Source organism: Phragmites australis, chromosome 6 (genome assembly GCF_958298935.1).
Source record: "Phragmites australis chromosome 6, lpPhrAust1.1, whole genome shotgun sequence".
Lineage (NCBI taxonomy): Eukaryota > Viridiplantae > Streptophyta > Magnoliopsida > Poales > Poaceae > Phragmites > Phragmites australis.
The window spans coordinates 14,941,829-15,011,901 of NC_084926.1; the positions used below are offsets into that span (position 1 = coordinate 14,941,829).

General features: G+C 43.0%; 5 protein-coding genes, 1 long non-coding RNA gene and 1 other non-coding gene across 11 annotated transcripts; 4 read left to right on the top strand and 3 right to left on the bottom strand.

Annotated features, from left to right (window-relative positions):
• Positions 1–757: 757 nt before the first annotated feature.
• LOC133921858 (uncharacterized) lies at positions 758–8,393 on the bottom strand. The gene is made up of 8 exons (XM_062366914.1): positions 8,223–8,393; positions 6,512–7,096; positions 5,993–6,158; positions 5,860–5,910; positions 5,384–5,566; positions 5,158–5,254; positions 1,539–2,203; positions 758–1,448 (listed from the first exon to the last, which is right to left on the bottom strand). Exons 2-8 carry the CDS (start codon positions 6,973–6,975, stop codon positions 1,095–1,097), a joined length of 1,980 nt encoding a protein of 659 aa, XP_062222898.1. The 5' UTR covers positions 6,976–7,096; positions 8,223–8,393; the 3' UTR covers positions 758–1,094.
• A 9,099-nt stretch (positions 8,394–17,492) lies between these two features.
• On the top strand, positions 17,493–20,126 carry LOC133920496 (uncharacterized). 2 transcript variants are annotated; one of them, XR_009910110.1, is made up of 4 exons: positions 17,493–17,783; positions 18,315–18,358; positions 18,871–18,976; positions 19,437–20,126. It is a non-coding gene; the product is annotated as an uncharacterized LOC133920496 (long non-coding RNA). The 2 variants fall into 2 exon arrangements; XR_009910109.1 differs by having other exon boundaries at positions 17,493–18,358.
• A 543-nt stretch (positions 20,127–20,669) lies between these two features.
• LOC133923300 (U12 minor spliceosomal RNA) lies at positions 20,670–20,826 on the bottom strand. The gene has a single exon (XR_009910562.1). It is a non-coding gene; the product is annotated as a U12 minor spliceosomal RNA (small nuclear RNA).
• A 96-nt stretch (positions 20,827–20,922) lies between these two features.
• On the top strand, positions 20,923–25,305 carry LOC133921860 (ribosome biogenesis protein BRX1 homolog 1-like). The gene is made up of 8 exons (XM_062366915.1): positions 20,923–21,358; positions 21,439–21,580; positions 21,952–22,030; positions 22,142–22,266; positions 23,864–23,965; positions 24,076–24,144; positions 24,225–24,323; positions 24,998–25,305. Exons 1-8 carry the CDS (start codon positions 21,120–21,122, stop codon positions 25,133–25,135), a joined length of 993 nt encoding a protein of 330 aa, XP_062222899.1. The 5' UTR covers positions 20,923–21,119; the 3' UTR covers positions 25,136–25,305.
• A 373-nt stretch (positions 25,306–25,678) lies between these two features.
• LOC133921862 (large ribosomal subunit protein eL6-like) lies at positions 25,679–27,617 on the top strand. The gene is made up of 4 exons (XM_062366919.1): positions 25,679–25,969; positions 26,041–26,147; positions 27,030–27,211; positions 27,307–27,617. Exons 1-4 carry the CDS (start codon positions 25,755–25,757, stop codon positions 27,460–27,462), a joined length of 660 nt encoding a protein of 219 aa, XP_062222903.1. The 5' UTR covers positions 25,679–25,754; the 3' UTR covers positions 27,463–27,617.
• Positions 27,618–28,341: 724 nt separating this feature from the next.
• On the top strand, positions 28,342–37,850 carry LOC133921861 (uncharacterized). Of its 2 annotated transcripts, none has more exons than XM_062366917.1 (18): positions 28,342–28,553; positions 28,625–28,724; positions 29,225–29,281; positions 29,374–29,420; positions 29,576–29,609; positions 29,745–29,838; positions 30,201–30,292; positions 30,831–30,905; positions 31,358–31,452; positions 31,911–32,040; positions 32,372–32,461; positions 33,224–33,283; positions 35,779–35,870; positions 36,076–36,141; positions 36,259–36,322; positions 36,688–36,776; positions 36,997–37,117; positions 37,430–37,850. In XM_062366917.1, exons 1-18 carry the CDS (start codon positions 28,486–28,488, stop codon positions 37,460–37,462), a joined length of 1,407 nt encoding a protein of 468 aa, XP_062222901.1. In that variant the 5' UTR covers positions 28,342–28,485; the 3' UTR covers positions 37,463–37,850. The 2 variants fall into 2 exon arrangements, with proteins under 2 accessions (XP_062222901.1, XP_062222900.1); XM_062366916.1 differs by having other exon boundaries at positions 28,344–28,553; positions 37,303–37,850.
• Positions 37,851–43,998: 6,148 nt separating this feature from the next.
• Positions 43,999–47,413, bottom strand: LOC133921863 (protein GIGAS CELL1-like). Of its 3 annotated transcripts, none has more exons than XM_062366921.1 (6): positions 47,246–47,413; positions 47,102–47,159; positions 46,773–46,851; positions 46,633–46,691; positions 46,270–46,539; positions 43,999–44,785 (listed from the first exon to the last, which is right to left on the bottom strand). In XM_062366921.1, the coding sequence occupies exons 5-6, from the start codon at positions 46,528–46,530 to the stop codon at positions 44,375–44,377; spliced, it is 672 nt and encodes a 223-aa protein (XP_062222905.1). In that variant the 5' UTR covers positions 46,531–46,539; positions 46,633–46,691; positions 46,773–46,851; positions 47,102–47,159; positions 47,246–47,413; the 3' UTR covers positions 43,999–44,374. The 3 variants fall into 3 exon arrangements, with proteins under 3 accessions (XP_062222905.1, XP_062222906.1, XP_062222904.1); XM_062366922.1 differs by having other exon boundaries at positions 46,773–46,847; positions 47,073–47,159; XM_062366920.1 differs by having other exon boundaries at positions 47,073–47,159.
• Between the last annotated feature and the right edge of the window lie 22,660 nt (positions 47,414–70,073).

The following is a 70,073-nucleotide window of genomic DNA, read 5'->3' on the forward strand; positions in this document are numbered from 1 at the left end:
ACAACGACAAGGCCCGCGGCTTCCTCTCCACCCACCTCAACGCCCCCGGCGGCCCACGAGTGCCTCAACAACGGCCGGCCTGAGTCTCTCGCAGAGACAACGGCCCAACAAAGAGCGCCCCCGAACTTTCGGCGGGCCTCTTCGACACACAGCTTGGCACAGGCAACTCATGGCTCGGCCGGGCCCTTCTGGCGTGGCATGAGGGGGAGGGAATATCACACGCGACGTCTCTCCTCTTTTCGAGGGTCACAAGGTTCAGGGCACCACATGCCGTTCGGACTGTCGGTTTTGACAGTGGGCTCGAACAAACTACCCCAGCTCCTAACAACTCTTTAGCCCTCCTAAAGCTGGAGTGACAGGCTCGCGCGACCGAACCTGGCTGGTGCGGGCGGTGAGAGGTGCACATTTAAGATGGTTGACGCGACGTTTAGTAAGCAGTATGGTACTAATCTGTGGGAAGTACTTGGCAGCAGGAGAGGTCTTTGGTGCTTTTGTTTGCTGCTCTCCGTGGCACTAAAAACTCCACGCTATATGGGCGCATCCATGGTTGCGTGAGGCTCCCCGGGCCCCTGGCTTCGGCCGCTTGGTCCGTTTTGCAGGATTGCGAAGCAACGGCAACGCAAGTTTTCATGGAAAAAGAATGACAGGTAAATTAAGACGAGTTTAGTGTAATTTGACATTTTGGACCAGCAAAGCACAAAACCAAGCCGTCCATGTTAGTGCGCAAGTGTTTCAAGTTGCACTCGGGCGACCGGTATGTATGAACGTATGATTGCAGCAAGAAATCAAGCTACACATGAAACGGTATAGCTTGCCATTGATGCTGCTAGAGCAGTCAGTCATTACATGGCCATACTCTTTTTTTTTAGATGGCATGGTAATACTTCATACACGGAAATACGTACAAGGCTGTAAATATTTACTTATTAACAGGGTAGTATCAAACGATCGCAAGAATCAATGTCTAAGTTGGCTCAACCAATATGAAAAGATAACCGATTTCTGCACCCTGTGGTAGGCAAGAGTCAGTGAATCACATCGGGCAGTTTGCGGATCCAAAACGTGAATGATGGTTACCACTTGTTGATGTGAAGTTAAAAACCGGCCCATCCAGATGGCTGCTCTACTTTCTTTGGCGTGCTGGTGCTGAATCTCTGGGAGGAACTCCCATGACCAGTGGTCCTGTTGATCTGTGCAGCAGTGCTTGCTGCTGCTGATGTTCTGAAATTATCAGCACCAAAACCCCACGCATCAGATGAAAGACCTGAGTTTGTGTTCTTGGTTAGGTTTTGCCTCCCATTGGTTACATGGTCGACCTTTGGTCGGGCCTGAGCTTTTGGCTCAGGGAATGCCTGCCATGTTTTGGCCTCAGAGCTGGGTACAGAAGAGTTGCTTGCAAGCATTCCTTGTTCAAGCTCCCAAACGGTTCCTTCGATCTTATCCTTTCGCTACATGAAATGTAAATTTCATTTAAGATGCTAACAAAATTCAGAACTAAGAAAAACATACTTTATTAGAAAAAGGTACAAAGCAATCACCTGCAATCCAGACTCCTGTGTCCTCAATCTGTCTTTGTTCGATGGAGGTGGTGTCGTCTCGGCAAGAGTGCGTTTCAGCTCTTGAATCTCAAGGCGCTGTGATCGGCAGATTGCAGACAGCTTTTCATACTTGGCTGTCATCTCGGCCTTCTCCAATGTGGTTTTCTTCAACTGCTCCTTCAGACTGGACACTTCCAGTTCAAGTTCAGATGCCTTACCAACAGTAGTCCCAATATGGAGATTGTTTGTGTCGAAGTCTGTGACAAAGCCGTTGAATGGATCTTTCTCAGATTTGGGCTTGGGTTGAGATTGTGGTGCTTTCATTTTTCCTGAACCTTGTGGCTCCATGAACAAATTTGTGCCAGAGCCACCTGTAAATCCATTATTGGATACAGAGTTATTTGGTGCTTTACTGGTACCGGTGTCTACCCTGCTTTGGTTATGTTTTGATGATGGTGATGGTTTAATTGGCTCCTCATCAAACAAAGGATTTCTATTATCTGCAGCTTGAGAACCCAGTGCATGTTGCGTCACCCAAAATACACCTAGAGGTGCATCTCCTGCTTTCGAGCTTCCATGAGATAAAGAACTATTAGATTGCTCTCTTGGAGGCGGAGGCGGAGGCGGGTTCCTTGTAGGCATCACATGTGTTCTTTTGTAAGCACCTACACAAGCAAAATAAGATAACGATGTGCAAATTAACATCATTTGGCCACTCATGCCCAAATCTACAACAGTAAAGTGACCATTCCCGTGGATCACACTCTCTTACAGAAAACATTTAGAACATATAATCAGGCTAGAATTGTAAATGAATTTATAGAACACTGCATGTGCATGGTGACATAACATAAAAGGTTCTGTATCCTCGGGAAAGAAAGGAAGATGGGACGACAGAAATTGCTATGAAGTACGTCCAGAATCATGAAACTGTAAGCATAAAAGTCAAAAGTTTCCTGCTGATAAAAGGGGAAATCCAGTACTCCAGTACATCGGACAACCCAAAATAAGCTTATTTGAGGAGGGGGTTAGAGTCTACATAGTAAATACCAAAAAGTTGGAGGCCAGGGCACAGAAATAACAAATATTTAAATAGGCTAATAAGCTAACCAAATGACCCATGTACAAATAAAATACTTGTCATTGTCAAAGCCCACTAAAATGGACTTACTGTAAAATCTGGCATTGAACTCTACTGCATTGTTCTATCAAAGCTGTAACAATTTATATGGACAGGTATCAAGTTGACCGGACAACTTCTGGTGAGAGATGATGTGATCAAGACTAGATGGTGAGAGTACTTCAACGAACTGTTCAACGGGGAGAGCGAGAGCTTTACCATTGAGCTGGACAAATCTTTTGATGATACGAATAGGAGATTTGTACGAAGGGTTCATGAAGCTGAGGTCAAGGAAGCTTTAAATGGGACGAATAGAGGCAAGACGATAGGCCTTGATAGTATCCCCATTGAGGTGTGGAGATGTCTTGTAGACATAGCGATAGCATGGCTAACTAACCTCTTCAACCTAATTTTTTGGTCAAATAAGATGCCTAAAGAATGGAGGAGAAGTATATTAGTATCAATCTTCAAGAATAAAGGAGAAATTCAAAGTTGTACTAATTACCGTGGAATTAAGTCGATGAGCCATACAATGAAGCTATGGGAGACAGTTATTGAGCATCGTCTAAGAAGAATGACAAGCATTAAAAAAACCAATTTGGTTTCATGCCTAGGAGGTCGACTATGGAAGCGATTTTCCTGATAAGACACCTTATGGAGAGATATAGGGAACAAAAGAAAGACCTGCATATGGTATTCATTGACTTGGAGAAAGCATGCGATAAAATACCAAGAAATGTCATGTAGTGGGTCTTGGAGAAACACAAAGTCCTAGCAAAGTACATTACCCTCATCAAGGATATGTAGAATAACGTTGTGATAAGTGTTTGGACAAGTGAATGTGTCACCGATGACTTCTTGCTAGAAATAGGACTACATCAAGGGTCAGTTTTGAGCCCTTATTTATTTTCTTTGGTGATGGATGAGGTCACAAGAGACATTCAGGGAGATATCCCTTGGTGTATGCTCTTTGCTGATGATGTGGTGCTAGTTGACGAGAGTAGGATAGGGGTTAATAGGAAATTGGAGTTGTGAAGATATAATTTAAAATAAAAAGGTTTTTGACTTAGTAGGACCAAAACCGAGTATATGAAATGCAATTTTGGTGATATTAGGCATGAGGGACAAGGTGTTAGTCTCAGTGGAGAGGTAGTTCCCAAAAATGATACCTTTCGATATTTGACATCGATGCTACAGAGAGATAGTGATATCGATGAAGATGTTAGTCATAGAATCAAAGATGGATGGATGAAATGACGCCAAGCTTCTAACAAGAGGATACCACAAAAGCTGAAAGGTAAGCTCTACAGGACGACGAGTCAACCTGTGATGTTGTATAGCGCCGAATGTTGGCCAACTAAAAGGTGACATGTCCAATAGTTAAATGTAGCAGAGATGCATATGTTGCGATAAATTTATAGCCATACAAGAAAGGATCGGATCCAAAATAATAATATAAATGATAGGGTAGGGGTAGCGTCAATTAAAAAAAGTTTGTCCAACATCGGTTAAGATGGATTGGACATATCTGACAGAAGTCTCTAGAGTCACCTGTGCATAAGGGATACTGAGGCGCGCTGATAATATGAATTGATCAAACCTAATATGGGAGAAATCTATAAAGAGAGACTTGAAGGAATGAAATATCCCGAAAGAACTATCCATGGATAGAAGTACATGGAAGTTAGTAATCCACGTGTCAGAACCATAACTTATATTTCAGTCTCCTTGTACTTTTATTACTTTATTTTTTATTATTACTAGTACATTTATTATCATTATTATTTTCTCATCATCTTTTTAGTTGGATCTTGTGGGTTCCATCTCTAATATACCCCAACTTGCTTAGCACAAAGGCTTTGTTGTCGTTATTGTAAGTTCTGCTCCCCCCCCCCGCGCCCCAAACAAAATAGAAAAGAGGGCTATTCGTTAGAAGGAATGGAAAGCATGCTTTGTTTAAAACAAATTTTCTAGCACAAAAGTTACTCATGTTCATTCCGCCTAGTTTTAGCTTTCACAAAATGAAATGTATCCTGCCATCAGAATATGCAAACACTCGAGGGATCCTTTCAAATACAATAAGGCTATTGGAGGTGTCCAACAAGCAAAGCAAAGTTTCATCAATTAAAATTTGGCCCCAAACTGGCATACTATCTACAAATTGCTTTAGGAAGTCCCAAAACTTATTTTGACTAGTTATAACTGAGGTAAACAATTTTCTTGAATATTAGAACAAGAATGGCTCCAAATCTCCTAACAATATGGGCATCAATCAGGTTCAGACAACACCGGTGCTGAGGGATTATTCTAAAAAGATCTCATGGAACTTATCAGTTCTAATTGTATGGAGCACTGCTGCCCCCCGCCCGCAAAAAAAAAAAAAAAAAAAAAAAACAGAAACACATGGTGGACTCGTAGTTCAGCAATTCAAAGTATTGCGAATCAAAGGCAACCCCACGTGATCAATAAAGTTGTTTACAAATAGCACTTATAACTCACCTTCATCATGCAAACTCATGGAAATTGATGATGAAGGTCCATCAGGCAACCTTTTCTGTAACTCAAGCGGCAGTAGCTCATTGACACGAAACCAGACCTGCCAAATACACAAATTATAGCATGAGCCAAAGAAAACTACACTTATCTGGTTCCTAAGGCTACATGCAGCAGTCTATGACTAACCTAGTATCATGGAGATGAATGGCCAATCAGTCAAAGCTCTTGCCTGCGTGATATCTGGTCTGGCAATTGGAGAGGCTTCCAGCATGTCTTTGATCAACCCTGTGACAGCAGTGCTATACTTGGGTTGCTCAGGGATACGATAATTGCCATTGAGTATCTGCAACTTGGATTCTCCATCAAATGCAGACTTCAAGTAGCAGATTCTATATAGAAGGCACCCCAAGGCCTGGAAATGATAAATCAAAAAAGGTTACAGATGACTTCACCATACTTTGCATGGGGAGCAACCGTGCAAGACAAATAGACAAACAATTAAGCTTAAGGATGGTGTGATACAGTATCATTCTGTTAGCAATCACTCATTAGAATGAAAAACAGGCGCATTTAAAATCTTAAGAGGTTAATTTGCCTGACTCTGATAATTAAAGCAAAGAACATAGCAAATGCTATACCATTGCTTTGCTTAAGCTTCAAACGCATGAATCTTAAAGACTATGTGTTCATATGCTTTGCACCTACCCAAATGTCGACTTTCTCGCTAATAACGTCTCTTCTGTAGAGATCCCACATCTGAAAACACATCCATGGGATTACTGGAGGTTGTAGAAGGTTTGTTTATTGTAGTCCATGATACGGACAGCTGTTCACTTACTTCAGGGGCCCTGTAGGCAGGGGTTGTATGTTTCCTGATGACATCTTCCTCAATGCCCATCTCTTCTGGCTTGTCAAAGTATTTATGATTTGTTGACGTGCTTCCAAAATCACATATTTTCCATGCACCGTCAAATCCAAGAAGAACATTTTCAGCTTTCAGATCCCTAAACAATACGGCAAAGAGGTCAGATGTAAGATATATTTGCAAATAGTTGAGTTATATACTTGTTTCGACAACCGCAAATGAGTCCCTCGCTCGCACCTACTATGACACACTGACACTGGTACAGGGAACAACTTTTTACATATATATTTGACCTCCCACAGTTGCAACCAAGCTACAAGGTACAGAAATTTTAATCCAGCACAAAATATTAGCAGAATACAAATGTGGTACAGGAAAGCAAATAACAATACTCAATTTGCTAGTGTACCAGTAGTTGCCAACTAAATTCAAATATTCTGATCATATAATGGATTCTTCCTTTGATATTTGTAAATGTATCTTTCAACATACCTATGTGCAATTGGTGGTGACTGTCCATGCATGGCAAAAACAGCATTGCAGACATCTCTGAAAATCAAAAGTGCCTTCTTCTCCTCATAGTAACCACTACCTCTACTCTCCATTGCGCTCACCAAGGACTTCTCACAGAACTCCATCACAAGCAGTGCCTCCTTCGTACGGCCCATGTCAAAAACATCGTGGGAAACCAGTGTGACCACATTTGGATGCCCTTTGAGGAGGTCCATCACCTGGATCTCCTTCATGACAAGATCAAGCGATTCTGAGTCATTGCAGATAATGTGCTTCAGTGCGTACTGCTTTGATGGATATACCGTGTCGCATGCCAGATATACACAAGAGAAACCTCCTTGTGCAATGGCATTTCGTACTGTAATCTTCACATTTCCAACATCAATGGTGCGGCCTTCCAACCCACTCTGTACTTTTCCCCCAAAGGGATTGAGCCTCCACATTATTGAAATACCAGAGATAGAACGAATGAAATCCCAGTGCTTAATTTGTTGTCTGAATGTTTCTATGTAAATCAATGGACGAAAGAATGAAACTCTAATATGCAGCAAGTAAAAGCCAGATCTGCACCATAAGAGAGTGGAACATAGGATGGGATTATTCTAAATGTCAAGTAGTGATCCATCGTTCAGCATTTGCAAAGTATTTTACTAACATATAATTTGTTAAGGAGTATGCCTCCTAAAATTAGACCAGGAATCATTGAAAACCAAATCTGACCCTCATGAGATAAATTATCCAAAGAAAGCTACAAATGCTTAGGTCTAAACTCGTGAAATGCAAAAGTTTCTTTGAATGGAGGTTTCTCAGAAAATATGCAAGACATGTGACTCTGCACGTTCAACAATGAACCACTAACTTGATACTCGAAAGCCAATTTTTTTCTCTCTCAAAACTACCATATGGCGTGCAACTAAACTTTCATCTCCAAATGTAGGACTGATGTCCCTTTTTAGTTTTCTGCATGAAGCACTCAAGCACACTATGAAGATTATCACACCACAACTAACTGTTAAGGATAACCGCTTTTGGCATGGCTTGATTCTATAGAGTGATAAGTCATGCCTATGAATTTGCGGACCAAAATTTTACTTCTCCCGTTGATCTGCTGACTACAATACGAACCACAAGCAATCGTGCGATCCAACCGCAACTAATTACACCTAAACCACCTTGCTGCCACAGTCCAGCACCACAACAACCACAATATGTCCATAAGCTACAGCAGCTTGTGGAGCACTAATGCCTGCGCATTCGCAAAAAAATCGCATGGTCGTGTCACCTAAACGAAGCAAAATAGCGAATCAAATGCAGGTAAAGCTAGGGCCGCATCTCAGTATTCTCGGGCTGAGATCAGACGATCTCGAGGGAATTGCTACATGTTTCCTCCAAAAACCACCAAAACCATGGAGTCTAGCTGGATTGTGTCACCGAGCTGGATTGCAGCAATACTGAAAACCCATCAAAATTTCCCGCATTACTCGAGCGCGAGGCTGCAGATCGCTGCGATCCCGCGTACACCTCCACAGCCAATGGAAACGATCCCTCCGTTTCACAATCCCACGCAAAATGCAGCTCCGACCCCGCCGGCGAATCTAACCACCCCAAAATGCCCCCCCTCCCCCCCCTCATTCCTTCAGGGACACGCGAATCCCGCGAAAGTCCCTCTAGTTTAGGCAAGGAGGCGCACCTCTAGATCGGAGCCGGAGAGCGGCGCTGGCCGCCAGTGGCGTAAGATTCGGAGCGCAATCTCGTTCGGAGATCTGGTGCCCGGGTGCAGGCCTAGAGCCTCTACCAGACTACCAGAGGGAGGAAGCGAGGAAGGAAGACCGACACGTGGAGTGGTGGAGGTGGGGTGGGGTGGGGTGGGGTGTGGCTACAAATAGTTTTGTTCCGACCTTCTAGAATATTTTTGCCTCCCTCTTTTGTTTTCTTTGTAGTACTTCCTTCCGTAAAAAATGAATGACGTTAATATTATAAAACTATTTTTATAACAAATCTATATTTTTATGTTTTTAAACCAAATATTTTAAAAACTATGAATAGTTAAAGTTTTAAATATTTTATCAGATCTTAATCAAAACGTCAAGTACTTATGATTAAAAAAATAGTGTTTGTATGGTCGTGTTGTCTTTAATTAGAAGTGTCTAGTTGGATATACTATTTAAAGTTTACAATCAAGCATATTACTACAGTAAAATTGTGATACACAAGTACATAATCACCCATGTTTTCGTATAGATACATAACCCAACGGCAACAACAGGTGAGGACCCAGGAGAGCTCTAGAGGGGCACACGCACCCACTTAAATTCTTGATTTTTAAGGATTTTAGTGAACTTAGTCTTATTTTTAAAATTGCAAAGATCTAATTATTAGTATGTTTCCACTCAATTTTTAGATTGGGTCCACCCCTAGGCAAGAGACAGCTAAGTATTTGTTATCTACTTATCGTTACAGTTTTGTCTAAGACAGAACGTACAGAAATCAAGGACGTGGACAAGGCCACTAAAAGCATAACCTAATGCTAATCAAGCATTTATAGAGATAGCATAGAAAATTTCCCTTCCGATGTCGATTATTAGAAACCAAGTTCATAGAGTTTGACTGAAGTAAACAACGAAAAAAAGAAATGAACCTAAGTGTTACGAACACGAGCGATCTAGACTCAGTTTGGCTGTTCAGGTTTCAGCTGAAGAAAGCATAATTCATCTTCAAGATGCTTGGATTCTTCACACCACTGGACGCCAACCCATGCCAGCTTCAAACACTTGAGTTGCGACTTGTCCTCGCAGGCGCAGCCTGAGTCACCAGCATAACACATATCGATCTTGTACTTTTGTCTGTAACCTACAAGGCTACAACATTACAGACAAAAAAAAACTGCACTATGATGCTTGTTATGCTACAAGAAAAGACAGAAATGGCAAAAAATATTGCACTACAAAGCACATACAGAGTACATAGGACCTTGGATGGTAGATTGAAGTTGCAAAGGATGTTGGATGGTATCTTAAACATTGGTAGGAACGCTTCGAGTTCCTGGTTTGTACACAATACTATTGAAATGCATGACAAATAATGAACACAATAATGAGTAGAACTTAAGAGAAACTTGATAGATGTAGCATGAGGTACACCAACCAACAAAACCTAATTTTCAGAGTTCAGATATTTAGTTCTGCTCATGTTTTAGGCATTCCTTGGCACCCGGATGCTCAGGACAGCAGCGGAAATAATTAGTATCTTTCCCTCAAGCTTATTTAGCAGATAGTGAGTCATATACTCAGCCTGCATGGATAGTAGTTGAAATTTCACAAAGATTGCTTTAATAAGTGAACCACAGAAAAATGGTCCCAGGTAGGCCAACCAGATATCTAGGCTCTAAAATAAATAAATAAAAGTAGTCTACATTGATCTTTTTTTGCCATCCCTAAGAGATGATTTCGACTATTTGCTACTCCTATTGTTGGCTTGTCTATTTGCCACTCAAAAGACCTGCCATTATCCTATTTTAATTTGTTTCTTTTCAGCTCTCAGGCCAAGTAAAAAGGACAGATTTGCCCTTGGACTCCGGTGCAATTGTCGAGCACCACAAGCTCGCCGTTGCCCATGTCAACAGAGTCGTAGTCAACAGCGGAGGTGTGGGCGTGACGTGACCCGGGGCGGTCGTTGGCGGGGTGGACGCACCCAGCGATGGTGCAACACATCAGCACCGCCCTATGGCCGTTGGTGCCGCCAGCGCTGGCGTGGGTGGCGCCGCTGCAGACAAACGCGCGCACGATAGTGACGGACGGGCCGAGGCAGCAGGTGGCGATGCCCATGCCGAACACCCTGTCAGCCCCAGCGGACGCGTGGCACTGGAAGCACATCATCTCGTTGCCGTCGAACTGCCTCCTCGAACCGCGCCACCGTGCGCGACAAGCGATGGACGCGGAACAGCGCCTCCATGTCGGCTCCGGGGCCCCCACCCCACCCAGACGAGAAGATGAGCTCGACCACCCGACGCGACGAGTGCCCCTCCGACAGCTCCACCATTACCAGGAACGCAGAGCTCACGGGCGCCGCACGCAGGTGACCGCATGAACAGCTCCGCGCCCATCGGCTCCGGCTTCTTCTTGGGCCGCGACCGCGGCTCCTGCCTCCCGCGCCTCTCCCTCTCTCTCTCTCCCTCCCTCACGCACGAGACTAGCGACAGCTTCTTGACCTGCAGCTGAGCGAGCGCACCCACACCATCGCCATTATCTCAGTCGGATGAGCTCAGGGGCAAATCCGTCCTTTTACTTGGCCTAAAAGCTGAAAAAGAAAAGGAAAACGAATTAAAATAGGATAATGGCAAGAAAATCAAATAGGTATTCTTCTATCCTCTAAGTGGCAAACAGGAGAAGCCAACTACGGGATTGACAACTAGTCGAAGCCATCTCTTGGCGATGGCAAAAAAAATTCAATTTTTTCATAGCTCACGGTTGGGCGTGCGGGACGGAACTGCGGGGTCTTCGCAAAATGGGGCATGGGGTGTGTCCTGCAAAATAGCCACAAAATCGGATTTTTCGCTTCTTCGCATTGAAATATTTTTCTAGTCTAGGGGGTTTTCCGTACAATATTTGAGCGCGTTTCTTGCAGCTCACGGTTAGTTGGACCACGAATTGATTCGGTGGAAAATTGAGGGCTGTTTCGCAAGAAAACGGGGATGCACGGCTGCCTCAGAGCGGGAGGACGTGGGAGGAACCGACGGCCCCAATCATCGGGGCGATGCGTGCGCGCCTGAGGCGCAGAAATGGGCCATATTAATTCTGTAAAATTTGTGGCACTTTTTTTAAAGGAAACTTGCAACTGATTACATAATAATACTTTTTCTTGCCAAAGATTACATAATTATACCACTCTTAAGATGATGTCGTAGAAATTAGGAAAGAATCTAAGAATGCAAGTGTTTTTCGACCTAGAAAGTCCGTAATAAGACGGTTTAAGTGATACAAGTGAGATTTAAAGTGTGACATGTAACTATATCATAGCACATCAAAATTGGTAGTGTACAAGTGCAAGAACACAACAGAGAGAGGGGGGGAGGGCATCGGCTACATAATATGGTGTAGTCTTGATCTAAAAGAGAGAAGTTTGGTTTTACGTGATAATGGTGAACCTTAGTCTCAAAATTAAACTGAATATCCAATCAATTTACGGAGGGGCGTGTTACTCTAATTTTTAGATTCGATTTTTGTTCACATAATGTTTTATCAAATGGCACGAAGCATTTTCGACGATGATTTAAAAGAACGAGTGAAAAGGTAAAGATTGAAGGGAGCCACAAAATACACGGTTGGATCCGATTCTACGAGACGCTGCTTAGTTTATCGGAGTGACGGAGTACTTGTTGTTTCTTCATTACTGCTCGTGGTTACGCTGTATCTTCACGCTTGACGGCCCGACCCCTCGACCAAACCGGGGTGGTGGGCTATTATCTGGGTTGTTAGCATGTATTGATCATTGCACGTCACAAAACATCACGAAAGAGAGATTCTCAACTTGCGTACAACTAATGACGCTCCATCAGAGTTCACGGAGACGCTAGTCTTTTTCCTTGAGAAAAGCATTGGTGTCGGTGGGAAGCTCAAGTCCTTGCCTCTATTCGGTCCAGTAAATTCATCCGATTGTTATCAACAAGAACGACAGATTGTTGATGTGTGATTTCTTTCTATCGTTGTGCGTGGGGATTGTACTGAATTGGGTTCATGGACAATAGAGACGACAGATCCACAGCCATGCTAATACCAATGGCCGTGACACCAATTGATAACGATGCCTTTTTGTCGGCAAAAATCCAAAATTAAACAATATACACGACCGTATTTATCGAAATAGACAACATGTTAGCGTATTTATAATTTTAGCATCCGTATTCGGCACAGCGTGTGCCGAATATGACACTGTAGCTCATATTCACTGTAGCTCATATTCGGCACACGGTGACTGTGCTCCATTTTCGTCACACCACACTCCGAAAATGAACAGTAACGCGCGTGAACAGTAACAGCAGTGCATTTGAATTTCGTTTTTCCTCTTTTTCATAACGGTGGTCTTCTGTTACTCCAAAAATATTAAAACTTTTTTTACATATTCCATAATCCATGTGCAACCCATTTTAATTGGATTCACCAAAAAATCATTTGTATATTTAAAACTAAAATTCTTCAAAAAAGACTACTTTTATAACTTGTAATAATTTTTAGTGTCTCAAATAAATTCCAAAAAATATAGAACAATTCACTAATATTCTTCTTATGTGATGGACTAATTTCTAAAATTATTTTCAGCTCTAGTTTATATGATGAAAAAGTGAGTTACTTTGTAATGCTTCATTTACATGAAATGATAAAAATACATATAAATGAAGCATTACAAAGTAACTCACTTTTTCATCATATAAACTAGGGCTGAAAATAATTTTAGAAATTAGTCCATCACATAAGAAAAATATTAGTGAATTGTTCTATATTTTTTGGAATTTATTTGAGACACTAAAAATTATTACAAGTTATAAAAGTAGTCTTTTTTGGAGAATTTTAGTTTTAAATATACAAAGGATTTTTCGGTGAATCCAATTAAAATGGGTTTCACATGGATTATGGAATATGTAAAAAAAGTTTTAACGTTTTTGGAGTAACAGAAGACCACCGTTATGAAAAAGAGGAAAAACGAAATTCAAATTCACTGTTGTTACTGTTCACGCCCGGTACTGTTCATTTTCGGAGTGTGGTGTGCAAAAAATGGTGCTACAGTGTCATTTTCGGCATACTGTGTGCCGAATATGAGCTACAGTGCCATATTCGATACACGGTGTATCGAATACGGATGCTAAAATTATAAATACGCTGACATGTTGTCTATTTCGGCAAATACGATCGCGTATATTGTCTAATTTTGGATTTTTGCCTTTTTTGTCCTTTGGAGACGGTGGGGGAAGTGAAAGACGAACCTCCAATGGATGTATTATGGCATACTGGCTTCCGACTTTCTAATCCATCCATTTGCAAGCATGCTTCTAACTTTTTAAGAGTTTCTTCGGAACGCTTGATTCTTAAATCACACTAGCAACCATATACTTGTTTCACACGTAAAATCAATAACATTATGATAAGAATTAAAAAATTTCACGGAAAACAATAATTGAAAATAAAATGTTGAGGATACACTTAATAGATGGAAGAAAATAATAGCGTATCAATATTTTTTAATTACATGTTTTCAAATTAATTGTAAATTTTCAAGTAATTAATATGGGACGAGATGAGGGATCAATTTTGATTGTAGACCATTTAATCGTGTAAGATGTACTCGATTGTGGACCATTTAATTATGTAATATGATGGAGATCGTTCATATATGCCATAACTCATCTATTTTATACGAGTATAGATGTAAAACATAGGAATAATAAGAGCTCAATATTCAAATGACTTAGCTCATTAAATCCTATTTAATGAAAAAATAAGAAAAATCACAGGGACAATTATTTAGATAAAAACACAAACCATTATGAGGTTAAGACCTCATCTATACACATATAAAATACACAAGTTATGGTAGAATCAGACGATCTCCACCGTCCCCGAGTTGATCAAACGGTCACCGTGTAAAGATTATCCCCGTTCCTCCTTCCAAAAATACAGATCTCCCATGCCGCGCCTCATGTTCCCCGTGCCCCACGCTTGAGATTTGCGCGGCGGGCCTCAACGCTCGACATGAGGGAGGGATTTACATAGGGGAAGATTCTTTGCTCTCACCGTCTGTAACATCTCAAATCCTTAAATATGTCATTAAGCAGTCATGAGCATCATAATTAAAGCTTTGAACCAGTAATTTATTCAATTGAAATTAAATATAAATTATAAATTTAATGGAAAGTGATGTGTTGTAAAGAAAATCACAAAATTTCTATACAATCTAGGGCTTGAAATAATTTTAAAAATTATTCCATGACATTTGAGTAATATTAGTGATTTTTTTCAGATTTTTTGATCTATTTTGAGGCCTTAAAAATTGAAGCAAGTTAGAAAATATTGTAAATTTGAGGAATTTTAATTTAAGTTTGGTTTAGGCTTTTTTTCAAACCAATAGATTGCGTATGAATTATAGTTTCCCATAAAATTTCTCCCACAAATTTCAGAGCTTAGAAAAATCTACTTTGGATCAAAGAATGAGAGAGATCTTTTCTCTCATGCCGGTCACTTTTCACCATGTCCCTCTAGTCATCCCCTCTGCTCTCTGCTATGTGTCGGCTGTCGTTGTTGTTAGTAATTGCAGCAGGCCACAGAGCCACACCACTGAGCCCCCTTCCAGCGAATTCGGCCGCCGTCTTACCCTCTCTCTCGCCCTTATATCCCTCTGCTGCCTCACCCCTGCTATCTTTCTGCTCAGTCTCTTCCCTCCTAGCCGAACGAGTAGAGCACACACACCACCGTAGTCGAGCTCAAAATCCACCACGCCCCTGACGAGACCCTTCAAGCCCAAGCCCTAGGAAGCAAGCAGGAAAGTGGCTGCCATCTCATCGAGCTTTCCCACACCAAATCCCCATCTCCCTCAGCCGGATTCACCTCGTAGACGCTTTCTTCCTCGCGCGTCAGCCAACCTTCTCTGCCCTCGCCGTCGAGCCACCCCATCTGAGCTCCTCCTCACAAATCCGTACCGTGGTGCGCTTCCCTGAGTCCTCATCTTCCTTTTGCTCGCGTTGTTTCTCCTTTAGCCCGATGTCGGCGTGACTCTCCATGGGAGCCGAGCGTAGTCGCCTATCCATGCTCACCGTCGGCCTGGTTTCGACCGAGCCCATTGGCTAAGAGGCACTCCATCGAGTTCACATGTCCACGTAGGAGCTTTAGGTGTCCTTATCCGGCCCGCTTGCATCGTCGTTCGTCGCTAGCGTGCCAGGACCGAGCCGCCATAGTCTAGCCACCGCCATCCGTCATCGCTGGCCGCTTTCCGGTCGTCGCTGTCGTCCACGTGTGCCTTGGACGGTATCGTGTGTGTGTTCTAATGCCACTGCTGCCCTCCGCTGGCCGCAACTCGCTACCGCTCGTCGTTGGCGAGGTCTGCCCGAGCCGCCGGCCGTGGCTGCACTATGCGCCAGGCTAAGGCCATTTTTGACCAGCTCAGCTAGGCCCTGACCCCACTTTCATGGATGTGGCTTGCTCATCCCGAGTAGAAGAAGGTTTTAACCCATTTAGTATCCGGAAATCCAGAGAAAAAGGAAAATTAAATTATTGTTACCCTATTAAATCGGTTGAACATTGTAAGATTTATAGGAAAATAAAAATAGCTCTAAAAATAGTGAAACCAATTTTATTAGCTTTGTATGATCATGATCTACTTATTAAAAATTCTAGGGGACATGAAATATGTACTAAAATTTCTTGAGTTAATAAAATGTGTTTAAGATTTAACAATTAATAATTAATTATTGAAAAGTCCAAAATTGGTGAAACTAATTTTGTTAATCTTATTATATTATTCCATATTTATTAAAAATAGTCACCCTCATGTTAAATATAATTAAATTTCTATTTAGGATTAAGCTTGGCTTAAACTTAATTAATCCCAAAAATATTAAATGGTAAGTAAGACCCCAAATTAAGAAATTATTGTTGTTTAAACTCATGTCATGATGCATTTCATCTCCACTATGTTCATACGTTACGGAGCATCTTTCATCGTATGTCATCCATACTCATTGCGACTCACCAATCTTTTAATTAGAAGCTAACGTTTCATAGAGTTGTGTGCTTAAATTCGAAGGTGAATCAGAGGATTTTGTTAGTGAATAAAGAGAAGCACCAGATAATCACCTATCATATCTCTCCTATATTTTGGTGAATTATTGGTCAACTTGCTAGATATTGCTATGAGTCATATTTGCATATTTTAGCGAGTCGACGTTAGAAATCGGGTAGAATCTATTTGATACATATATCCCTACTTTGATGTATTGATGAAATCCATCCTTGTAACCCGGGTATATTTGTGTCATGGTATAACTTAAAAGTGATGCAGTAATTGCTTAGCTTCTGTATAGGTCATCGATAGAAGTCGAACTGTAGATGTCACCGTCGTTCGTGAGCTATAGGGCTTTCAATCACTGTTCCAAAGGAATGATAAGTTGAGATGATGAGCTGGTGAGTTTTAAAAGAGATGTGTGCGGTGTTAGGGGCAGTTCGGGAGAGGAGACTCGGGTGCCATAGACCGCTTGTGAGTTGGTAAATTTGAGACGAGATGTGAGCGGTGTTAGAGAAGTTCAGGAGAGGAGACCCAGGTGTTATAGACCGTTTGCATCGATTAAGCACCGTCCGTTGGTGCCGTTGGCTTAAACACTTTTTCGTACTAATTATATGTCCAAAAATGATAAAAATGAGCCAAATACTTTATGTAGTTGTGATCCTTTAGCCTAAATGTCTAAGGTGTTGTGGGCTAGCGGGCTTATAGCTAAAGGTATCTAGGTTGCTTTGGGAGTAGATCTAGTTGACCTTTGCATCATTAGACGGATGTTCCAAATGGTCGGGACTTATTTGTAAAAAGTTATCACGTGTATCCCTTTTGTGTAGCTGGCAAGTTATACAAGCCGAATTGTCTCGTGTCGTGTGGGTAAAAAAGTACTCCTATGTAGGGTGTAAAATCAATTTAAATTGTTGCATTTTCGAGCACGCTTAACTTTCATTCGTATCAGTCGTTGAGTTTCTTTTAGTTTAAAAATAAAAAGTATGCGTGCTTTTATGAGAAGTGTGTGCTAATGTTTAATTGAGTTGAGTAAGTTTACAGTCTTTGGGGTTTTGATTGTCGCTGATCAATATTAGCTTTGCAGGTCATTATAATGGTTAAAGTGCTTTTCGCTAAATTAATTCAATTTTATGATTTTTTCTTACTATTATGTAATTCTTGCGAGTACGGGCGCTACGACTGTCGTATCGCAGGGAGGGGTAGAAGGCGGCAATAGGTGCCCCTCCTCACCGGCAGCCATGGAGGATCGGTGGATCTTTTATTTGTTGCTTTTGTGTTCGATTTAACTTTCTCGGCGCAGATTCAAATTCATCGCTATGATGTTGCCTTCAGAGTCAAACGTGAGATTAATTTCGTTCTATGTAGAGATTACACAAGCAACTGCAAGTGACGGCCATCATTTGTGATCTTGCTGCGGAAAAGTTCATTTTTTGTCACCTTTACACGGGGAGAAAAGAGAACGACATCGAAGTCGCTTCAGATCCAGGTATGATTTTCTTGTTTCTAAATTGCAGTTGGAGTTGTAGCGGATTGCCCAATATCCTCTCCGTCTTCCATGGTCGTTCCTGCGGCGTCATCTCCGCCCAATGCGGCGACCCCAACCACTCGACTGTCGTCCTCTCCTCCGATGCCGGCCCTCAGCCGTCCCCGCGCTTGCGCCCTATCCCCGGCGCCGCTACACACTTATTCGCTGATTCGGAGCCCAGGCATCCTGTCCTTTTTCTCTGTAGCGTAGCTTCTTGTGGTGCCTGGCCTCTCTTTGTGAAGCTGCTTCACCCTGGTTGGCTGACAATCCATCTTAGCACCCAAATCTCTCTCTTGCTTTTTGTTTGTACGAATTTGGGGGAAGGAGTCCGAGGAATTCAACAGCCAAGTGCAGTTCATTACATATTTCCATCAATATTCACGCTTTTTTTGTCTAATTTATTTCATATTTTCTTTTTTCCTTAAATATACAAAATGAAAACATTTTGGTGATACCTAATCTAATTATTCATTTCCTTAAATCCATTTGCAGGATTGCATAGCTTTCCCGGGCTTCCAGTCCTTGCACTTCTCATGGTATGCCATTTGGCCCCCTCCCCCCTCAATTAGATTTCATGCCATGCAGAATTTGCAAAGTTCTTGACATCTTTCACCATCTGTTTTTTTAGGAATCTTTCACCATCTGCTTTTTTTAGGAATCTTTCACCATCTGCTGCTTCAATATAGTTCTGTAGTTCCTACCTTGAACTTTAAGAAGCTGTATTGCTTTTTAGTTGTTGATGTCTTAAAAGTGTTAGGCTAGCAAAATAAGCACTGAGGTTATATCCACACTCTGTATTGTTGACATAACTTCATCTGATTATCGTAAAGGATGCATCTTAGTGTCTATATCTGACATCCTTGATACTTGATACAGTTGAGAGGTATCCTATGTCTATTATTTCTTGCTTTTGTAAGGTGCTGACCACACTGAGATAGTACCTACTATGGTTTTGGCAGCAGTGTCCAATGCATCCTTCCATCTTATTTTTAAATTAATCATTAGGTCATATATTTGAGTAACACTCTTTTCTTTTCTTCATTTTTAGAACAAGTGCCACTCATTCTTTTTATGGTTGCAAGCGGCCTTGACAGCACAGCTCTACTGGTGACCAGCGCATTGCGTACCAAGGTTTCATCCTCCTGAACATGAAGGTGAGCATCTTGTTTGTGACTTCGCTTATCTATTCACTTTGCATGGTGGTTTGCTTTCAAGATTTGATTGATTCAGTTCTAGGGGTGGACTTGGAGCACTATATGGAGTGATTAGCATTTTTCTTGTGTTACTTTTCATCTGTGCTTTTGCAATGACCAAATCGACTAGAGCCCAGAAGAACTTTTCTCTGAACTTGAATTATGATGTTTCTGAATTGTTGGTAACAAAGGGTGCATCACACATTTAGACATTTAGCTTTCTATGATTATGTGGAATAGTTTAGAATGATATGTAGCTTCTGATGAAAGTCTCTACAATTCTATGCTCCAAAATTTCTTGCATGTGATCTCACTTATTTGAGTTGTGGTGCATAATTAATTCCATCTTATTGGTTGCTGCGTTTTTCCTGTTCTATATTTAGATTGGTCTCACAAGCTTCTCTCCATGTTTTCCTTTCAGATCTAATCATGGATGTGCATGGTATTGAAAGGGGGCCCAAGTATTTTGTTTCCTTTTTTCTTCGGGCATTGTCCCTTACCTAATCTTCATCTAAGGTCTGCTCCCGTAATTGACATCCAAGGAAGCAGTCTCATGTTTTCCAAATGAACAACAAAATGCAAAGATTTTTTTTCCAAGTTCCATTGATAGGTTTTCAGAGTTCAGGCTTAAAAACTACAAGCTATGCATTAATGTTTTTTTTGAATTCTATCGTTGTTTAATATGGTTAGAGGTGAAATTTGGGACTTACAAGGGAGGTTGAAAACCCAGAAGACAAGGACTCAATTTGTTTAATTGATTTCTTCTTGATGGATATGCATGTGTCTACATTATCGGTGTCCCTAACCAATTTCTTTCTTTATTAACTGAATCTAATCGATATGTGCTTAACTTTAGCTTCATGATATAATTGGCTTTTAGTGGAAAACTTAAAATGAATTTGTTATAATAATAATAGCAATAGTTAGATTTATGGACAATATGTCAAAATAGTTAATCATTTCCAAATATGTAAATTTAATCATATTTGAGTTAACGGCGTCACTCTATGGCTTTGACACAACCTCTAGCTGTTCTTGATGTCTACTCCATGTCTCGAACATGTAGTTATTGCTTTAAAGAAGGAATAAAGTACATGTACAATTGTGTTATAAGATCAGAATATATTATCCACTTATGTATTAATAGCAGGGGTGGAGCAAGACATATTTTGTTAATTGAGTTGATATTGAGAAGTTATTGGTTGTTAGATTTTGGTTTTTGTTGGCTTCAATGATTTAAACTGAACTGCTTAATAGCAATTCTTTATATATGTGTTTTTGATATTTGCTTCTATGTTGCGTGTAAGATTTTTTATTTTAAAAAGGCTTGGTATTACAGGGATGCAGTATGCATCAAACTCTTCTACGTGAAACTATTGTTTATATAAAAAGTAATCTGCCTGCGATTTTGATAAAATATTTTATATGTTTCAAAACACATTTATTTTGTGTAAAACATGAAACCATGTCATATGAAACATAGATTTCGTTGTAACGGGCACCTAACTACGGATTGCTATTCCGAAAGACTGCGGACTGAAATCGACTAAAAATAAACTCAAATTTAAATGAAATCCTACGATCCTCGGAAATCAACAATTAAACCAAAATCCGTTTTATTATAACCAACTGTTGAGTTTAAGTTTTGGTGGGTAGGGAGGCCCGCACAGGCAAGTCCTGCAAAGTAGGGCAGTGTCAGTGCCCGCGCCAGCCTCTTCCCCTTTCAAAAATTGCCGTGCAGGTTTTGACCCCGCACCGCGAACGGCTCTCACCGCACCGCTTTGTTTTCCTTACTCATTAGTTTAAGGCAACGTTCACCAGTCGCACCCCGGCCCCCATATATACCTCCCATTCCTCCGTGCGCATCCTCTCCGCGCCGATGTGGGATAATTCTTCTCGTGAGAAGTCTCGCTTCTCCTCTGGCTCCTCCGGGCCGGTTCGTAGCCGGATTTCCTCCAACTGGGCTGCATAGGCCCATCAGGCCCACATGACGGCCTCAACTACACGATCCAAGAGGCTTAAACCCTAGCTCACCGTCGTGCTCGTCTCCCCTCACGCAAAGCGCCGCCGCCTCCGCACCGTCGAGCCCGCGCAGAACACGCCCATGGCGAAGAAGCGGAAGCGCACCGACGCCCCCGCAGAGGCGGCCGGCGCCGAGAAGCCTGACGACTCCGCGCCGGCGCGCCCGGAGCGCACGCTCTTCGGCTTCAAGGACCCGTCCGCCCCGGCCCCCGACGCCGAGCCCGCCTCCGCGGTCGGCAGGGCTGCGGCACCGCCGGCTGCGGCGCAGTTCCGTAACAAGGAGAAGGTGCTCGTGACCTGCTCCCGCCGCATCACATACAGGTGAGTGCTCCTTTTTCCCCCTCCTATGGTGTCGTACTGTGTGGTGGGTGATTAGATTGGCGCGTGCGTGCTGGCTGCAGGTATCGGCATCTGATGCAGGACGTGGTGTCGCTTCTCCCGCACGCGAAGAAGGACAGCAAGGTCGAGTCGAAGCAGAGCAAGGGCAACGCGCTGAACGAGCTGCTCGAGCTCAGGAGCTGCTCAAGTTGCCTCTTCTTCGAGGTATAGCCTCGTCTACACTGTTTACTGCCCGCGCGGTGGAAAATATTTTCCATTGATGTGATTATTGCATACTCGATGTGAGAACAAGTTGTTTAATTCGTAGCGTCTTACATTGTAGTATAAGTTTGTGGTGCAAAACCATTGTCAAGCTTAGCTGTGCTGCTGTGGTCCATGTTGTTCTCTGAATGCTTGCTTAGCTTTTTGATACTGAGTTAGCAACTACCATTCTGCTGTGGTAAATAACAGTCTATAGGTAATAGACATTATATTTGACTAGACTTGCGCTGTCCTACAATTATAGTTAAGCAATTTAAATATGCACTAGATGTGCGAATTCTGATAATGTGTTTTCTTTTGCATGCATATTCCAGTGCAGAAAACAGAAAGATCTTTACCTTTGGATGGTCAAGTCCCCTGGAGGTCCATCCATAAAATTTCTAGTTAACGCTGGTATGCTCTAAAAACAATAATACTTGCCCTGTTGCTCTATAATGCTCCGCAGGGAAGCAGTCTATAACTTGTGAGGACTGTGGTTAACCATTATGTGATGTTTAAGTGTAGTTCACACTATGGAGGAGTTGAAGCTTACTGGCAACCATTTGAAAGGGTCACGCCCGCTTCTAACATTTTCTACAAATTTTGACGAGCAACCTCACTGGAAGCTTGTGAAGGAAATGCTAACTCAGGTACTTGATTGGTTTTACAATCGACATACAACACCATGCTCCACGTGTGTTGCTATTCATTTTTGAACAAGTTTCCGTTGTACTGAATTAATTTGTCAATTTATTCTTATTTTGCTCTCTGTTTTTTTACCTGGCATTAAAAGAATTCAAACTTTAATTTTTTCGGCAATGATAAAAGTCATGTCATAACCATAGTCACCTAAAACTGGGTCGATGGCGCGTTCCTCGACCCCCCAACTCTTTTCTTGGTCATTGAGATTCGTGGATAATTTAGACTATTATTTAGAGATAGATCGGCTTATTGGTGGTCAGGTTTTCGTCTTGAAAAAATGCGGTCCCGAATCGAGGGTCGGGAACGAATAGGGTCGTCACCCCTTTGCCGCACAGATCGACTGCGATACTTGATGCGTATGGATCGGGACAAGGCGTCGACCCGTTGCCACATAGGTAATATATTGGAGCTTAGGGCTTACCTGACGGCGCGGAGAGCGAACCTCGCCGGCAGAGCGCGGACGGCGCGGAGGGTGGACCATCATGGCCACTGCCGTTAGATTGCGCACCGCTGTTGCTGGATCCGAAGCTACAGAGCGGCGTGGAGCGTGGAGCAGCACTATGGGATGGGGAGGGGAAGGGGGATGAAGAGGAGAAGCAGGGGCGGCGACTGATCGGTGCTCACGGCTAGGATAGCAATGGGGTGGTTGCGGCGGTCGAGCAACACTTCGATGGGGAGACAGAGGAAGAAGAATGGAAGCAGGTGGCGACAGTTGAATGTGGTCACCAGCCACCTAGCCTTCAGTTTTAACATTTTAGGGCACACATTAAGTGCTAAGTGGCATGTTGGTGGGCTTATGGGATGGCTGGTGGGCTGCGCTACTCCCCTCCCTTCTCCTTTTCCTTTTTCTCTTTTCTCTTTTCTCCTTTTCTTTTTCCTTTTCAGGGTCACAACCCTCAACCTAACGCTTTGTCCCAGGGTCATCGACCCGGAATACTTGGGGTCATCAATCCATGTCGCGAATTGTCGTCCTAAAGAGGTATACCCCCTTTGTACCCCATTTTTCTCAAATGTCGACTCACGTCCCTCGACCCTGTTCCTCGACCCGGGATTCTGGTGACTTTGGTCGTAACACCTTTTGGGCAAGGTCCAATTCATAAGCACTGAATTTTTTCTATTGTTATGTACTTATTATATTAGCTTATGGATGTTTGCTGTGTGATGTATAAGAAACAACTGTGCATCCACTGTGGGTTTTGATTTTGATAACATTGACTTCGCTGATGATTTGCCTTTGTTGATTGTAGTTCTTCTCTTAGAAATCTGATAGAAAAAGACATCCTCGTATGCACCCTCATTGAAATTTGTATTTTCATTGCTTGCGAACCACAAATATGTTTTTGTTTTTGGCCCATACTTGTTATACGATAAAACCACCTTTTGACTTAGTTGTTTCTAGTTATACGATAAAACCAACATGCCACTTAGTTGTTTGAACCCACACATTCATTTGCTTTATGGAGAGAAATAATTCGTTATGGAGATCTGTGAGCTTCTTATGAAGAAAAGAAGCTGAGGGTGAACTCATTGCCTGTGGTTGTGCAGTTTTTTGCTACTCCAAAAGATCATCGGAAAGCAAAACCTTTCCATGACCATGTGTTTGTCTTCTCCATCGTGGATGGCCATGTTTGGTTTCGCAATTACCAGGTGATCTATTATTCAGTTTGATTTTGGTCTGCATAATATTACACTTTTTACATGTAATAAATGTTCACTCCATAGCACTTTTAAATTTAGAAATCAATGTACTCTGGCAGATTTCTGTTCCCCACAATGAGATTGACAAAGTTGATAAAGGAGGTCTGGATAAAATGACACTTATTGAGGTAAAGGCACAAAGCTTCAATCTGGATATTTTACATGCTTCCTGCTTGATAATAATTTGCAATGGAATTGTTGTGTGTAGGTTGGCCCCAGGTTCTGTTTGAATCCAATCAAAATATTTGGTGGTAGTTTTGGTGGCCCTACATTGTATGAGAACCCATACTATATTTCTCCCAATCAGGTATGTCTGTTCACCAATCGATTGTCGAGTGTAGTCTCTATCTTTCACTCATATTTCTAGACCTTCCTACTTTTTGTAAAGGCAATCTGGGTTATTACTTGGCATAACCAAGGGATAATCATAGAATGATTTGTTTCGTTTATTTGACTGGAACAAAAGTTAGAGAAAATTAGTGATTGTGTGATGCCACAGGAATTCTTTTGGGAAAAGGAAGCTTAGATGGAACCCATAGCTTTGGTGCACTGTTTGTTCAATTGATAGTTGAAGTATCCTAAGACGGCATTCGATTTAAGTATAGCAACAGCAGCGTTCACATTGTGCACAGTAGGCACTAAGTAGCATGCACACGTGCATGAATCAGTATGGATTAGAATTCAGTGTATGCCACGAACTATTTCAGATGCATTGCGGTGTATAGCAACATGCAATCATGTTTGCCTTGAGTTGGAGCCAATAAAAGCATTATTATGTTTGATCCTCAAACCTCAATTTCATCGTAATGGTGTAACTGCTAAATAATTTGCTACTCCACTGGCGCTGTTCACTTGAGAACGTGATGCCATTGTACATTTGATTTCATTCACCTGTAACAATTCATTCCCTGCTGTGTTTGTATACTCTTGCGACATTATTTTAAGGTTGTGTTTTGACATTGCTTTGTTTATTTCCGCCAGATCCGTGCCCTAGAAAAGCGGAAGAAGGCAGGCAAGTACGCCAAGAAGGTGAAGGCCAAGGTGAGGAGGAAGATGCACGAGATGGAGAACGCCCTGGAGCCAGATGAATTTGCTGATATGTGGAAAGGGGAGGATTAGTGCGGCTGAAGCGATCGAATCATTGAACTTCCTGTACCTACTACATTCAGCTCGCACGTATTTTGTTTAGCTATCACCGTGTTGTCAAAGTTTTTGTATGACGAAGTATAATTATTTACGTCAACCGGATCTTTTCAGTGATAAATCCTGCCCATCTCTCCTCTTGTTTACCTGTAGTCCTGTACCTTACCTTTGTTCGATTGCTTGTTGCTGTGTGTTTCACCATGTTTTTATCACTTTCCGAACTGATAGCAGGCTGTTATGATAAATGCGTAGGCTTGGTCACAAACTCAAACTTGTTAAAACTGTGTGCGATATGTCAATCCACAAGTGACAAATCGAAAAGCAATTTTTCTAGAGAACGAAAAACGTTTTGCCACAAAAAATATGCATGCAAACTTGTTAAAATTCAACCTTTTATATTTTGGGAAAATTCTACTGGGCCTCAATCTGGGGCAAAAGTCAGGCCCCACCACCACCAGCACAGCCCAAGGACCTAGGGTTTCCGCCTCCACGCCGCCGAACACATATAAATCCCGCGACCAAGCCCTCGCCTCCAATCTTCGCCCACCGCCGCCTCCTTCCCCCGAGTCGAGGCGCCTCCCACCGCTCCGATCCAATGGCGCCGACGTCGAAGCTGTCGCTGGGCATCAAGCGCGCGTCGCGGTCGCACGCGTACCACCGCCGCGGGCTGTGGGCCATCAAAGCCAAGCACGGTGGCGCCTTCCCCAAGGCCGAGAAGCCCGCCGCCGCCGCGGAAGCCAAGTTCTACCCCGCCGACGACGTCAAGCCCCGCGCGCCCAGCACCCGCAAGCCCAAGCCCACCAAGCTCAGGTGTCGCGTTGTTTCTGTGCCGCTCGGTTCTTCTACTTGCGTGGGGATTTGATCGGATTTGGCCTTTGCAGGTCGACCATCACGCCCGGGACGGTGCTGATCTTGGTCGCGGGGCGCTTCATGGGGAAGAGGGTGGTGTTCCTCAAGCAGCTTAAGTCCGGTTTGCTCCTCATCTCCGGTAAGCCGCGCGCTTTGCTTCCCCGGTGTGATGATGTGGAATGGTTTGTGGTTGCTTCTCCCCTGATACCGTCTTCTGGCCTAGGGGCATGAATCTGTTGCTCGATCTATCAGTTTACGTGTTCAAGGTCATTGCTAATAAGTAATAAGTGGACCAAGATGTAAATGTTGTGAGTTTGAGGTTGATGTTTGTGTTACACGTACAAGAGCAATCTGGAAGCGCTCTTAGTCTTCGAGTGAGTCTAGTGGTGTAAATGTGGCACGCCAGGTTGTATCTGCCTTGATTCTCTTGTGCTTATGGGGAGATTGTCTTGTGATCACACTCTATTTCTTTGAATAGATGAGTTGGGTACCTAAAAAGTTAGCTTCTGTCTCGATGCCTCATTGGGTAAAGTAAGATGATCGATATAACTGTGTGCATGGTCTCTGTTGGTGCTATTATATAAGAAATTGGAAACACAACCTAGGGATTGGTTAATGCTATGTCTAGGGATGTTGCATACATAAAATGATTGATGTAACTGTGTGCATTGTCTCTGTTGGTGCTATCATATAAGATATTGGTAACACAACCTAGGGATTGGTCAATTCTTTGTCTGGGGAGGTCATACATACATTCTCTTGTCTCAGAATTGTTGAAAACATTTTTGATTAAGAGGTCTAAAGGTGGAAATGGGAAGTTCCCTTTTGACAGTTCGGATATATAAATAATACTTGAATTTTAGATTGCACGAATTGTCAGCCAGAACTTGTTATGGGACAGTGAGGAGCTTAAGGTGGGTAATTTCATGCTACCCATTAGCCCCTCTAACGTCTATCGTCATGATCGTATAATAGTTGAACATTTTCTGTCTTTAGTTTTATGGTTTCTGTTCTCTTTCAGGTCCTTTCAAGATCAATGGAGTGCCGATCCGCCGTGTGAACCAGTGCTACGTCATTGCCACATCTACGAAGGTCGACATCTCTGGTGTTGATGTTGCGAAGTTTGATGACAAGTACTTCGCCAGGGACAAGAAGAAGAGAGCGAAGAAGACTGAGGGTGAACTTTTTGAGACAGAGAAGGAGGTATGCATCCATGGACCATGATCCATTGTTTCATACACCTTTCATTATCAGTTGTACTCCAATACTTAGGTGACTCATCTGTGTTGAATCTTCAGGCATCCAAGTCCCTGCCTGACTTCAAAAAGGATGACCAGAAGGCCCTGGACGTGGCTCTGATCAAGGTTATTGAGGCTGTCCCAGACCTGAAAACCTATCTTGGTGCCCGGTTCTCTCTGAGGGATGGTGATAAGCCCCATGAGATGGTCTTCTAATCTAGTTTTGGAGTCCTGAGGAAGCCGTTTGGCCTAGTGTGTTCTTGTACTTCTGAATTTTGTACCCGGGTAGTGAACCTTTCATTCCGATTGCAGTCAGCCTGTCAAATATTATGAGAAGATTTAAGAGAAGTTTTAACCGTGTTGGTGGTTCATCATTGTGATATTTGCTCGCTGTTTAATATTGAGTTCTACATGAGCCAGTAGTTTGTGGTCCCAGTTAGTTCGAATTGCTCGTTATCTGCGGAGTTTATGGTGTCATCTGAGTGCCTAAACGTTTTCACGGTGTCTTGCTATTGATATTCCCAGTTGATCATGATTCAGAGCTAGTATGAACGTGAATAATGGTATTTGATGTATCACCTACATTCTGGAGTGATGCTGTCACTCAGAGATTCCCAGTTGCTCAGGGATGCTGGTATGCGCAAAAGCTTATGTAATTTGTGCACCTTCGTATTGAACGTGGAGTTCGAGCTTGGCGATGAGCAGTGTATCCTGAACATTGGGATACCGGTCTCTGCTAAAAGCATTCAGCTTGCGCATGGATTTGACGAAGTGCATTGTCCAACTGTTAGCCAAGATATCGCACAAGCACCTGCGCGTTGACAGGAAGTTTTCTTTATGTTGGCCGCCCATCTTGAGTTCTTGACGGCTTGAACAGTTGCATTTAAGTTCATTTTAGATTATTTTTCACCTTTGTTCATCAACTCTATGTAAATCACTCAATTCATGTTTCTGCAGGATAATATTTTCCAAAATTAGAGCAACAGATAACGTCCAAGGGAAGCGGAATTAAACTAAGAAAGATGTAGATTAACAAGTGGTATATTTTGTACGCTGCGTATTCTACATTTCTACCATCCGACCGATACACGGACGTGTTTTCCGTAAGTGTACTAGTCCGTGCGCTTGTAGCCGAGCGGGCGAACTGCCCTCCCAGTCTCTCCTCTGACCCATCTTGATTTTGGCGGGAAGAGAACCGAACCCCATCTTCATTTTGGCGCCATCTCTTCGCCGTCGCCCATGGACAAGTTCCTCGTGGCGGCGCCGCCTCATTCCGGCGAAGACCCCGCGCCGACGCCGCCTCCGAGGTGCTCCCCCTTCCCCTCTACACTCGCCTATCGCGCCTTCTCGCTCTCTTATCCTCTCCCTCGATTCTTAGGAGGCACCGGTGGAGGCGGATCGCCGTGGAGCTGGACGGCCGCATCGACGCGAGGTTCCGGCACCGGGAGTCGCGCCTCCTCCTCGATTCCTTCGCCGAGGTAGCGTTTGCTTGTTGAAACAGAGCGGTGATTTCTTTTTTATTTTATTTGCACTGTTGTTTCGTTCTCAACTGGAATTACCGCGTAGGAATCAAGGAACGGGAATTGGAATCCTTTAGCGGCAAACTCCTATGTTTATTGGCAAAGGTTACTTGTAGGGCAATGAAAATGGAGCGCGATGCTTTCCTCTTTGGAATAAAATGTTATATACTTTAATGGAATGTTGGGGAGGTCTGGCGCTTGAATGTCAAAGTAGACTACTGTAATAAGGGAGACGTACTACAAAACTCTTTTGTAAGTGTTAATGAGCTTGACATTTGGTGCTGATGAGCTCCCATGGTTAGTAAGTGTTAATGGCTATACACTGGGGATTGGGAGTAACCTGATTAGAGATGACCTCTCTAGACGAAGAAATGGCAGAATATTGTTCTGTTTGTTTATAATATTGCAATATATTTATATTTTTATTTGATTTAATATTTTGTTTTTATCTTGAGAAGACTGGGGCCTTCGATCACAAGTATTACACATATGGCGAGGAACGTTGTAAGACATATGTAATGCTTGTTCATTACTTGGAGTTGTACTCGTAATGCCAGGCCGCTGTATTTCAGCCAATTAATGGATTTACTATCATTGTTCCTATCAGGTCGATCGAATGGTTAATGCTGCAGCTATGTATTATCATCCCGCAAGGTCAGCATTTTTCTTGATATTCTTTGGATTATAACATTACGAAATCGCAATTTAGAGTAATGTTACGATCACCTTCACACAGTTGCATTTAAATTATTGTAGTAATCTGCACTTGTTAGATAGACTGATAAACTTGCATTTTTGTATCTGGACAGGGAGGGTGTTTCAGCAATGGAATTTGATGAAAAGGTAGCATGCCGAATTTGTGGCAATGCTAATTTTTTTTCTAGTTTAGTATGACTACCAATTGCATCTGCTTCCTAAGGCACAGAGTTTTGATTCATAAGTATTTAAGCACCTTTGTTTGTGTTTCTAATTGTGCAGGGAATATACCTTGCATCAGTGACATTCTCAGGTTGTCTAACAGTGTATGACTTTGAGACCTTATACTGCCGCTCCATATATGACCCATCATGCAGTAAGTTAAAACTAAAACCCAGATATCCCCCTTTCTAGTTTATATTATTTTCTGGTTAACAGTATCTTTTCTTTGAGAAGATAGACTTGGTTTGCTATGCTCATCTGATTTGGAAATTGGTAATCAGGTTAAGAACATGATTTTCCAAGGACATGGATGTGCTTCTGCACCCTTTTTTGCTGCATTCTTGTTAGTGCAAATCTAGTTAGAGTGAACCAACTCTGCGTTTTAGTGACATATTCCAAGATGAGGGAGAAGTGGCACCCCAAATTTTCTTTTGCAAAGCTGTTATGATTTTTGCATAGTTTACAGTCCGAGGTCTTATATTAATTCTGCTGCAATTGACTTTCTTTTCTTGGTAGGTTTGCCTGATGTCTCATCAAATTATTTGCTCCATATATCAAACCCAATGCCCCTAAATGCCATCCGATGGAATCCAGGAAACCAAGATGAGGTAGGTAGCAGCTTTGTTCTTCATGTAGTTCGGTATTTTCTGTTTTCAGTCATTTCAGTTCTGAAGGTATTTTGGTACTTGGTATTAATGATGGTTGCTAGCATTCAGTTAGGGATTGCAGTCTGGGTTATTTAATTAGTAACAGTATGTTATGGGCCTAGACTGGGCCCATGGACCTGCTGGCCCAGCTGCGAGCCCACCCTCCTAAAGCGTGGTTACTTGCCCGTTAAGTTTGGTAGGGTTAGATTAGGTAGCTTTCGGATTATTTCTGATTGTAATAGATTACTTAGGAGTAAAATTGTCCTCCCTCTTTAGGAGTAAAATTGTCCTCTCTCTATATAAAGAGAAACAATCTATCAATAAAGGGCAAGCAGGTTAAGGGTAAAGCCCACCCCCCCATCTCCTCCCTCGTGTCGCCGCACCTCCTCCCTCGTGCTCTCTCCCTCCTCCAATCCCCCTCTAATGGATCCATGTCCATAACACAGATGTGTTTTCATTTGGTTTCTTGTATTTTTATTGTGGAGCATAATTGCTGCAGGTTGCTTGCACATCCAGTCAAAGCGAAAAAGTTTTTCTGTATGATATTGGCTATGTCTCATCTGCACCGACTGAAGTAAGTGCCCTTTTGCATTGTTCCTTACAAATGCATCACATGTTACTCAAGGATACTTTCGCACTGTGTCCCCTGTTGGCTTACACTAGGAGATCAAATATTCTTTCCTTTCCTTTGTATTTCTAAACTATCACATTGAATGCTGCCTCTTACTTTATTGACTTTATACTTTCCATTATTTCTTTTTTTCGTAAAGAGCTACACAATATACAGGAAATTTGTGACAGATAATGCTGGGTCTAAATCAGGGATAAGGTAGACAGGCTTCCCTCAGTATGCACAAAAGTAAAATCACACAATACTTAGAAAAGGCTTCCAGAGAATATATCAAGTAAAAAAAAACTTCAAATTTCCCAATGTAGTTTATAGTCTGTTACAAGGAACCTTAGCTTTATGAAATACATGAATTTTAACGCGCATATTATTCTGATTCCGAGTTATTACCATTTTAGGTTTTACAGAAAGGAAAATCCAAATTTCCTGCGCTCTACTCTGAGTCCCGCAAGAGTTTGACTGATCTAGCATTTGCTTCAGATGATAAGTCACGGTAGGTAATTTAACTTCGTGCCTGCCATCATAGTTTCATCTTTGAAATAATGTCAATCATAAAATATTGCTATTTAGTACTGTGAAGCTTGCTCTATACAATTGAGTTTCGTCTTTGAATTATGCTCTATACAGAGTATAAAGTTAACCTCCTATATGTCCTAAAGAAGAGATATTGACAGTGATATCTATTTTTACTATGCTGGGTGGATTGGGTTGTGTGGGTCATCAAAGAAGAGATAGCATGTAGATTCTACTAATGGTGGGTGTTAGTTCGTCAACTGAAATGTAGTTTTTTTTTTCTTATGGTGATTGTTGCTTTGTAAAGTGAAGCTAGGTAAGCAGACCAGCAGTTTAACACTGTTACTAAGCGTTCCAGCAATGACGTTACCAATATGCAAAACAAATGTTCTCTTGATGGAAAATATGCATGGGCTTTAACAGTTCTCACTTCCATAGGATATTTGCATCTGGCCTTGATGGGGCAGTCTACATGTGGGACAGGCGGTTAAGTAAGACACACTGTCTTGAGCTTACAGCATCTTCAGAATCTCAATTCAACAGTGTCAAGCTAAATATGGATAATCGGGTATGCTAATTCTTTTTAAAATACAACCTATAATATAGTATTTCTGCTAGTATGCTTCAAGTTGCATAAGGATTTAAAAGGCCCATCCGCTGATATGTTGCTTACCTCTTTTGATTACTTAAACATAATTTCCTGACGAAATTCATCTACTGTTCTTTGCCAAAAGAGGCAATTAGCTTCGTCAGGAAATTAGCTAGCCATTTCATGTTTTTGATTCTTTATTTATTTTTTTGTTCTTTGCCAGTTCATCTGATTTATAAATTTTCTGTTAACTTCAGCAGTTAATTTACTTTGGGCCACTCCATAGATGAACACTGAAATTGTTTTGCAGACAGTGTTTGGTGCTAGTAAAAATGGCACTATTCATGCTTGGGATCTCCGTGGAGGGAGGGCATCAGCTGCTTTTCAAAGCCACAATGAGGTGCATTCAGAAGACAAACATTCTGTTAGCTTTTTCCGATCTTTTATCATCCAACCCGTTATCCAGTGTGATGATTTCAAGGTTCTGAGGTTTATTATAGCAAGCTTCTGCTTATTAACTTCATGTATGCAGTGGCAGACTGGCTGCTCAGCTTGTATATACAAGTTTCTGCAGTTTTTTACACCATGGACTGGTAGAGCTAGCTTATAAGTGGTGCAAATTAATTCCTTATATTTCGAAAAAATAGCCCAGAATCTGCTTTCATCCGTCTATAATATAACAAATATCTATGACCATTAATGCCAAAAGAAATAAATTCCAGGATTTCTCAGGAAAAGAAAACATCCAGTCCACAATCCAATGAAGCTAATTATGATTATTTCACAAACATTGGATGCTATAAGAAACCTATTCAAACTATTAAGAAAGAATCATAAATCATAATTCATAACCATAAGAAACTACTCGTATTAATATAGTGCAGTTTAGGTTAATTAAGCTAAATTTGAGCTGTCAAAAATTAGAGGTCCATGTATTACACTAGACTATGCTGTGCAATTGTGCCAGCTAATCGATCTAGTTTCTATATTATTTTTGAATTGCATCCTATGATAAAACTTTATTACCAATTATACAATAGGAAACAAACAGACCAAGTATAGTCCTTGGACCTTTTCATGCAACAATGTCATAGCTGTCTTCACAATACGAGGGTTTGTGTTTCTTACTTTGGTTCTGGACTGATAGTTATTTCTTTTCCAGGTTCAACAGTTATTATCAGTGAAGATATCAACGTTGTTGGGCAAAATTGCATCACTAAAGGTATGCAAAAGAAGAAGAAAAACTTATTATTATAGACATTTCTGGTAATACTGTCAGTGTGGTGTGTGTGTTGTAATTGGATTGTCAGATCTTTCTTAATGCAAAGACGCGTAGTTCTCTTGCGTGTTCGTGAAAAGAACTTGCTGTTCTTGGAGACACATTGATGCCTTTTGTCTATGCAGTATAATGAGACCTCTACATATTAAATGAATCCTCTTTGTCTACGCATAGTATTATGGGACTTCTACATATTAAAGGAATCCTTATTATTTATCAACTACTTGAATGGAATTTAGAGGTCTATGCTAGCTATTGTGAAGCATCCAAAATGTTAAATTTAAGAGTATTGGCATGTGGTTTCTGGCCAGATGGTTTCCTGAATCTTGGCTTGCAAACTGATATGTTCAGGCTCCTAATGAAATTCACATTAACAAAAATGGAAACTGTAGTGATTTTGTGAAATACATGCAAGTTATACTTATAACACTGTTTTTTATAATAGCCCTCAATTACTGCTAGCACATCTTATTATAGGATGCACCCAGCACTCCTTTTGAAATATTTAAATGGAGGATGTTTATTAGCTTCTTTTTTCTTCTTCGAAAGGATGGCAAGAGTATTGCCGAGTTTTTTTATAGAAGAAGAGATTGACCCAGTTTATAAGGGAAACCGGGTCCGAAAACCTCACAATGGCATGGTTGATTTAAGGGACAACCGACATAAAACCCCTTGCATGACAGACAAACTCTGCCGGAACAATAACCCACAAGGGCACACTACAGCCACTTGGACACTACAACTAACGATTACACTGTAGGTTACCGCTCCCGAGCACGACTGCAACCATGATTTCCTACGGCGATCCACAACAACTGCCACAACCACCAACTTCACCGTGTGGGGGTGGGGGTGTAGCTATGCATTTCGTTGCTGAGCTCCGCCGTGCCCCCCGCAACACAGCAACTCCGACTTCACAGCTACACGGCTAGCCCCAAGCACCATAGTCGAGCAAAGGAGGAGTCCAAGGGCTTTTAAATGGTCGGTGAGGCTGGGGCCGCTGCCGAAGATCCAGGTCCACTCACAAGCCACCACCAGCAGCAACTCAGGGGCGGGTGTCTCCACTGCGATGCCTCAAAGGAGGGCACGACGTCCGCAAACGCCGCTATCGCAGTCCGGACATCTGGTGCTAGGTTTTCACCCAGAGAATCCCCCAACAAGGGGGTGGGGATGGGGGCGTCACGACAACGCCCCCAACGAGGGTATTGACCGTCACCGTTGTCGGCGTCGGTAGGAAGCCAAGCAAGGCCTTTGCCCAAGAGCCCCATAACCTTCTTGACGAAATCTAGGCCGCCCTTACCACGCACGCGCCGGCCCTAAGCCACCACCAAGCGGCCGCCCTTACCACGCATGCGCCGGTCCCAAGCCACCACCAAGCCACCCTTACCACGCACATGCCGGTCCCAAGCCACCACCAAGCTGCCGCGCTCCCCACAGGCCGGATTCGGGGGGAGAGGATAGATTCGGCAACGGGGAGGAGCACAGGCGGCGTGAGGAGGCTAGGAGGCGAGCACAGCTGGGTGGAGAGGGCAGCCCCATGGAGCGCCGACGTAGGGCAGGGAAGCACCAAATGGTGAAGAGGACAAGCAAGACCCTGCATCCATCGGCAAACAGCGCGATGAGAGGTCGCGTTCCGACGGTCCTAGCAGCCCCAGTCGGCCACCATTGAGATCTGAAATGAGCAAAGGTAGAAGACGCCTCCGACACCCAGATCCAAGTAGGCCTGCGAAGGAACCGCATTGAACAACGCCCGACACCGCCCCGGTACGACCGCGTGGGCTCTAGCGGGTGTAGATTTATTAGGGAGGAGGAGGAGGGGGGGGGGGGGGGGAGAGGGGGAGACGAGGCCACACGGACGCCGCTTGGCACCGCCTCCGCCGGCCAGTGGCGGTTGCGGCCCCGTCGAGTCGCGGTGGAGGGGGCTAGGGCGCGGTGGCGACGTCGCCCCCGAGTCGCCTCTCAGAGACAACGCGGGGGTCTCATCATCATTGTTCGCTTTGTTTCTTAGCTTATGAGAATATGACTTTTTGTCTTGATTCTATCCTTTCTTTGGACTTCCTGAATTCGGTTGAAATTGCAATGTCTAGTTTGTTTTTTCTCTTTGTCGAATATTTGTTGGCTCCTGCTTGAACTGATAGATTGAAAGTAAATTTTGTTTTGATAAACTTCTCTCATCCAAACATCATATATCCTCCAATTTGATATATTTTATATGTTAGATTACACTATGTGACATGAAAGATGCTTCGTTTTTATTAATATTCCCAAACATATCATTTGTGAAGCACTAAGTTACAATGTGCAACTCAGATCTATTCTATGCCCCAAAGGGGCTAGATGTACAATGTACAAATGCAGAAAACCCCTCTAACTAGAGGGAAAATGCAACCTATGTATACACAGCTAACATATTATCTAACATGCCTCACTATTTTCAGGAACAATCAAACATTGTTTCAAGCCCAATTCTGTCAATAGACTTCAACCCTAGTTGCTCATATCAACTGGCCTTCCATCTTGATGATGGCTGGTAAGTATATCGGGTTTCCCCTTAAGAATCATTACCTGATCATAAAACAAGGATTAGTTTATTCTTATCAGAATTTTTCATCTATGATCCTTCCATGTCTTCACATTTAGTCCACAATAACTGGCCCACCGATTCCAGTGTGCTGCTGTGCTTTACCACTCACCGGATCTCAGTGAATTTCTCTTCTATCTGCATTCCATATTAGGTCTGGAGTCCTGAATGTTAACAATCTCAGTGTGAGTCACCTGCACTGCCCTCCTCCGGCTTGGTTGTAAGTATTTCCCCAGAGATTTTTTTTCAAACCTGATGTGCCTAGGAAATATTCTTAGTTAAAGTAAAGCTTTTCTAATAGCATCGTTTTGTGGTGCCCTGCCTTTTGTTTTATTAGGGACAACATGGACCTGGCGTTGCAAAAACATTTTAGCAAACCAACCTGGCTGCCAACATCTTCTGTAAGAATATCCACATAGCACCCTAGATCTTAGTACATGCAAGTTTTTTTTCTTAACATTCAAACCCCTTATGATATTTTGTTGCGAGGTGGGAAAAAAATCATTAGTGCTGAGTAATGCAAAAGATCTGAGTTTAGCTAAGTTGGTTGAGGGTGTGAATGTACGTCTAAACCACCCAAGCTCGAGTCCTATTCGACTCGAATTTAAGTGTCTATTTATTCTTATTTGCAATGCCATCTAGTTCCTCCTAGGTTGGTCGAGTTTTTTTTTTAATAATGCAGTCATGTTTACCATGCTAGGAATTCTATTGATAATTTTCCTTGATGTAAGGACCTTGATGCATACCATATAATTACGTTGTCCAGATTTATGCAATTGGATCTTCCTCAAGTGATGGAATTTATCTACTGGATTTTCATCCAGATACAAGCTCTGCATGCCATGTGGACTACAAGTAAGCTGATTTTTTCTTGAGAAAATTTATCTTTGTTTGGATTTGCACAGAATATACTTATGTTATCTGATCAACACCCTGTTTATTTGCTGGGAAATACCTAGTTAAGTTCCAGGCTTCTGGTTATTCATCTATCGATTTTTTTCTTGGATATAAATTTTTGTTTTATCCATTTTATTGAACTTTATTTTCATTTTCTCACTTGATTTCCATGTTTCAGCGAGGAAACAAGAGGCCCTATGGAAAAACCAGCTGCCGAAAACAAGTTTGTTCCTTTATCTCAAAGGGTGCTTTCTTGTGCAGCCCATCCACTCAGTCATACCATAATTGCTGGTACCCAGGTTAGTTTTCTTACATCTTTGGTTCCACAAGTCATACCGACTTTGCTGCATACCATTATGTATCACCTTCTCTATAGAAATGGGAAAAAGTTTTATTTTTGGTTGAGCATCACATATCATTCTGTACGAATCCCATCAGTTTGAGTGAGATGGCCAAAATTGACTTGTTGATTTACTCTCTTCAGTTCTCATCGTTGCTCATACTATCACAAAAGCGCGAGACTATCAGAAATCCGGAATAGTGCACGTATGAAATTTCCTCCAAGCCACATATCCAACTGCGCATTCGCAAGGCTATCTATTAACTCACAGGCATGCTGCAATGGAACATTATGTGCAACATAGTGACCTTACTGGTGCTACACAGACTTCAAATCTAGTTGGCAGGTCATTTGGATGGAAAATATCGCTAGGCCGTTACAACTCGCAAGATTCAACATGCTGCTAATACCCTGCTTCCAAGAAAACCTATGGATAATTTCGGCGCAGACATTCATACAAATGTGTATCCACGCAGATTCTGTTGCGATCGATCTCATACCTTAAAGCATGATTCCAGGTTTTCAAAGGTGTTCTCTCATGTAATTATTTTTTCCTTGTTTCTTGGATATTAATTGTGAAGTTCGGTCATCTGTATATGCAATGTGATGACTGTTGGTATCAGTGTAACTTGTGTTCTATACACGATTTCCTCTTCTCCGAGTTCTCGTCAATTTTCCTTCCGTCGATGTGACCTCAGACCTCTTAAATTCCAAGATTCAATTGGAATCTTAAATCTTTAATAAACTGTTCCAGGCTTGTAAATCTTGTAACTTCTACAGTACTGTTCCTGATGGTTTCTTTTTTCGTTTAGAAGATATACTAGTCACTAAATATGCAACTCTATACCAGGAATGAGTTGTTGGCAAGGCAAGATTCGAACTCGACAGCAGGAAGTTATTATAAACACTTGTGTTAGGAAGAGAAGTAAAGGAAAAACTACATCACACTTCAAATGTTATGAAAGATATCAACATTTGATTTAGATCCGGCTGCTAGATCTAAATATTTTACACAATAAAAAAACGATTTGTTTCAGATCTCCACTTATCACATGGACATCAGCGCCCGCCTCTACCTCGCTTTCTTCGACGGCAGCGTCGTCGGATGACTTGTCATCTTCGTACGTCGCTTGGGCGCAGCGACGGCGATATGAGCGGCGGTTGCAGGCTGCAAAGGTTGTTCAGATGACGGCTGAACGGTCACCGGAGGCAGAGACGGCACAGCGATTTTAACAGGGTGAGTTGAACAGGCATCGGATTCAGAGGTACCGGCTATGGCCCCGATTGGCACGGCTTTCTCATAAGTTGAAACAAACAAGTTATGAAAAACTGATTTTTAAAAAGTTGAAAAACTGATTTTTAATAAAATAAATTAAAAACTGATAAATTGACTGAGAATAGCTTTTCTAATTTTTTATATTGAGAACATAAAAATTTCTCATAAAAATCAAAAATCATAAATAGCTTGTAACAGAAACCGTTTTTTAATAAAAATCCATAAATTTCAGTTATGCTAAATATGACCAACTAGAGCTTCTAGCCTTTAATCAGAAGTAAGCGGCTTTCGGAGCGCATATGCTTCTGCTGTTCCGTTCTGCCTCTCCACCGCCGCCACCACCGCCGCCGCCGTCAGCACCGACAGTGGGAGCTGCGATCGCCGTTCCGGGTCAGTGGCCTGACACGCAGAGCGGAAGCTAACATTAGTGAAGCAAGCGTCGAGTGCAAGTGAAGGTTCTGAACTCTGAACATGCGAACGTTTCCGATACAAGTGGTTCCGAACTCTGAACATGCGAAGGTTCTGAACCCAGCAGCGCGTGTGGGTCTTGGACAACGTTTCCGAATTGAGCTCCTTTACTGCAAAAGATGATATCGATGAAAGAAAGTATTATTATTGTAATCTAACTGTCTATTTAATAGAGTATTTTAGTAATAATCTAATTACCTTACGTGTGTGTTCTTTTCATCAAACAGACCCTATCTAATTGTTCCGACGTGCCCAACCCAGTTCATCGCGAGCAGCCACCACCAGGAGCTCCTCACCTCCACGCTCTTTCCCTCGTCGGCGCCCCCTTCTTCACCGTCTCATCCTAGACCTCTCTCTCTCTCCCCCATCATCCTGGACTCCACCTCCACCATCGCTTCCTGCCATCTCGACCTCTCCGTGTCCCCACTAGCCGACCCAGAGGCCACCGCCTTTGCCTCACCGCGCAGCGGCAGGCGCGTCACGTCAGGGTTCATGATCTTCTTCCCTAACTACTTCACATTCCTTGTGAAGCCAGGGCCGTACGTGGAGGACATCTTCGTGTGTGCGCCCTGGTGCCGCCACGAGCTAGGCCGGATGATGCTGTCTGCCATCACCGGCAGGGTGGGCGAGCTCAAGAAAAGATGGGGCGGGTGGAGTGGTGCGTGCCAAACCGTGAAACCGTCTTCTCAAAGCGTGACTCGCCGCCTTGCTTACATCTTAAGCAAGCACTTAGATGTCAACGCGTGTACTCTATTATGCGATCCTAACTGCTGGTAAGTCTCTTCCACTTCCGATCCATCAGATCGTCTTGTCACTTGCACCAGCATCCCCTTCACTTGACTTTGTCAACACGCCGTCTCCATACATCTTTCATGCTTTGATTGACCTCCACATGTTCAGCTAGAATCACCCTTGACTCCGTCCGGGCTCCTTGATCATTTGGCACCAAGCACTCCGCTCGGCCCCGATTATCCCTCGACCGCCAAGTTGCATCCATCACCTACATACTATGAGACAAGCAAACATATATCTCCAACTCCAATTCCAGTTAGTCCATAATCAATATGCTCAAAATAAAATCCCAAATCAATTCAAATCACATCAAAGCTCATATAAAATCGAAGATCATCAAGCCAAATAAATACTAATGTCAATCATTCATCACAAGTAAACCAAGGTATATTTCTACTTAGTTTCTCAATCTCCCTCTTGATGAGTGCATTGATAACCCTCAAAGCACAAAGATTTTGATTTGAAGAAATTAAGATAAGCTCATCCAAGTGACCAAAAACTCGAAAAAGAGCAACATATGTCACTTGGCATAAGAAATATTGCAAAAGCCCTAAAAGAGGCAAAGACGAGCCAAAAACCTCAAAAGAGTACGAAAAACTCAAAAACTCAAGAACATATGCTCCTCCTTGATGATTGTACATATTCCATTTTTTCTTTCATTTCTAAATAAATACAATTTTCTCCCTATTTGTTGAATATTTATAAATAATATCTTTGAACATATTTTCTCCCCCTTTAGCAATGCAAACATCAAGGATACAAGAGTATGCAAAAGATGTGCAAATGAAATGCAAGCCTAAAAAGCTTCACATATAGATCATAAAGCACTTGTAAGGACTAGAGATGTCAAAGCACTAGGATGAGTAAACAATATAACTCAAAGACGCATAAAGTCTCGAAGTGAGTTCATTTCACAAGCACCGGGAGTAAAGCAAGTTTTGATTATATTGTTCAATTATCCAAAAGATGTCACCACAAAAGCATCCACAGTTTCATGATCAGCGCAAAGATTAGAGAAACTAGTGTTATGTCAAATTAAAACTAGGCAACCAAGTTCAACTCAACAGGCTATGTAAACTCCCACATATCAATCCAAGCCTTAGTTTGACAACATGAAAAATAACATTCTTAGCACATTACAAAGCACAAATTAACTTTCTCATTTGATCATTTAACTATCCTCAAGTGAGTTTTAAGAAACTATGAGTTCACTTTTTTGGTAAACCATATGAAGCCTTAAGCCATCATATTGGATTCAATTTTAGCTCAAAACTTAATCATTCATTTTATTAACTCAATATAGGATTCAAGATATGCAATTTTTCACAAAGCCAAAATAAGTTGTGCATTTGCGACATAAAAGGGCACATACTCTCCCAAGGGTTAATTATGAGCTAAACATTTACATAGACAAAGGTCAAAGGCCCCTAATCCGCTGAACTGAATAAAACAGTCTAGCACAAGCTTTTCGCAGAACTAGCCCTAATTTAAGCACTGATCAAGCTAAAGCAAACACTCAAGAGTGACAAGAGATTATGTTTACATTTCAAGTTCATTCTTAAAAAAGATAAGCTTGCTCAACAGATTTTATACCATGTTTCAATAAGAGCCTAAGTTTGCATAAATTATTATACATCCACTACACTTAGCACAAATTCACAACTAGTACAAGAAAGTGCAAGTTTGCATAAATTATTATACATCCACTACACTTAGCACAAATTCACAACTAGTACAAGAAAGTGCAAAGCACATACAAGTGAAGTTTGCTAACATGATTATCTTATAAAAATGCTATGTAATGCAAATGCAACAAAAATAAGATAGAATATGTACAAAGGCAACTCCCCTTCACACAATGCCATAGGGATGGCACACACCAAGCTCTCCCATCAGAAAGGCAAACCTTGTTGCATCTAGAGGCTTAGTAAAGATGTCGGCTAGCTGGTGTTGGGTATCTATGTAGCTCAATTCAATGTCTCACTTCTCATTGTGGTCTCTCAAGAAGTGGAATCTCACATCTATGTGTTTAGTTCTGGAGTGTTGAACTGGGTTATTGGCTAAGCTTATGGCACTGGTGTTATCACACAAAAGTGGCACACTCTTGAAATCTAACCCAAAATTCCTCAAGATAGCAACTATCCATAAAATCTGTGAGAAACAACTAGCAGCGGCTATATATTCAGCTTCAACAGTAGACTGCGCAACGCTAGACTGCTTGTAAGAAAACCAACAGACGAGAGAAGTACCCAAAAAATGATAAGTACCAGAGGTATTCTTCCTATAGATTCTACAACCAGCAAAATCCGCATCCGAAAAGCCACGAAGAGAAAGTGAAGAGGATGCAGAAAACCAAAGGCCATACTCAAGAGTGTGCTTGAGATACTTCAAAATGCGTTTCACCGCTTGGTAGTGAGACGTTCTCGGTGAAGCCTTGAAGCGAGCACACAAGCAGACGACGAAGTGGATGTCGGGTCTTATCGCCGTCAGGTACAGTAGGGAGCTGATAATACTCCTGCACTCCCGCTGGTCCACCTCCTCGCCATCTTCATCTGGATCAAGCACGATCGAGGTAGCCATCGGTGTCACCCATGGCTTTGTATTGCTCATGTCGAACTTCTTCAGCAGATTCTTAGAGAACTACAGTATAAGCTCTACCGATTTTATATTAGAACAAGAGAGTTGATTCAATTTATGAGAGAAACCGAATTAAAAAATTATACAATTGCACGGTTAATTAGAGGGAAAACCGGCGAAAAACCCCAACCGACTTGACAACGGACACAACTTAAACAAAAAAGGTTCGCACACCACTTAACATAGCTCTAAAGACGACAGAGTTCAGCACAGGTCATCGTTGCCAAACTTGCTGCTCTAGTGGCACAACAGCTCCAACTTCTCACAGCGGGCCTCAACCCTCGTTGAAACTTCCAAGCCTTTACCAGGCGGCTCAAATGGGGGGAGGGACCTCTAAGGCGAGGCCTCCAAGGAGAACGCGACGTCGAATACACTGTCGTCACCCATCCGGAAGACCGGACTTGGGTTTTCATCCAGAGAGTCCCCCAATGGTGGTGGGAGGCACCACGACAATGCCTCAAAGGAGGGGAGCGGCACTGGAGGGCGTCACCATTTGAAATGTTGTCTAGCTCATTTTACTGTTATGTAGAAACAAGCATGCAACAGGCTAAAGTCAAGCTGTAAAACAAATCATTCCAGTGTTTCCTACTTGCTAGAAGTGTTTGTAGTGTGCAGTTAGTGTTAGTTCCTGTGTTATTTCGACCATTAAAAGTTTTGGTAGTGTGTAGCTATGTTAGTGAGCAGGTGAGAAGTGATATACATTGTTATATCCCGTCAAACATATGTTGTTGAATTAGTATATCATACTTTTTCAGTCCTTTTCATCAGAACTTAAAGACATGCTTCTTTATCTCTGTTTTTTTAGGAGGTTCTAAGTGTGATTCACGCAGCATGGCTTGAAGGTTGCTATTGGTTGATGATTTGTGTAGCTAATGGTGTACTAGCAGTCAGGTGGCGGTGAGGTCCATTGTGCAGGACTTGAGTGTGATCAGAAGTTGAAGTAGCAGCTTTTGGTAATGAAAATTGTTGTTATGTTTTTGCATATTGTAATTATCATTTGTGGCACTGTCATGCTTAGAGAATCACATAATTTCTCTGTTAATATATTACCAACAGAGTTTTTCTGTAATTTTATAGGGTTACAGCTTGGTTTTCTAGGTTTTTCAGATTCTCCAAAATTTTCAGAATATTTACAATTTTTCTCATTTTTATGACCTCTTTCACTTCCTATATACTTAAAAACTTGAATAATCTATATTTAGCAATCCAAACAGATCCAAATCAACCCAAATAGAGCAAGGGGTTTCCCCTGGCTTGGTTTGAATCCCTCCTTGGATGGTTTATCCAAGGGATTGTGCCAAACAAGGCCTTAGGGAGCATCATTTTCAGCAGCGACAAATTTAAGTAGCACGAAAAAATTTCCATTTTAGCTAAGCAATTGGCCAGCAGCATATTCTGCGTGGCAGCTGCTATTTGCTAGCCCCAAACAAGTAATCTTGGGAAAAACTCGAAGGAGGTAAAAACACTGAAAAATTGGAAGGAAACCTAAACCAGCGAAAAGGGCCACAGATAATTGGAACCGAAAATCAGTAAGAAAATTGTAGAATTACTGAACACCACGCAGGCACACTCTAGGAAAATCTGCAGTAAGAATTATAGCAATGCACATCTTGCCATAAAGCCAATAACATCACTCAGCAAGCTATGTGACGAGAAAATGCCAACAGGATGTTATGTTACTCTACTGTAACAGTATTCAAGCTCCAAAGTCAGAGCCAACATTTGTTTCACCCCATCTTAGATCTGTTCTAATCTGTTCTGTAGCAGGTTACAAAATACCACCAAGATTCAAAGTCTTACTTACACAGAGGAACTACTGATTTCACAAACAAAACGTGTAACGGTAAAAACATAGTGAAGCTATACACAGTTGTATGCCCTCGAGCAGAGAGCTAGGTATCCCCATACCCCAGGTCCTCAAGCAGAGAACCAGGAACACCCATACCCCCAACAGAAAACTGATGCAATGAGTTGTTAGGACTAGCGGCTAAGAAAGCAGCAGACATGAGGGCACCATGCAGGCCAGAGCAGAGTTCTTTCAGCTCATCGCATGGACATCAGGGTGCGCCTCTGGACGACCCTCTTGGAAGGCTGAGCGGCCTTCGGAGTTTCCTTCAGGTTTCCTCTTACGGTCTTTTCAATCTGTTCTATTGAACTGGACAGTTTCTTCTCCAAGAGATCGGATGAAGCTGTCTGCAAGGAGCAGTCAGATGGAGAGGAAGATGGCTTCAGCTTGTCCTCGGCCAAAGAAGTTGCAGGGCTTGCAACAACTTGAGTTGAGCCGGGACCAGAGGTGACAGCAGCCAGTGTTTCCTGAGTTATTGGCGTTCCTTGAGGAACACCCTGCTCTGTTTGTACTCGAGTTGTAGGATCCACAGATTGTGAAGAATCTTCAGTCCACTGGATCTGCTGCCGAGCCGCAGCATCACTTAGGCGTCTTCTCCTCTCAACAGCCTGCAAGTCGCAGTTAGTACAGCAGCAGGTGAATGTAACTCTATACATCCGAGTTAGGTATGTGAAAATCAGCGATAGTATGGCAGCAGGACAACAGTGGACGTGCAACTTTGAGAACTTCAACAAACAAAACTACCTATTAGCAAATTACTATCTACAGAGAAACAAACAAAATTTGCTGAACATGAAGCAAAACTTGCTGCACGATTTTAATTTTCTGACAACAGTTCAAGCAACATTAAGTCTGTACTGGTACCAATTATTAATACCACAGAAGTACGCTTATTTTGTCTACAACTAAGAATATTACATCAGCTTTCAAAACTTCAATATCAAGAAACTTATAAAGCATGGTCTGGAAAAGAAAAATTACGTTGTGTACAAGCAACAGCATAGCATACTTCCAAATATTAGATTCCTTGAAGATGACTATACACAATACAACTTGACCGTAAAAAAAGTTACTGAAAGATAACATTCTATACCAAATATCATGAACAGATTGAAAAACAATCAGTGCATTCTACATAAAGAACTAAACTGAAGTTGCAGCCAATATCTATATTCTGGTTCCAAGAATATCATTTTTCCATGGTCATGTTAAATGAACTGGAATCTCAGCAACTAGGAAGACAAGCAACATAGGCTAGATAGGCCGTTACAAATAAAATCCTCTAAGCAGCAATTTGAGCATTCGATGGAATGGTACGTTGTCAATGTACTCCTAAGCATGCTTACAGTGTATATAACCAATGACAACGTATCAGACGAAAAAATACAGCTAAAATGCTCCACGGTCATATAATGTTCAACTGTCGAAACACATAATTATTAACAGAACAGGCTGAAGTGTGAAGCTTCTTAATTCCAATCCATAGTTTCTATAAGCAAATAAGTACTGCAATTCAAACATGTGATCACTGAACCGCCAACATGACTGACTACAAAGGAGAAATATAACATGGATTAAATAAGTGAACAACAGATTTCCATAAAATTGGCCTTATTACCTTACTAAAACTTTCTGGGAATTTAAAACACAGTACTTTGTTATTGCTGGCAACTTAAAAGTAACATAGCAAGATCAGTCATAACTCATAGGAGAATTACTCTTTAATAATTCATTTAAATTATAAGAAAGTTTTTATATGCCTTCATCAAGCATAAAAGGTAAGACTCGCCCCACATTCCCTGTTACAAAAATGTATATTGCACCAGCATGAGTAGAGGCACCTGTAAGACCAAACGTTACATTTTGAATGCCAACTATAATCCAGAACCTACTTTTGTAACAAGGGACATTCTGAATACAAGACCTACCACAATTCCACATCAACATTGTAACATATCCTAAAGAACATATCATGCACCACATGCAAGTTACAACTTACAACATATCCAGAGAACTCTGACATTACCAAAAAATGGTCACGACATTTACATTAAGGGAACATCCCACAAACAACAAGGAAATGGTCCATCACCTTGACGATTGATGTGATGTCACGGAGTGGGGTCCTCGGGTACCAGTCAGGCAAGGGGCTCCTCCTCTTCGGTGCAGCCGTCACAGCCCACGCTGGTGGCACATTCTCCTTGTTGTTAGACGGTGACCGGGCCCGTCGAGCCAATGGCTTGAGGACGCCCTTCACCACCACAGCTCCTGGCGATGCCAACCTCCTGATAAAGAACCCACCACCAGAGCCGTCGGCAAGCGCCGGCTTGCTGGCATTCCTCACTTCAGGCATCTTGTAGTTCTGCATGAAGTTTATAGCACATCAGTAATGCAAGAACCCAAGAAATGCTCACCAGATCAATAAATGGACCCAGAAATCACAATTTTTCCTTACAGTTGTTCTGCTCTTCTCCTATTCTTGGTGACCTGAGTCCTGTTGCTCTTCTCCTGGATCTATGCAAGAAATTTTCCAATGAAATTGCCAAGTAGAATTCAGAGAACGCATGAACAACTAATGCACCAAAATTTACACACCTGTTGCTCCGGCCCTGGTTAGCCTTCTCCTTCTAATGTCAACTTATCAAGGCGAATCCCACGACTCTAAGATGCCTACCTGCAAGAAAGCCGCAACGCAGGCAAGACCAATTGATAAGCATTGAAATAACAGGAAGAAATTGCCTTAAGCAACACTAAAACCATGAATCCCCGATCTTTCTACTCATAATCCTACCACAACCCGCTACTCTTCCCAGGGATTCGCAACTATAGAACCCACCAAACACGTCCGAAGAACGCGAATGGGAGCGAACCAACAAGATGCCCCCAAGAACCAACCTTATCCCCTCTCGTTTCGTGATTCGCACCTCAGATAGACTCCCACCGCTCCGGATCCAACTCTCCAATCCTCCCCCTTTCGCAGATCTGCAAGAACAGAACCAGAGGAAAAACCCATCACCAAACCCCTCGGAAAAATGCAAGAAAACAACCACCCAAAAACCGCAAAATACCTCACGATTTGCTTGGCTCCTCTCAGATCCGCGCCGACCCGATCCCCGCGACGACTACTCCCTACGATACAACCCCAATTCGGGTGAAATTTCTGGGTAGATTTCCTAGGGTTTGTGCTTGGTGGTGGCTACGGCCTACGGGCTCCAATCGGGTGGGGGGTTCGGCCGTTTGGGGGACGGCGGCGCCGGCGGGATTTTTAACGGGTTCGAAATTGGCAAGGCCGAAATGGGCGGTGTACGCTGCGTTCGGTAGACCGTGAGCACCATCCTGACGTTCGTGTCTTGAAGCGCGAGAGATGGACGGACATGATGGTTCCGGTGCATGGACCTGGTGCGCGTAGCGTGGTGTTTGGAGGTTTGGACTTTCGACCGTTGGGATTGGCGGAGAGCTCTCCATGGGTGGAATCCAAAAAATCGTGCGATTACCATTTTCACTTTATTTCGTTTTTTTCCATTTCTTTCTCTGTTTTCATTCCTTTTATTTTCATCTATTTTCAATAGGTCCCTTCGAGAAAAATCGTAAAGAGAAAGGAGAGAGAATCATGTTCTGAAGGGAATAATCTTGAGAATCTTTCATGACGGGAACCGTAAAGAGAAATCGTTGGAGCGCTGAAGGGAACGAAAATTCCATCGTGAAGGGATTCTGGCCCTAAAGGGAAACCAGTGAAGATAGTCTTAGGGCATGAATATGTTGGTGTTTAAGGACAAGAGAATGTTAAATATCTATATAAAAATTATAATTTTTTAATACAAATCAAGATTATAAGTACTTAAATATAATTAATTATCTTGTTAGCACTAATATAGGATTTGAATTCAAAAGATTTTGAATTCAATTTTGGATTTGAGTGGAGAGAAACTAAGAAAATTTTTGAATTTGAGAGATATTCAAATTCAAATCTCCACTCAAAGAACTATAAAACAAATAAACCAAAAATGTTATGATTCAATTTAATGCAAGGATTAATTTAGAATTTACTTTGGTGTTTTTGGAATACTTTAGCCAATTAATATATTTGAATATATATATATACAAGTATATATTTATTCAAATATATAATTCTTTGATTTTATATTTGTCGATGTATTGATTAAAGGGGTACCCGGCTAACAAGCCACACGAAGGGTGTAAACAGCCAGGGGAACATACCTCATAAAAAGCTGATCGGTCGTGCGACCAGGGAAGGGTTACCACGACCCGTACAAGGCCTCCAATTACCAATCTCGCTACGCCTTCACATAAACCTGCGACCAGCCCCACTGGTCATGGGATCAAATTAGATGCAACCCATCCGAAGCGCCTTTATTTGGCCCCGCTCAAACGCTTCTCTTCACTAGGCACCGGCTCCGACGAATAAAGTCGTAGACAGTGCAGGGGGGCATTGTCCCGTCTTGTAGCATTAAAGGCTATGGAGTGAGACTTTGCAGGCCAGCGCAGTGCCGCACGACAGATGGGACATTGTCAGCCACCCAGTAGGGCAAGTGGACGGGAACGGTGCAGAGAGGCAAGTGGACGGGAACGGCACAGAGAGGCAAGTGGATGGGGATGACGCGGAGAGGCAAGCAGACGGGGATGGTGCAGAAGGGCACCGTTCCATCCCGTCGCATTAAATGTGGCGAGGTAGGGCTCTACGGGCTAAACACGACGGCGCACGGCAACACGACATACAATACCGTCAGAGCAAGTTGGCATACCTGGTCCTCCGTAATGATGATTCGAGTTAGATATTAGAATAAGCAGATGTCGTTCCTGTGTAAGTTCTCCCCCTCCCTACTATATAAAGGGATGAGGATCCCATTTGTAAGGTAGAAAAAATCAATTATGGCAAACTGCTAGAACACCGTCTGTAACCAAGTGAGATCTACGATAACACAAACACAGGACGTAGGGTTGTTATCCCTAGGAAGATCCGAACCTGTATAACCCCTGGTGTCCCCAAATCCGCTATCTACACAAACACTCAGTCCCTAAAACACCGTTCATGCACCCACTGTCCAGCATATCCCAGAATCACTATCAGGGATTTGCCCTCGACATTTTGCGCGTCAGGTAGGGGGCGCATTTTCGTCATTTTAGCAAGCTTGAAAAGACTCGATCAGGCTACCCATGGCCGAATCCACGGCAATTGCTGAGTTCCGTTCCAAGGACCCTAGCCGTTTTGCAACATATTCATCATGGGGTACCATCCGGACGAACCCAGTGTACTCCAGGCATGGGACACCGAGCCGGAATCAGAAAGCTCTGAGACCCAACGCAAGGTCTGCATGACGGCCCATTCCGCGGGGCGCTGGAGGGCCCCACGCCTCAAACACCAGTGGCGAACCCGCCGGTGCTCGTACCGGAAGGCTCGCCGGTGGCACCATTCCTACGTGATATCACCCTCCTGGTCGAGACCGCCCAACGACAGACCATGTCGGTATGCACCGCCCCTGTCACGAGGTCCGGTGAGGGTCGCGGTCGCCATGGGTCACAACCGAGCCCATGAAAAAAATAGGTCCCGCGCTCCCCCAACCACGGGGAGTACCCGTAGGCCACCACCAAGTCGGGGTGGCCAACCCTCCGACCTACGCGACTCCCTACGCCAATGTGACCTTCAGGGCATAATCCAGAGACAGGTGGCCACAAGAGAGGAGGAGAACAAGGCTTGACGGGTGCTAGAAAAGGGCAAAGAGCCCTACCGTACGCCTTCCCCCTGCAAGGAGGCATCGGACGACTCCACTCCGTCGCTAGGACCCAGAGACCGTTGTCTCTCTCCCCAGGACACGCGCCACAGTCTAGCAACAAGCGGCGCCCCGTTACGGGACAAGGTGTAACGCCCTATCAGCCAGGCTATGAGAGGTGCGCTTGCCGAACAAATTCCGGTCGGTCCTAGCCGAAAAGTATGACGGCTCGACCAACCCGGAAGAGTTTCTACAAATCTACACCACTATGGTGCAGGCCACCGGAGGACACGGGAAGGTCATGCCCAACTACTTCCATACTGCCCTGCCGGTTCCGCCCGATCTTGGTTGATGAATCTCCCCCGCAAGTTGGTTCACTCCTGGGAGGACCTGTGCGACTAGTTCATCGCCAACTTCCAAGGAACCTATGCCTGACCAGGGGTCGAGGATGACCTGTATCAGGTCCGACAACGACAAGACGAGTCGTTATGAGACTACATCCAGCGCTTCATTGAGCACCCGAACACCATTCCGAGGATCACGAGAGAATCCGTAGTCATAGCGTTCAAGAGGGGGGGGGGGGGTCAAGGACCAGAAAATTGTCGAGAAGCTGGCCACCCGGGTAATCCAAAACACCACCGAGCTCTTCGAGCTCACGAACAAATGCGCACAGGCCGCTGAGGCCTGGGAGCGGCAGATCGACTCCAGGTCACGCCCGACATCCGATCGTCTCGCCTCTTCCAAAGGAGTCGACCAGAAAGACAAGAAGAGCAAACAGAAGGCGGACCTCCTGAGGTCTTGGCAGTCGAACAAGCCGGCCTTACACGCCGACGCTTCGAAAAGAAGGATGGGAAAAAGGGTCGGGGCTACTGCCCGATCCACCGTACATATGCCCATGATCTAATCGAATGCAAGGTCGTACGAGGCATCATCGACTCGGAGCTCGGAGAGCGCAAGCACAAACGTGGCGACCACGATGAAGACCAGGCTGCCCTCGACCATTTGGCACTGGGGTACCAACAGGCCGATCACATGGTCCATCACATCTTTGGAGGGGCCATGGCATATTCCTCTAATAGGGAATACAAATCGGTGGTCCAGGAAGTGTGGGCAACCGCATCAGACCCGAGCCCACGCATCAAGTGGTCGGAGGTCCCTCTCACCTTTAGCCAGGCTGACCATCCGGCATGCGTCAGATGCCCTGGTCGCTACCCCATCGTAGTCGAACCCACGGTACAGAACATTCAGCTAGGCTGCGTGCTAGTCGATGGTGGGAGCTCGATCAACCTTCTCTTCACTGTTGCACTGGACGCCCTGCAAATTCTGAGAAGCTCATTAAGTCATCCCCACTTTTCTTCGGGATCACCCCAGGCTCCTTAGCCAAGCCGCTAGGACAAATCGATCTACCGGTCACCTTCAGCTCGCCGGACAACTTCAGGATCGAAAGGGTCCTCTTCGATGTGGCCAACTTCGGGACTACGTATAACATGATCCTCGAGCGACCGGCAATGGCTCAGTTCATGGCCGTTGCTCACTATGCATACCAGGCAATCAAGATCCCAGAGCCAACAGGGGCCATCACTGTTGCTGGCAACGCCAAAACGGCCCTGCAATGCGACAAGAGGAGCCTTGACATGGTCGAGCTAACTCCCAGGTCGCAGCCCGAGACCACTGAACTCAACGGACGGCCAATAAAAGTCCAGGTCATCACCAGCCTAGACAATCGACTCAAAATAGTGAGCCTGGACGACACAAACCCGACTAAGACAATCCAGATTGGGGCCTCGCTGGACCCCCAAATAGGAACTCACGCTCATCACCTTCCTCCGGGCGAAGGTCCCATCTATGACAGACCTTCAGGAGCTTGGGCGACGTTCACTGAAATCCGAGGATGGTGGAGGATACAGTTGTAAATATGCTAATGTACTTAGGATAGTACTAAAATAGCTTTGAATATGTCAGGAATATGGCAGTTAGAGGGGTTAAGTTGTAAATTATACCTGGCAGTGGTTGAGTACGGGCTATAAATAGGCCGGTACTATAACTAAAAAGACGGATGATATTAATAATATTGCACAATTTCCTATAAGCGTGTGTCACATAAAGAAGCCTCCAGGTCCCTCGGAGAAGCCGAAGGCCCCTGCCTATGTTCGGTAACCCTTGTTGCCAACAGTTGGCATTGTCCGTGGGGATCAAACATTCCGAAGCCATGTCACCCAAAAGAAGTCGAAGCCACTTGGTACATCAGCAACATTACCGGAGCAGCTAATTTCAGTAAGGGCTTCGACCAAGGCACACCCTTCGGTGGTGTTGGAGCTGGTCAACACTTCGACCAATGGAGCTGATGGCGACCAGCACGGACAAGATGGTGTGAATGTGGTGGTCGCAGGAGATGGCAAAGCTCATCATGAAGAAGCTCTCCAGGAAGATGCAAATGCAACAATACGAAGGGTAAAAGCTAACCCTCGCACTTGCTTCGAGGCTTTGGAAGAAGAAAGAGGGAAAACACATCTTGTTGAAGAGCTTGATGACTTCGATAGCTTGGGAGAGTACAAAGTCGAGGAAGAAACTGATGAAGAAAGGGTGGCCAGGCTAGAAGCCAAAGAATTGAAGAGGTAAATCGCGTAGAAAAAGCGTACGCTAGATGGCTTGGCAACGAGTCGGAAGGCCGCTAAGTATCACCGTCGATCTGATGAAGCCAGAAGAACTCTGGACAAAATACAAGAACAAATCAACATGTTGCAGCCGGGGGGGCGAGCAGACCCACGTGATCACTCCTTCGTCAGTATTACAATACGACCAGTGCAGGACCTTCGGCATAGGTCAGGCACTGGCGATCCAAAATCACTACTCTCTGTCGGCTTACAAAACCAGCCATGGCCTTCGAGCTTCAAGATGCCGAGGGTGGTAATGTTTGACAGAGAGTTAGATCCAAAGGAATGCGTTATGAGTTTTGACGCAGTAGTTGAATCCGCTGGGGGAGACTACACAATGTTGGTGAAGTCCTTTGTATTGGCGATCAAGGGGATAGCAAGGTCGTGGTACTCCACTTTTCCTCTATGATCCGTTTACTCATGGGAGCAGTTGCGTAATGCCCTTTATAGTAATTTCCAAGGTAATCGGGCAGAGACGGTCACCACCGGTGACCTCTTCACAGTCAAGCAATAGTCGGCGGAGACACTGTAGAACTATATGCGTCGCTTTGTGCATGTTCGCTGCCAGGAAAAGGGTTTGAGCGAAGATACTATCATCGATGCCGCTATATCAAGAAGGTGTTGTTATGTCAGGACAGGCCAGGCAGAGTAGTTGTTATTGGAGCTGAGATCGCAGAGGAAGCTAAGTGAAGGATGATCGGTTCCTTCGCAACAACAAAGATGTCTTTGCTTGGTCGTTGAAGGATTTGCAAGGAGTCAATAGAGAAGTCATTCATCATACTCTAAATGTTGACCCAAAGGCAAAGTCAAAGAAGCAAAAGCTTCGGAAGGCTTCAAAAGAGAGAGAAGATGCAGCGAAGGCTGAGGTGCAGAAGTTGCTTGATTTGGAGTAGTACGTGAAGCATTGCATTCTGAGTGGCTGACCACCCTGGTGCTAGTCAAGAAAAGTAATGACAAATGGAGGATGTGTGTAGATTTCATAGACCTTAATAGAGCCTATCCGAAGGATGACTTTTCTTTGCCACACATTGATCAATTGGTGGACTCCGCTACTGGCTGTGAGATGTTGAGTTTTTTGGATGCATATTCTGGGTACCATCAGGTTTGGATGGTGAAGGAGGACGAGGAAAAAAATAAGTTTCAGAACCTCTTTCAGTATATATTGTTTTGTAAGGAAGGCCTTCGGCCTTCGACATGCTGGAGACATAAAAAATTGTCCCGCATCATAGTGATGGAAACAACATCTTTGGCTACCTGTAAAGTGTTCGAAGGGAGGACCTGTGCAGGGAACGAAGTCAGTCAAAATATTTAACAATAAATAAAAGTGTATATCTTACAATAGGAAACATAGCGTTCCAGGTCTAAGACAACACTTCGCTCATTCCTCACACCTTCTCTCTATCTTTGACCACCTTTGTGGTATCCCCAACGTTTTGCGAAGTAGTAGCTTGTGAGGCTGGTTGTCGGTGAATCAGGAACCAGGGGTCCCCGAATCCCGAGGCCAGGCCAGCAATCCGTCACGTGGCACCATCCCGCGGGGTCACCTCCGCAAGGTAAAAAAGACTAAGTCCCGAGAGAGGGCGCTCAGGGCCACAGTCAGTGGTCCCTGAGTACCCAGGTTCCCCGATGATCTGCGAAGACTGAGTGACGGGAAGAGAGTGCTCGGGGAGGTAAACGGTGACCCCCGAGCACCCAAGTCCCCCGACGATCAGGAGAGCCAAGTACCGGGAGGGGTGTGCCCGGGGCTGCGAGCAGTAGCCCCCCGGGCACCCGAGTACCTCGAGGACCCACTGAAGGAAGTTCCGGGAGAGAGTGCTCGGGGCTGCGAGCCGCGGCCCCCGAGCACTCGGTTCCCCGAGGATCCGTACAAGCATGCCCAGGAGAGAGTGCTCGGGGAGGTGAACAGTGGCCCCCGAGCACTCGGTTCCCCGAGGACCAAGGAAGGGCGTTCTCGGGAGAGAGTGCTTGGGGAGGTGAACAGTGACCCCCGAGTACTCGGTTCCCCGACGACCCAGGAAGCCCCTCTGTTAGTGGCCCCCATAGGGGTCCAGCGATGAGGTGTCAGCAGGTGAAAGGCCCGAGACAGCATTTAAGAGCGCGTGGCCTGTCACCTCCAACTGCTCCCGCTATGCTCGGTGTCAGTTCCTGCCATATTCTGGCAGAAAGGCGTGGGGACATTAAATGCACGGGTCCCATACCGTGCCATCCGGCGCGTCTCGGGATAACATCGCCAGGCCTAAGGCGTTCCGTCTGCTGCGTTGCTGTGGCAGGAGAACAAGACAGGGCGGGCACGTCGGGCCGTTCTGCGGTTGCCTGGTGGGCCCTCTCCACGGCGCCCGTTGCTAGCGCCATCATGACGACTGATGACTGGGCGCGGGGCGCGTTTTCAACCCCCGTCACTTCGCACAGAGGCTATAATGACTCCCTTTCCATTTATGGTGTCTTGGAACTCATGCCCTCTCATTCGGGGCACGCTACTGCCAGCGGGTATTTAAAGCGGCCGGCAGCACGGACAAAGACAATCTCTCGACAAGCAAAAAAAGAAGGTCTTACAAGCGCACAAGCGGAAAAAGCCTGACGAGCTCTGCACGGTTGAAGAAGTTAAGGAAGTAGAGAAGACCGAGAAGTCCAAGAGCACCCAAAGCCAACAGATACACACAGACCGAAGAACAAGGAGCCCCATGCTCTAGGATAGACAAATATTCTTGTAACTAGCATATTCTTGAGAGACATTCTCAGGACATTTATAGCATCCATACAGGAGTAGGGTGTTACGCCTCCGTGCGGCCCGAACCTGTCTAAACCCAAGTGCATTTACTTCATTCCGCACTAGATCATTCCACCCCGCCAGCCATCGCATTCATATCCATTTATTTCTCCGGCAAACTTATTCATAATCATCCCCCCGGCCGAATCTCTAAAAAAGGATCCATCAGGATCCCTGCGACAGGAGTTAACCCTCCAACACTGGTGGGGTAGAGGGTCTCGTAGAAGAGGCGTTACCCTTCGCCTTCGCCTTAAAAAAATAAAATAAAATCATAAATATGAGGGAAGGTAATAAAAAATTTCGAGGGTGTAGCTAAGGAGCTTACTCGTTGATAGTTGTTCTCCGTCTCCCGGAGGGCCAGTTTGCTACCATGTTTACACCAATAATTGGTGGTGAATGATTGTAAGACTCCAACCCGGGATCTCCTGTGCCACCCGTTCAGTCCCTAGATCAAGTAGTTGATATGCACAGTACAATATTTGTAGTATCACAGATAAACTTCGTACGTAAGTATTTGAAAGTGCATGTAGCCCCTATATGTGGTTTTGGTAATTAATGACAATACCTATGGACTAATACTGGTGTTGAGTTTGTTAGTAGGTTGTTCCATAGGTGATGTATGGATGAGAGATACGCATGAGCTCTAGGTGAATGGGGAGATAGAAAGAAGCGGTACTTGAAAGTTTTCAAATGTTCAAAGTGGTTCAAACGTGTTTTATATTTAAATTTGAGTATAGGTATGCCGCACTATTAAGAGGGATGCAATGTGAGATAATTATCGTGTCTCGGTGCTCAAGAGTTTCTAACCAAACACGTAGTGAGAGTTCATTTTAGAAATCCGAAGCAGAAAGTGTGGAAGTATCCGAATTGGGTTTTGGAGTGTTCATAATTTGATCATATATATTTTAGGTCATAAATTTAGTTAGGATATATAGCCCTCTGAATAATCTTTCCATAAAGTCTAAAATCGCCGAAATCGGACTCCGGGATCAAAAGTTATCGTCGTTTTTCAGAGGTCAGCTATGCTGAACCCGGATACTCCGGGTTGGGCCGGATACTCTGGGTTGTCCGGAGTCTCCGGGTGAGGTTCGGCCAGAGAGTCTCGGGTTGGGCTATTTCAGTTGACCCGGATACTCCGGATCAGGCTAAAAAAGTCTTAAACGGCTAGTTTTTTGGAGATGGGTATTTATACCCCCTCACCCCTATCCTTTGGGGCTGCTGCAAGGGCACGAAAGAAACATATTTTAAAGCCAAAATAACTCCTCCCCACTCCATTATAGTGTGTGATTTGAGAAGAAAAGTGAGTTGAGTTGAGAGATTGGAAGATTGAGAGCAAGTGAGCATAAATTCCATCTTGAGCACTCGAGTTCATCGGCAAGAAGTTCGATTGCGTTTGTTACTTTTGGAGGTGAAGCCTCCTAGCCGGCTAGGTGTTGCCGGCGAACACCCAAGGTTGTGGTGTGCCGCGGAAGTTTGTGAAGGCTTTGATTTCGCCTCCTCAAGGGAAGAAATCAAGAGTGGATCAAGGAAAGCGGTTGAAAGAGACCCAGCTCGTTGGAACTTCCTCAACGGAGACGTAGGATTCACGGTGGTGAATCCGAACTTCAGGAAATAAATTTTGTGTCTCCTCTTTTGTTCCTCTACTTTTGAGTTCTTGCTCAATATTTGTGCATATTGCTCGATCCACTTGTTCGGGTGCATTTCATTGTAGGTTCTCCGTGGATCTATGTGGAATCATCACTTGGAACACATGACATCATTTGGTTTGAGCTAGAACTCTTTACCCGTACTTTAAATTCAGTTTCGAGATCACTTCTATATAGAATCCGGAGAATCCGGATTTTCCCGGAGACTCCGGACCTGTACAACCCGGAGTATCCGGACTATCCCGGATACTTCGGATGGACAGTGATTTCAGTTGTGTGAACAATGTTTTAGGCCCTTTTTCAATTTAAGTTTTATTGCGTATCTCTCGCTAGATTAGAGTAATTCTTGTCACTCTAGGATTGTAATTTTCAGACTTATTTAGGGTGATTGTGCATTAGTCGAGCCTAGCATATTTAGGTTTTTCACTTATGAAAAATCTGTTAACTTATATTCCGCTGCAAGTTTAGTCTAACGGTAAAAGGGGACAAATTTTTGTAGAAACGCCTATTCACCCCCCTCTATGCGACATCATTGTCCTTTCAGTATTAAGGTTACATAGTACAAAAACTTACAACACATACTGTATATTACAAACCTGGTTGAACGGCCAACAAAAACACAATGGAAAGCAAGGACCCAAGCCACAAGTAGCTAGGGTGCGAACACGACTTCTGTGACTACTCTTCATCCTCGTCTTCGCCTCCAGCGTTGGCGGCGGCTGCTTCCTCATCTAAATGATAACAAAAGTGAGCCTGGAAGTTACTCAACAAGCCTTATACTATTTTAGGGTGCTGATAGATGCATAAAGGGGTAATTCAAAGATAAGGCTTTACGGTTTAGTTTTACGTGTAAAGTGGTTTATGCATGTATTCAATTGTATCATCTATTATTGACTTTAAAACAGTTTAAATGATTTAACACCAGGTAACAAGCTTTATCTAGGATTTTTTTTTCCTGAGAGGGGCTACACCTCGCTCTGCAGTCCCTATTGTCACATCTGGTGTAACTCTAGTCCACATTTTTTGGCGGATTAAGCCAAGAACCTCATTATATGGACATCTAGTCCACACACTCACTCATCAAGACACACGCACTCGGAGTCTAGTCAAACAGGATCATGTTTCGCATGTCCATGACTGTGGACACGACTATTCAAATAGATTTACATTCTATAGCGGTTATACACTGTACCCACGCGATATACTCAGCCTCCAACCATTGCATGCGGAGGAGCGAATCATACCGAGACACTTTAATCACCCTTCATACTGGGCTTTTCTACGAGATTTACCTCCAAGCGCCAAAGTCCATGTATTGAAGACCAGCCCCCCTTTTAAGCCTAGGCTAGTTCTAGAAACCTCCAAACAATAGGACATATGGTCACTTTATTGCTCGCTGCTCTCAGCCTCCTAATATGATGCCCAACTTAGTTTGGCAAAAGAAAAATCAAGACCTGCCTATTCAGGACGTATGGTTACACGGGGGTGGCTAAGTATGTTGAGGCAATTAACTCGGTCCTTAAATGGCCGAGGTGATTATCTTCCAGCAATGAACACCACAGATGTGACTCAAACCCCTAAGAGGCATGGCAAGTGTTTAATAGGATTAACTACTACAAGCAATTTGTAAAAGCACATTACATAGCACATGTGATATAAGTTCAATTTTAGTTGATCATGTAGATTAGTTGAAAAAATAGATTCAATATGATCAAGGAGATAGGACTTGTTTTCTCTGGAGTTTTCTTCGAATTTTTGGTTGTAGTCGGGATCCTCCTCGCTCGTGATACTTCCCGCGCAGAACTCGCAGAAATCGTGTGCTTCTGCAATTACAGCTACGATCAACAACTAGCTATACTAGAGAAGAATCAAATAACACCAAATAAAAAGCCAATAAGTCTTAATGGATATCACAATATGATAAATGAGTAGATCCTAATTTTAGAAGAATTTTGATGAAAGAATCGTCAAAATCAGAGTCAGAACGAAAAAATTATAGCTCTTTATGTCAACTTTGTGACAATTGCGTGGAAAAGGGGAAAAGGGCTCATGCCATATCACAATATGACAGTTGCGTGGGAAGTGCTCTCATGATGCCTCCCAAGCCTGGCTATGCTATTTCATGGAATAATTGATTTGTTGAATTTCTCCCGATATGGCATGATTCCCTTTCCCCTGCCAACTCTCACTCTCTACTTTCCAGCTGGACTCGGACAAGCATGGTATTGTATACCACAACAATGGCCACCGGTAAGGGTGAGGTGAAGAGTCTATGGTATGGCATAAAATTATAAGTATTATATCTAATAATATAAAATAAAATTATTAATAAGGAACTCACTTTTTCACCATATAATATAGGGTTAAAAATAATTTTAGAAACTAGTTCATCTTATAAGAAGAATATTAGTGATTTTTTTTCTTCATATTTTTGGGATTTTATTGAAGGCCCTAATAATTGTTAGGAGTTATAAAAGTAGTATTTTTAAAGAATTTTAGTTTAAATTCTACATAGACTTTTTGGATGCATCCAATTAAAATGGGTTACATATAGATTATGAAACACGTGCAAGAAGTTCTAGGATTTTTGGAGAAACATAAGACCATTTTTAGGTGAATCTAATTAAAATTAGGTTTTATATGAAATTAGTGCATAATACTTATAGTTTTGTGTTATTATGTATAATACTTATAGTTTTATGTTACAAATAGCACAATATTTATAGTTTTACACAATTCACTCTTTTAGCTGAACTTGGACAGGCATGATATTATATACCACAACAATGACCACCGGTAAGGGTGAGGTGAAGAGTTTATGGTGTAACATAAAACTATAAGTATTGTGTTTAATAACATAAAATAAAATCATTAGTAAGGAACTCACTTTTTCATGTATAACATAGAGTTAGAAATAATTTTAAAAATTAGTCCATCATATAAGAAAAATATTAGTGAATGTTTTCATATTTTTAGTATTTTATTTGAGATCATAAAAATTGTTAGGAGTTATAAAAGTAGTATTTTTAGAGAATTTTATTTTAAATTTTACATAGGCTTTTTTGTGTGAATCCAATTAAAATGGGTTTCATATGGATTATGGAACACGTATATAAAGTTCTAGGATTTTTGGAGAAACATAAGACTATTTTTTAGGTGAATCTAATTAAAATTAGGTTTTGTGTGAAATTAGTGTACAATACTTGTAGTTTTATATTACAAATAGCATAATACTTATAGTTTTATACAATCCACTCTTCCAGTTGGACTTGGACAACCATGGTATTACATACCACAACAGTGGCCACTGGTAAAGGTAAGGTGAAGAGTTTGTTATCTGGACACCTATATTTTAATTTTTTTTTTGCCAAATAGGATACCTGAATTCGAGTTGGATTCCAACATCCGTGTCGGATTCCAACATACGTGTCGGATTTCGAGTTGTATTTTATATGTCTAAGTTTTTTTTTTTTTTACCAAATCAGACATCTAAATTCAGGTCAGACTTCGACACCCATATCTATGTCTAGGTAACACTGGAGTTAGGTGCTGGGGGTTTAATCTGAAGACTTTTTTTGAGATTGGAAATCTAGGGATTGGGGTACGTACATGAGAGTATGGCAAACCGGATATTAGTTTATTACTGACTAAAGAAGATTATTGAAACATGTCCATGTATAGTTAAATGTTTGAAAAAGTGGTTACATATGCCACTGAATACTATTATTGACTGAAGAGGGCTAATGGTTTGTTTGGTTTGCGTCTAAATTTATCACATCTAAGATTAGTCACGTTATAAATTTTTAGACAACTGTTTGATTGACTATCATAACTGACAAGTTACACTTTATTAACCATCTAACTCACATGCCATACACTCAATTTTTTAACTAACTTTGCTACATTTATAACTAAGAATTTATTAACTACACTTTTTATGGCAAGTTATACTTAGCTAATATTAGTCGTGGCAAACTTACACGTGAACCAAATAGGCCCTAATAAAGAGAAAAAAACATTGTGAACACTGTGCCAATACACCCATAATTTACACTCATCGTGAATGATCCTTGGCTCTAAAACTAACTGGAGTGTCTTGTAGTGAGAGCCTATTGAGGGAAGTGACCCAGACTAGGACGTTCTTTGTTGGGTGATTGGTCATCCACTGTGGTTAGCTGTAAATTTTATTACCGGTGGAGAAGATATCATGAACTCGCGGCAATCTTGGCGTCTCACCAAGTTGTATCCCCTCTTTTCTCGCTTTTGTAGGTTGCATTAACTCAGAGTCTCAGTATCTATAGAAGGATGTCAGCATCTTGATTTGCCTCCAGCGTACACGATCATGTGTGATCTAATAATTCTCTTTCTTCGTAAGCGATCAACCTACGACCAACGTTTTCTTGGTGACTTCGGTAGCTACATGTCACAGACCCCACTCAATTGGCACTGGAACAACTCAAACGGCTCAACACCACATCACTCCAACCGATGATCTACTGTAAGTTTGAGATCAATACAGGAATAGCAGTACAATCCTAGGAAAGAGGAGTTCTGAGGGGCTGGGAAGAAGAAGGCACTAGAGAAGAGCAGGAGATTTGGGGACAGGGAAGAGAGAAAAGGGAGATCGGAACCAAGGAACAAAGGACAGCTTGAGGAGGAAGAAGATTGTTCTGATGTATTCTTAGATATCTGTTCTCTGGACGGTGACGGCTCATATACAGCTGCTTCCCAAGCCGAGTGGTCCAACTCGTAATGCTCCTTTGCAGTACCCCGAACAGCCCATGTCCAGGGCCCAATCCTGTCACACCCAAGCCGATTTGGAAACGAAATCAAAAGGAAATCCGAGAAAAAATGAGGATTTCAGTGGAGGAAAAGGAAGAATGCTAGAACTGGAGCTAGTACAAGCATCATTCTGTGGACATATCCCACCAGATCACGCACAGCTGGTTTTATACCTCAGCTGGATTACAACTCAAATCCAAGATTAACCGTGAAAAGCAAGTTTAAACTGTCTCAAGAGTAAAGTAAAAACGGTAAACACTATTAACTTTGGCAACGCTTAAACGAGCTTCACGCGCAACGTCAGCCGTCCATCTGCCCGTGAAGAGAACCCAATCATCTTGACCGTCCAAGAGTCAGAGAACCAGTCGGGTTATGACAATTCCACCTCCATAAGGAGAAGTTGTGGAGCCACCTCAGCTGAATGTGTCTATTCTGCAACACCCACTGAATCCTGAGGCCACCAATCTGCAAGAGTCGACTCATAGAAACTGGGAAATGTAGACCTGATAAAGCTTCTATCCTCCCATGTAGCATCATCAGGAGGAGAATTCTCCCATTGGATTAACCATTGTGTCACCAATTCATCATTTCTGGGCAAGGCTCTAGTGTCCAGTACCTTAACAGGCGCCGATTTGAGTCGACCGTGTTCATCCACCAGTGGGAGATTCTTGCAAGGAATAGCATGTGCTCCAATGTGTTTCTTGAGTTGACTGACATGGAATACATGATGAATTTAGGCATCTTGTGGTAACTGCAACTTATAAGCGACATAACCGATTTTCTTCAGGATGAGAAATGTCCCAAAATACTTGGTTGACAGCTTAAATGAATTTCTCAACCCAAAGGCTGCCATTATATAGGGTTGTAGCTTTAGGTAGACAAAATCACCTTCCTGGAATGACCTGTCTGATCTTTTGAGATCAGCATACTTCTTCATCCTTGCTTGAGCCTTTATCAGACTTCAATTGTGCAATCATGTTGCTCTTGTCAGTCAAATAATCTCAAGCAGGAGATTCAGGACCAGGTACCAATACTTCACTGATTAAAGGGGGAGGTTGGCCATAAAGTGCTTGAAAAGGTGTGCAATTCAGTGAAGAATGATAATTTATGTTATACCACCATTCAGCTAAAGACAACCATGAACACCATCTCTTTGGTTCTAAAAATGCCATGCACCTCAAGTAATTCTCAAGACATTGATTTACTCTTTCGGTTTGTCCATCACTCTGAGGGTGGTATGCAGAGCTAAACCTAAGAGAAACCTTCAAATGTTGAGCATTGCTTGACAAAATTCACTTGTGAACAGTCTGTTTCTATCTGAGACTATAGCAATGGGCAGACCATGAAGCTTATATATGTTATCCATAAACACATGTGCCACTGTCTGTGCAGTGAGTGGATAAGAGAGGGGAATGAAGTATGCATATTTAGTAAGTATGTCCACTATGACAAAAATGATGTCCTTCCCATTAGATTTAAATAGGCCATCTATGAAATCAAGAGATATATGACTCCAGGCCGTATCTGGAATAGGCAAGGGGTCAAAGAGGCCAGGATATTGGCATTGCTCACCTTTTGCTCCCTGGTATGTTAGGCAAGTAGTGACAAAACTTTCTATAGATGTCTTCAGTCCAGTCCAGTGAAAGAGCCTTTTTACTCTTTGGTATGTTGCAGCTATTCCAGAGTGTCCCCCCAATGCTGATGAATGTAGTGCTGAAATGATGCCCTTATGTATTTCTGTATCTTGTCCTAAATGAATTCTCCCCTTATATCTGAGAATTTCATAATGTAATGCATAGTGTGAATTGGGGTCAGGTGAGAGAGAAAGTTGAGCAATTAGCTGTTGGCATTCTTCATCATGAGCATAACTCTTTATAACTTCGACTATCCAAAGTGGTTGAACCATAGAAAGTGCATGACATTCCACATCTCTTCTAGAAAGAGCATCTGATGCCTTGTTCTCCCTTCCTCTCTTGTACTCAATTCTGTAATCTAACTGAAGGAACCTCAAAAGGAGCTTGTGTTGGATGTCTTCAGTCAATTTCTGTTCAGCAAGGTACTTCAAGCCCTGCTGATCTGTCCTGATGACAAGTTGTGATCCCAGCAAGTAATGCTTTCACTTTTTCACAGATTCAAGAATAGCCAAAGCCTCCTTATCATAAATGGACTATGACTGAGCCCTCTTACTCAGAGATTTGCTAAAGTATGCAATAGGCTGACCCTGCTGCATAAGTGCTGCACCAATTCCAGTTTCATAAGCATTTGTTTCCAAAATGAATGGCAGGTCAAAATTTGGAAGGGTAAGCACTGGGGCTGAGACCAATCTTTGCTTGAGGTCTTCAAAAGCTTGTGTTTGAGCTGGACCCCAAGAAAAAGAATTCTCCTTCAGCATATCATGAAGAGGTCTGCAAATTAGTCCAAATCCTTTGACAAAACGTCTATAATATCCTACTAAACCCAAAAAACTCCTTAGTTGTGTTACTGACTTGGGAATGGGCCAGATCTTCACTTCTTCAGTTTTTGCTGGCTCTGTGGATAATCCATTACTACTGATAATGTGCCCCAAGTATTCAATCTTCATAACTGCAAAGGCACACTTCCTTGTTCCAATAGCTGTTTCACCAATCTCTCCACCTCATCCTTCTAGTAATGAGGGATCCTATATGGCCTTCAATTGGGAGGAATACTACCAGGCTTCAAAGGAATGGAGTGTGTACAGTTTCTTGAAGGAGGTAGTCCAGTGGGTTCAACAAATATAGTGGCAAACTTGTCCAGTATGGCTTGCACTTCTGCATCTTGTGATGTTTCCAATGGTGCAGATGTAGATGTGAGCTTCATATGGAGTAAATAACCCTTAGCTCCCTTACATACCATTTTGTCAAATTTCAGTGCATCCATAACCAGACAAAGTTGGGGAGAGGTGCATTCACTGAATGTGATGTCTTTATGACCCTGCTTGCAGACTGTCAGGGTTCTTAGTTTTAAATCAATGGCAATGAGACTATGTAAGAATATCCAATCACATCCCAATATTAGCTCATAACTTTTCAACTCCAGGAGTTGGAATGGGTTGTTAAATTGTTCCTTGTAAATGTGGTAAGCGCAAGACTGAACATAGCCACCAGTTTATAATTCTCCCCCTCCAGCCACTTTAACAGATTGCATAATAGTGTGTTGTATTGGACAACTAGCTTTAGAAGTAAATGTAACATCTATGAAGCTATGGGTGCTACCACTATCCACTAGTGCTATACCTCTCTTTCCCCCAAAAATCACAGGTAAGCAAAAGGTAGCATTAATAGTAGTACCTTGGATGGCCTGCTGGGAAATCTGCATGAGAACTGGTTCAGACTGTAAGCTGATGTCTGATTCCTCCCTTTGTGCCTCATTTTCCTCTTCATGATACTGAATTTCTTCATGTTCAAGAGTTATAGCATGTGCAGAATTCTGATAGAGTTTACATTTTTTGCTTGTGTCTAGGTGTCCATGGGGCAGCACATTTCCAACAAGTACCGGGTTCTTTAGGTTTTACTGCAATTGGAGCTAGCTTGTCTGGTCTAGGTGGAACTTCCATTCTAGGAGCCTGATTAGTCAACTAAGCAGGTTTCTGAGAAACATGTGTGGAGACATATGATCTCTTGTAGGTAGGAGGAAAATAAGTATGTTGTTTCTTGCTCAAAACTGCCTTCTCCAAATCCTTAGCTATCCAACAAGCTTCATCTAGAGTAAATGGTTTGTGAGGCTTCAAATAGTGTTTTATTTGCTCCTTTAGGCCCTTCACAAAACATCTAACATAGTACACTTTCTGCAACCCAGGGTGTTGTCTTTGTATAGAGGTCATTAATTCTTCAAACTTATCAATGTAATTGGAGACAGAAGTGTCTTGGGTAAGTTAATGGAACATCTCAACAATATCATACATGCTATGTTATGAGAATCTATTGCAGACCATTTGACAAAACTGCAGCCATTTGATCTGTCGGGGTGAGACTCTTAAACCATACCACCAATTTTCTGCCCTCCCAGAACAATGCAAAGTAGCCATGGAAACCCACATGTCAGGAGGAACTGATGCTAGATCAAAGTATTTCTCACACTGGCGAGTCCATCCACTAGGGTTGTCACCATGGAAAGGAGGAAATTCCAACTTGGGTCAGGAAATTGACAAGCTGAATGAGGAATCAGCATGTCTGGTTGCCCATTTTTCCTGACCATAAAGAGTGGTATGCCTACCAGAATCATTCATCCCAGCATGGGGAGGGATGTAGGTGGTAGTATTGTGGAATCTACTGGTAAGATGGGAATGCAGTGGTTGGGATTTGTCATAGACCATTTCAGGCTGTGTATGCATATGCATGGGTCTGTCTTGAATACAGTCAACATCATGAGCAAGATGAACTGGTCTAACTGGGACATCTGTATAAATCATTCCATATGCAGAATTAAAGCTAGAAGAAGCATGACCAAATAGATCAGTATTACCTTTCATTTGGGGTCTTCCAACTCTCTCGTACAGTTCTCCCCCATTAGCCTTGTCCACCTCCTGTTCCAAAGATTTGGAAAGGATTGGCTCAGCAGACACGTTTGGGACTTGAGTCAGCTTCATCATAACAACATGAATTGAGTTTAACTGCTCTCGCATTTGTGATAGTTGAATCTTGAAACAACCAACCCGGGTCCTCAGATCAACCATTTCCTCTTGAATAGTATCCATGAATCCCAGGCTAGATCCATCCGCATTGTCCGGACTCAAGACGCTAGAATGTGTAATCGTTGTTGTTACCGCAGTTGCCGAGGTCGTCACCGCTAACCAAGGTTTACCTTACCGACCAGAGCTCGGTTACCGAGCTCCAGCGGTAACCGAAAAAGTGCGATTACCGTGGTAACCGTTCGAATTTTCAAAAAAAATTGGACAAAATTCATTTGAATAAATTTGAAACTTGGGGGAAAATCGCAATTTTAGCCGCTCGGTAACCGGTCGAATTGGACCGGTTACCGAGCGGTTTTTGCGGTAAATCGCGCGATTTCTTTGGTAACCGAGAGCCCAAAAACCGATCAATTTGCTGCGAAAACCGAACGATTTTGAGCGATTACCGAGCGGTATGGACGCGTTATCAATAATTGTGTAGGAAAATCATAAAAAAAAATCACCAACAAATTAGGAAAAAAATAGTTTAATACCATGGTATGTTTTGTAACATCAGAAAAAAAAATTGGCATGACTTTTGCTATATTTTGGAAGTTTTCAAGGCAACAAACAGATAGTAATAGCAATGCGAGTACGAACATATAATTGTTGCTTCGAATATATACGTACATTACATATGCAGCGCCTGAAATTAATAAATATGTATTGAATTGTCCGTAGTAAAGCTAAAAACGCAATTACATCTCATCCATCAGTACTTACCATGGTATCCACGCCACATGCAACCTACGAGATGGAAAAAATTAGTATAATAACATGATATGGAAATAAAGTAGTTGTAAAAAGTAAGTTTTTATCACCTTTAGAACCACCAGTTTGGGGAGCGATTAAATTCGGCCATATTGTACTCCTCGGTGGACATTAGCATTATCCGTCGTGTTGATAGCAACTCCTCGATGGACCATGCCAAACCAATAGCTTCCTTCGCTTTCTTTCCCTTCGCACTCCATAACCCGGTATCAATCCTCGGCTGCACATGAGCTTTTGCTAAAGCAACATTGTAATCTTTAACACTTGGTGGTAGCTCCCTTGTTGAAGATGCTCTTCTAAGCATCCTCTTTAACACAGAGCCCCATCTGTCACTACCACTACCATCTCCATGCTCGTAGGACTCGCCTGCCCTCCTCCTGAACGCTTACTCGTCCCTCGATTGAGCCATGGCACGTTGCACATGTTCCTCTTCCGTGTCCTCATTGTCGCTTGTCAAATCTACCTAAACTCTTGCTGATTCTTGCCTCTGAACCCTCTCCTCAGCCTTTCCCTTCCTCTTATCTCTTGCCCTATCCAGCTCACGTCTGAAATAATCACGCACATCTGGAGGCACCCTATCACAATGTATAACATTCGATCCGCGCCCTGCCAAATGTTCTTTCAACCTTGTGGCACCACCGCCTCTCTTTTCCTTATTGCAGTAATTACACCTAAACCCCGGGGCCAAATTGTCCCCGTGCTGCCACACCACATCTTTATCCGTCATCGATTAATTTGCAATTTCTCTATTGGAAGAAGAAAACTCAATGGTTAGCCTACTAATAAATATCTCTATACATGTTCAAATCGCTAGTCAAATCAATTGAATGAAAATTATCAATGGTTAGCCTACTAATAAACTTAATTGAACGAATATTAGCAACATTTGCACCTAAAATCGCTAGTAAATGACCGATTATCTTGCACGAATATTACCAACATTCGCATGTATACGGACAATTCGATGTAATAAGGTCCATAACCGAGCGAATCAACCTCTACATGTTCCTAATCAACTACACGACGAACTGCTGCCCTTCTAACATTGCTTACCGACCATAATACACGAAAGAACGCAACTAAATGGTCGATAACCGAAGGCATCACGCACTGCATTGTCGAAATACCACGCAGCCTACCCCTACCGACCACATATCCACGATTACCGACCGAGAAACACGCAAAATCGAAGAGTTTTAGCGGTTACCAAGGCTTCTTCTTCGGTTACCGAACTGCGGCGGCGAGGTTCGACCAGCTCGGTGCAGGCGGTCAGTTACCGCTCAGATGCGGTCGGTAACCGAGCTCCACCGCTCGATAACCGCACCTACGACGCCGGATTCCCGCTGGAGAGCGCCGGATTCGGTCGAGCGGTCACCGGCCCTGCGTCTGCGGCTGCAGGAAATGGGGTGGGGATTTTCTGTAGTGCACAACGCCCTCCAAACCGATGCAACCTTATCCATTCAACGTGGGCCGAAACGGGCCGTATAGTACTGTTCATTCGGCCCAATTAACAAATCAGACCATTTAAATAAATTCCGAACTTTGCTCGTCAATTTGGAGCTATAAACGAGATTTGTTTCGAATTTTGTTTGCACGGATACTCTTAAAATTAGCTCTAGTTTTTTATCGATTTTTTTTAGTTTTTTTAAAATCGGTTTGAATTTTTTGAATTCAAATTCGGTTACCGCTCGACTTTTGAAACCGAGCCGGAGTGAGAAGACCGGTAATTGCGATTTTTGCTCAGTTACCATCGCATTTTTAAACCGTGCCGCCAACGTCATCTTCGTGTTTCGCGTCATCATCCAAATTAGGCTGTATCGGTTTGGAATCAATTCCTCCCCAAATCAGTCCGACCTGCAGGTCTACCGTCGCCACGTGTAGAGATCGACGCCGGAATTTACGTCTAAACCTGCCGAGCAACCCTTGTCTGAATCCACTCGTCCACATCACCACCGATCCAAACCCGTCTCAGAAATAGGGAATTTACACACAAACAGGTTGCGTAACCCACTTCCATAACTAGATTCTTCACCAACGAATCGAGGAGTGCAAGGCTTTGATACCAATTTGTCACAGCCAAGTCGATTTGGAAACGAAATCAAAAGCAAATCCGAGAAGAACTGCAGATTTCAGTGGAGGAAAAGGAAGAACGCTAGAACTGGAGCTAGTTCATTACGTAGTTCTAGAAACCTCTACTACAAGCATCATTATGTGGACATGTCCCACCAGATCTCGCATGGCTGGTTTTATACTCCAGCTGGATTACAACTCAAATTCAAGATTAACCGCGAAAAGTGACATATTTAAACTATCTGAAGAGTAAAGTAAAAACGGTAAACACTATTAACTTACAACAACGCTTAAACAAGTCCCACGTGTCACGTCGGCCGTCCATCTGCCCGCTAAGAGCTACCCTGTCATCTTGACCGTCCAAGCGTCGGAGAACCAGCTAGGTCATGACAAGTCCATGACACTGCATTCCCAGTGCCTTCCAAGCCATTAGAGCAGGAGCCATAAATCTCTATGACATCTCTCGATGCCAACTCCTGCAGCAAACATAACAAGGTTGAAACTTGAACCCAATGTGGTGAAGATAACTGTTTGCAAGTTGCAACTTGTTATATATGACCTCTGTGCTTTAGCACGGGAGAGAAGAAGAAAGAAAAGAAGATAAAGGGCAGCCACGGCAAGGACAGACCGGCAGACTATCTTAATGTTCTTGGCATGCATATGAGCATAAATGAGAAGGTCGATCTATTTGGACTGGTGTTGGATGGTTTGGATGGACGGTTCAATGTTGCCTCTTCAGCCGTTAATTAGCAGTTCGGTTTCAGATAAAAAAAACAGTACTAGAAAACTT

Coding starts and splice junctions, on each gene's coding strand:
- LOC133921858 (XM_062366914.1), bottom strand. CDS start 6,975: ATGTGGAGGCTCAATCCCTTTGGGGGAAAAGTACAGAGTGGGTTGGAA. Junction 5,911..5,992: donor CTGCCTACAGGGCCCCTGAA/GTAAGTGAACAG, acceptor ATGTGTTTTCAG/ATGTGGGATCTCTACAGAAG. Junction 5,255..5,383: donor CCAGACCAGATATCACGCAG/GCAAGAGCTTTG, acceptor TGTATTTGGCAG/GTCTGGTTTCGTGTCAATGA.
- LOC133921860 (XM_062366915.1), top strand. CDS start 21,120: ATGGCGAAGAAGCGGAAGCGCACCGACGCCCCCGCAGAGGCGGCCGGC. Junction 21,359..21,438: donor TCCCGCCGCATCACATACAG/GTGAGTGCTCCT, acceptor TGCTGGCTGCAG/GTATCGGCATCTGATGCAGG. Junction 22,267..23,863: donor TGAAGGAAATGCTAACTCAG/GTACTTGATTGG, acceptor GTGGTTGTGCAG/TTTTTTGCTACTCCAAAAGA.
- LOC133921862 (XM_062366919.1), top strand. CDS start 25,755: ATGGCGCCGACGTCGAAGCTGTCGCTGGGCATCAAGCGCGCGTCGCGG. Junction 25,970..26,040: donor CCCAAGCCCACCAAGCTCAG/GTGTCGCGTTGT, acceptor TGGCCTTTGCAG/GTCGACCATCACGCCCGGGA. Junction 27,212..27,306: donor TTTTTGAGACAGAGAAGGAG/GTATGCATCCAT, acceptor TTGAATCTTCAG/GCATCCAAGTCCCTGCCTGA.
- LOC133921861 (XM_062366916.1), top strand. CDS start 28,486: ATGGACAAGTTCCTCGTGGCGGCGCCGCCTCATTCCGGCGAAGACCCC. Junction 28,554..28,624: donor GCGCCGACGCCGCCTCCGAG/GTGCTCCCCCTT, acceptor CTCGATTCTTAG/GAGGCACCGGTGGAGGCGGA. Junction 32,041..32,371: donor AGCTAAATATGGATAATCGG/GTATGCTAATTC, acceptor ATTGTTTTGCAG/ACAGTGTTTGGTGCTAGTAA.
- LOC133921863 (XM_062366921.1), bottom strand. CDS start 46,530: ATGCCTGAAGTGAGGAATGCCAGCAAGCCGGCGCTTGCCGACGGCTCT. Junction 44,786..46,269: donor ACATCACATCAATCGTCAAG/GTGATGGACCAT, acceptor TGCGACTTGCAG/GCTGTTGAGAGGAGAAGACG.